This window comes from Dermacentor variabilis, chromosome 3 (assembly GCF_050947875.1).
Source record: "Dermacentor variabilis isolate Ectoservices chromosome 3, ASM5094787v1, whole genome shotgun sequence".
In the NCBI taxonomy this organism is placed as follows: Eukaryota; Metazoa; Arthropoda; class Arachnida; order Ixodida; family Ixodidae; genus Dermacentor; species Dermacentor variabilis.
The window spans coordinates 132,062,282-132,125,441 of record NC_134570.1 but is presented as its reverse complement, the minus strand read 5'-3'; the positions used below and the strand labels follow the sequence as shown (position 1 = coordinate 132,125,441).

The 63,160-nt window shown below is 48.3% G+C and overlaps 1 protein-coding gene and 1 long non-coding RNA gene across 2 annotated transcripts; one reads left to right on the top strand and one right to left on the bottom strand.

Moving 5' to 3' along the window:
* The first annotated feature begins 34,947 nt into the window (after positions 1–34,947).
* Positions 34,948–39,747, top strand: LOC142574190 (uncharacterized). The gene is made up of 2 exons (XM_075683338.1): positions 34,948–35,419; positions 38,766–39,747. Exons 1-2 carry the CDS (start codon positions 35,020–35,022, stop codon positions 39,704–39,706), a joined length of 1,341 nt encoding a protein of 446 aa, XP_075539453.1. The 5' UTR covers positions 34,948–35,019; the 3' UTR covers positions 39,707–39,747.
* A 20,740-nt stretch (positions 39,748–60,487) lies between these two features.
* On the bottom strand, positions 60,488–62,381 carry LOC142576289 (uncharacterized). Its single transcript, XR_012826821.1, has 3 exons — positions 62,057–62,381; positions 61,156–61,249; positions 60,488–60,961 (listed from the first exon to the last, which is right to left on the bottom strand). It is a non-coding gene; the product is annotated as an uncharacterized LOC142576289 (long non-coding RNA).
* Between the last annotated feature and the right edge of the window lie 779 nt (positions 62,382–63,160).

Below are 63,160 nucleotides of genomic sequence, written 5' to 3'. Positions count from 1 at the left end.
GGCGCCATTCCTGTGGAAGCGTGCCATTCCTCCAGTGGTCATTGTAGAATGCAGTTAAGTCTTTAATGGCCCCATCATCTAGGTTGCGTAGGAGTGTGTATTGAATCCCATCAGCCCCGGGTGCAGTGTTGCGCCTAATACCCTGTAAGGTCGCCCTAACCTCGGCTTCTGTAATATCGGCGTCTAGGGAGGTGGCGTCTATGTGCGGGTAGTCTCTGTAGGTGGGGCGGGTGCCTGTAGCAATGTAGCGTTGCTGTAGAGTGTGAAGTAGAGTAGTGTCACCGAGGCCTGATTTGTGGAGGATGGTGCGGACTCTGTTGCTAGTGTGCATTTTGGTTTGCGTAGGGTTTAATAATGCGCGGAGTAACGACCAGGTCCGAGGTGTGCTTAGCGTGCCGCTGAGGCGATCGCAAAGGCTATGCCAATTGTTATTAGGGAGGGCGTTCGCGTAGTCATCTGCCTCCGTAGTTAGGCGGGCAATACGCAGACGAAGTTTCCGATTATGTTTTTGCCGCCGCCACCGCCGGGTCAGGCCTCTACGGGCCTCCCAGAGATGGAGCAAATGGAGATCCACATCGAGTGTCTCTGTTGTTGCAGTGATGTGTTGAGTTGCCCTTTTTAGATCAGTTTGGAGTTGTTTGATCCACTCCTGAAGAGAGAGGGTGTCCTGAGGAGCTAGGGAGGACCGATTACGCCTAAATTTGTCCCAATTGATTAGCTTAACAGTACGTTCAGGAGTGCGTGTTGGTTGTACCTGCAGTTCAGTAGCTAGAATGTAATGGTCGCTGCCTAAGTTCTCCACGAGATTGCGCCAAGAGTGTTGACCTACCCCTCTGACCACGGTGAGATCAGGGCACGTGTCTCTGCTTACGCTCTTGCCTAATCGTGTTGGCTGATCTGGTTCTGTCAGCATAGTCATGCGATGTAAGACAAGAACTTGAGCAAGCCGGCGTCCTTTCGGTGTTTCTGTTTGGTAACCCCAGGCCGGGTGCGGGGCATTGAAGTCGCCTACAATGACCATCTGTTTAGCCACCTTGCATAGATGTGCAAAAAGATGTCCGAACTCATGCTTCCTCGCATTAGGTGCGCTGTAGATATTAAGCACAAACAGGCTGCTATGGGAGCGATAGCACGGGACCAATTCGAGAAGTACATGCGGTATGGGTGAGGTTTCGAGGGTGTGTTCGATAACGGTCAAATGTTTGGACACTAAAGTGGCTGTGAGGTGTGGTGCGTTGCTATTTATTGTGTCTGTGTGTGTGTTGTAGCCGGGAAGTGTAGGAGTACAATGCACTTCCTGCAACGCTATTACATCGGGGGGATGGGGCTGTGTGGCAATGAATTGCGTAAGGGATCCGCGTTTCCGGCGGTAGCCCCTGCAATTCCATTGCCACGCGCTTAGGAGTTGGGTGGTAGCGCGTGTCCCTTTACGGTTTCTGGCCATGATCAAGTATTATTTGTTTGTGTTTTATACCCGGAGACTGTCCGGGTGGCGGCTCATCGGCCTGGGAGGTGCCGGGAAGTGAGTGTTCCGGGCTCAGTGAGGCGGGTTTTCTGTCCGGTGACGGTAATCGGGCAGGACGAAGGTAAGGATGTGATCTTTGCGTTTCACGTGAAGGGGACAGAGAGCGTTTGGATGAAGGCGGAGGGGTCGAAAGTTGGCCAAGTGAAGCCGCTATTTGTTGTCTAATATCGGCCACTATCTGCTGGACAGCAGGTTGCAGGGCCTGTTGTATTAGCTGTTGAAGTGGCGCTGTGACTTCAGCCATAATGAGCTCCTTCATTTTTTGCATTTCTGCCTGCATTATGGCAACCAATTCTGTCTTTAGAGAGACCGCCATTTCGTTCAGTGCTTGTTGTGTACAGTAGTTTGTGCGAGATGTTTGTGCAGAGTCATTAAGATGCGGCTCATTGTCGGTCACCATGGGTTGCGGCGTGGGTTTAAGTTTAACGTGTTGTGTGACTGAAGGGGTGTGGAGATGTGGAGAGGCAGACAGAGGTGGGAACTGCGCTGCCCAGCTTACCGCTTGGTCCTTCTTGGCAGATCCATCTCCCTTATGGCCGCGGTCCCTCGAACGGCTGGTACTGGGAGTCCGGCCCTTGGAGTGGCCCTTGGAGCGACTCCGGTCAGTCTGGCGGCGATCCATTCCATTCCATTCCTTTATTTCAGCATTCAACTTTAAATGTACAAATGCTAGGACAGGAGCAAAAAGCCGCTATTTTAAGCGGCTTGACAAAGGCCCCTGCCCCTACGGTATTTGGCAGCAGACAGTTTGTGAACACTTTTCACGCAACAATACACGGGTACATAAAATATATCTTGAGAAACATGTCTAAGGGAATGATAACATGCGTTTTTGAAAACACACTATAACCAACATTTTTTTTTTACCAGCAATACATGCCTTCTCTTAACAGAAAAATACAGATTTATGTAACGTGGTGAAACAATACATTTTTCCAATTACATAACAATATATAAAAGCACTTTCACATACAAGACAAATACAAAAATAATTCTAGGCTTAAGTTACAACCAAGAAAAGGAAATGCAAATACAACATACTCTAATCACATGCAGGCGCACGGCTAATGAAATATTCCTTCAAAATTCGACGTGAAACAGTTCTAAGATCCATGTTTTCTTTTTCAAGACTGTTCAGTAATACCGATATGCGGTACGGTAATTTGTCCTTACCATGATTAGTTCGCGAAAAAGGCACGGCCCACGTTTCTCGCTCCCGAATGTCGTAGTTGAGGTGATGAGGTTTGCTTAGATTGCAAAGACCAGTAAATCCCGTGTGGCCTCGTTTTACGCTTTCTTTATATTTCATAGCAAGATTAAACTGATAATTGTAATGAAATGGAAGAACATGAAACTTCGAAAAAAGTGTACTTGTATGACTGCCGTAAGAAATACAAGCAACGTGGCGCAATGCTTTTTTTTTGTAAAACAGATAATGTCTGAATATTTTTTTGTGACGTTGTCCCCCATACAAGACTACAATAATTTGCATGAGAAATAAATATGGTGTTATACAGCAATAGCCGTAGTTTTAATGGAAGAACATCTCGAAGCCTACAAAGCGCACCGCACGCTTTTGCCATACGTGTTGCCACGCGTTCTACGTGTTTGTCCCAACTTAAATGCTGATCAAAAATCATTCCCAGTGTTTTCACGTCCGCGGTGACGTCAATTCGTTCTGATCGATAGAATGTGTTTAGATTACGATTTACATTTTTTTGGGCGGGTGCAAAAAGAACAGCTTTGGTTTTTTTAGAGTTAATCTGTAAAGAATTTGCCTTGCTCCACCAATATAGTTTATCAAGGACGGTGTTTGCTAGTTGTGATAAGTTATCAGCATTGCATGATTGGAAGAAAAGACTGGTGTCATCTGCGTATATTATATAGTGTGGTAGGTTACTAATGTTTGTTAAATCATTTATATATATGTTAAACAATATAGGTCCTAATATGCTCCCTTGGGGAACACCAGCTTCTAAATTCAAGGGGTCTGAGTATTCTCCTCAGATGTAAACGCATTGTTTCCTATGGGTTAAGTATGACTTTAGAATGTCCAGGGGTAATCCACGGAATCCGTAATGTTCGAGTTTTTTTAGTAGAGTAATATGATTGATCCTGTCAAAGGCTTTGGAAAAATCGATAAACACGCCTAATGTTAATTTTTTTTCTTCATAGCCGTTGAAGATTAAATCCTTCTGTGTTAACAGAGCTAATTCAGTCGATCGGCCCTTACGAAACCCAAATTGATGCGGAGATAATAACTGATATTTTTCACAAAACGACATAACCCTTTTACAGATAACCTTCTCTAAGCCTTTTGATATGACAGGGAGCACTGACACCGGCAGATAATTTGACATGTCACTTCTGTCCCCTGATTTGAACAGAGCAGTAACCTTTGCCTGTTGCATTTTTCTAGGGAAAACACCAGTAGACAAGCAAACATTGAATACGTGGGTGAAAGCGGGCACTAACAAGTCTATTGCAAATTTAATTGGTTTAATCTGGAGACCATCGATGTCACGTGCCTTACTGTTCTTTAAGGATATAAAAGCAGAGTAGACCTCGTCCGGTGTCGTAGGCTCAAAAAACGCTGTATTTACACTAGGCGCACTCAAAAAATTGAGAGCATCTATATTGCTACGGAACAGCCGCCACACTGTGAGCGCTAATAACTAAATTTGTAAAGTGTTCATTGAGACGATTTGCTAATTCTATACCCTTTAGCTGCTTCCCATTCTCTGTAATCTCGAGTTCTTCATAACGACTTCTGTCGCGATTTAGGAGCTTATTAAGCGCACGCCAAACTAGGTCGCCTTTGGTATCAGCATCACTAAATAGCTTTTCCAGATACTCTTTTTTTGTATTTCGAAGAAACTTAGTTACGTAGTTTCTGTATTTCTTAAATGCAAAAAGATCATCAGGGCTTCTAGACTGCACAAAGTGAGAGTACAATTGGTTTTTTTTAAGAATTAGCTTTACACACTCATTTGTTAACCAAGGTTTCCGTATCTTCCTAGATGTTTTTATCTTTTTTAATTTAAAACAACCAGTGTACGCATTTTTAATGATATGCATGAGCGTATCATAGGCCGTATCAGCATCGTTACACTCGAATACTGGTGCCCAGTTTGCAGTTCGAAGTTGGTTTCGAAAGTCAGTCATTGTTTTTGGATTTATTTCCTGCATGACGAAAGATTTACATTGGTTTCGGTTCGCTTTAAGTGTGCTATTTCGTTTAGAAAACATGTATATCGGCAAGTGATCACCTAGATCGGCGGCAATGATACCAGCATTGATATCTAGCATTGGGCTGTTTGTAATAAATAAGTCGATAAGGGATTCAGACAGGCACGTGACTCGAGTGGGTGTTTTTATCACGTTCGCACAACCAAAAGAATCAAGGAGTAAGATCAGATTGCGGGAAACTGTATTCGATTGCAGTAAGTTTATGTTACAGTCACCGCCTATGTTTATGCACAGTCTATTCTGGTAAGCATAACACAGTAATTGTTCTAAAAAGACAAGAAATCTTTCACTATTACCATCAGGTGGTCGATACAAAACAGCGAAGATATAGGATCCACATTGTACCGTAAGCGCTTCGTAATCTGGTGTGGTTTTTGTGAGATGTGCAATCAAGTCGCATGAAAGCCTTTCTGACACCACCTGCATCACACCTCCGCCTCGGCGGTTAGGTCTATTCAGAAAGAAGCTTTGGTATCCGGGCAAGGAAATGACATCATCTTCCGAGTTGTACCATGTCTCACTTATCATTATTATGTCAAACCGGAACGTGAATTCGTTAAGAAATGCTTCTATCTGATCGTGTTTATTACGGGCAGACTGAACATTAAAATGCAAAAAGGTAAGAGAGTCGGCGTAACCAGGACGAACAAGGTTGCGTGGCACGATCATAGCAAAATAAGGTACAAAAAGTGTTCGTTGCCAATTGCCACTAGCAGATTTTAGTTAGGTCTGCCTCGCATGTGACTTTAACAACACTAGACTCTTCCGTTTTTCGCGCGAATACCTTTCCGTCCCTCACCCATACAAAGCGCCATTTCATTTCCTTTTTCTTTGCCACAGCCATGCCAAGCAGTTGCTTTAGTTGAGGGCACAAATGCTCGTTCACGAAGACAGACTGCTTGGAAGCAAAACCGATGTCTTCTGCGGTGATCCTTGCATTTCGCGCTTTTTTGATCACAGCATCACGTTTCGACCGACGATTGAAAGACACTACTATGTTCTTATCAGTATCAGAATTTCGCACAGGAACGCGATGGCAAGCATCAATATCTTGCTCAGTTATCGGCACGCCAAGCACTTCCCCGACCTTCTGCAGAACGTTCCCAAGGTTCTCATTCTGCAAACAAGGAACACCTTTCACCTCAATGTTCCTATTTCTCGAATATTGATCCTGTGTTACTATCTTTAGCGAGTTCTGACACACTTGCTTTCTCAGCTTCTCAACTTCTCGCAGAAGAGGCTCTTGTGCTGCTTTTAGGTTGACATATTCCTTTCTAAGTGCTTCACATTCTAGTTTCAGAGACTCATACTGTCCACTAGTAAATTCTACACTTTGCCTGAGCTGTCGAAGTTCCTTACGGAACTCACGTTTGAGATCTGCAATTTCCCGTTTAAGTTCGTCATTTCCCATTTTGGGCAACAGCAGAAACACACGGCAAACAAGCAAAAAGTGCGAGCCGGGTGATCCCCGGGTGATCCGCGACTGTGGCTGCGTCCTCTAGTCCAGGGGTTCTCCGCCGAGTTCCCCGGTGTCGTTGCTACTTGGGTCGTATTTTCCTGAGCGCTCTGCTGAGTCCCAGGCTGGCCTTGCGCTGATCCGGGCAGGGGGCGCTCGTCCTTATGTTTTTAACGCGATAGCGTTAAGGAGCTCGTGTCGCAGAAAAGCCGGTGTCGTCGGCGTCCGCGGCGTTGGCCGTGAGCGATAAATCACGGCAGGCACTTCATAAATAAAAAGCAACTTCCAAGATGGGCTGGGTGGGAATCGAACCAGGGTCTCCGGAGTGTGAGACGGAGACGCTACCACTCAGCCACGAGTTCGACGCTTGAAAGCGGTACAAACGCGCTTCTAGTGAACGCGGTGTTGCCGTAAAAACGTGCCGTAGAAAGTTATACTGCGGTGTATATCGGTAATTATGAGCATGTAACTTACAGAAGTCGCATTTACACGAGTAGCGAAGTAAGTTTCCGCTACATTTCTTCTGCGCTTACCGCACACGCAGAGCCATCTTGCGGCAAACACAGAAGACCCCCTCCTCTCAATGTACGGCGCTGCCCCGACAGGTGGCGCGCCATGCGCGCATTGGGGCTGTGCGCGGACCGGTGCCAGGCGCGTCGCGGCTCCGACTCCCTCTCCCCTGACGACGCTTCGCCGTGCTCCCACGCGGGTTGCAGAATCAAGCGCCGTTCCTTTCTTTAGATCACTATCTATCTATCTCTCTGCCCGTGCCGATCACGACGTTTGGCTGGCGTAGATCGTTTCCCCCTCCGAGACACCGAGTTCTTTGGTTCGTTCCGTTTGCTCAGGAGCACGTTTCGTTGCCGCGCCGAACGCTGCGTTGCTCGACGCTCTCCGTGTGATAGGTGGCCGCAAAGTCCGATGCGAGGCGCCTCGTAAGTGATCCCTGCGCCCTAGCGCATTGTCTTACACCCCTTGGCGGGTCGATGGGAACGCTGTCGCGTTCCACTCTTGAAGGCGAAGCTTAAGCGTCCTCCAATTTTTTTTTTTCACGAAGCACGCGCGATTTGTTGTGTTGCGGCAGTTGACGCGATGGACAGCGAGGATCAGTAGCGGGATGAGCGTCGTTGCAGTGAATACATTTAGGTGTGCACTCATGTTCCTTCGGTGGGTTTCAGATGCCACACGCCGGGCAACGGGGTTTGTCGGGCGTGAGACAGACGTCCGCCCGATGGCCCATCGACAAGCACAAGCTACACACCTGTTGGCGCGGTCGGTATACGTGACAGCGGAGTTCTGCTCCGTACATACGGACGTAGCGGGGACGCCGGAGAATGTGATCAGGGCCGTATTCGTAGGTCCCATCATGCGAGCGTGTAAGACAGGGGCTTCTGAGCAGCGGAGGTTTTCTAGCAGCGTCGTCGTAGTGGTGTTGGGCTCAAGGCCTGAGACTACACCCTTGCAGGAGTTGTCTGGGGCGGCTACGTACGCTTGAACGGCGTGTTGAGTGACGCCCATGGAGATGAATCGAACTTCCTGCAGCCGTGCCGCGAGGTTCTCGTCCGGTGTGCTAAGCACCGCAAGATTTTGTTCAGTGCGGATACGAATGATGAGCTCGTTGAGCACGGCGCTGTCCAGCCCCGCTGCTATGCCGATGGCTCGGGCAACAGAAGTATAAGGTCACGCACCGAGGTTCAGGCCGTCTCTCGGGCGGAACACAATCTTGTAGTCGTCGACAGGCAGTGGCGGGAGTCGCGCGTTCCTCTTGCGCGGTGCTTCGGGTGTCGGAGGAGGTGGCAAGTTCGCAGTAGCTTCTGCTAAGCGTTTCTTTTTCCGAGCGACGAGAAACCAGTTGGTGTCGTCCTCGGCCTGACCGGACGAAGCGTCGGCGTCCATCGTGTCAGGGGGCGGGTGTCGTCGGTCTCAATCTGAGCGGAGTAAATGGGCGTTGGAAAGGACGCGCGCCCGCGTCTAGGCTGGCGAGGTGAACGCAGGTAAGGCCCAGCGCGGCGGCGTCGGTGGTCCAGAACTTCCAAAGCCAATAAAATGTGAGGATCTCACCAGATCTTGGAGAAATTGGGCTCGATCGATGCCGCTCGCCGAGCTGCGTCGTTTGATGGTATTTTCAGTGGTGAGAAGGCAGGGGAACGGCTCGTTGATGGTTCGAAATGCGGAGCCCATACAGAGTGCGGCCAGTCACTACGGCAGCAGGTCAGGAAGCATAGAGTTTCATATTCTATGCTAGGAAGCTTACCAGCAAGTAGTGGCCTGTAGGGTGGGCAACACAGCAACAAAGAGCTTCAAGCGGAAAGTCAGAGAGGCTGAAATAATACCATGGGTGGCGGCATTGGAAAAGAAACCTGCCATGAGTAACTACTTAAGAGGAAAAAACGAAATCAGGAAAGAAACAATTTATGATAACTAAAAGGTAAGCTCATTACTTTTCGAAGCGAGACCAGGGTGCCTTAGAACATGCACCTATAAAGCGAGATATAAGAAGGAAGAAGAAGCATGTGTTAGCTGCGGTAAAGCTAGGGAAACGATAGAGAATGTTTTATTAGAATGTCAAGACATCTGCCCAGTGGTCGATTTATGCACCACTGGCCTCCTTGAAGCCCTTGGGTTCAGCGAGAGCAGGGGAAAAGTAAACATGTCCGCAGTAGAGATTAGTAAGAGGCGATTGGAAGATTGGTGGCAGAAAAGTGGGGAAACGACAAAAAACTGCGACATACAAAAGCAAAGTTCGCAATATGGTTCACAAAATTTGGTTGTGGGAGTTCATAGGGTTTTTTTTTTTCTTTTTTAACCTAGGCAGGACATTAGGCAGTATAATAGCAGGTACTTGGTGGCGCCGGCCATCGCCCCGTTCCAAAGGGGACGCTCATAACATCCATCCACCCAGCCGCATGGTGAGGATGGAAGGGGCGCTAGAGGAAGGTAATATCCACGGAGGAAGGAAACTAAGGAGCATGGAGGAAGGTCCGTGCTAGGGAGAGGCCCTGACGTCACTCTTTGTGAAGCTAAAGTGAAGCCGGAAGTTGGCGCCGCTCATGGCGTTGCCCCGCCTATCGGGCCAGCTCTCCTCTCTTGTTTACCTTTATTGTGAAACCACGCCGCGCTGCGCGCAACCGGGCTGCTCAGACGCGCGTGCTCCGCAGCAATACTGAACAATCGCGATGTCTCATTGCATTACCGTTGCCAAAATCATGTTGAAAGAAGTTCATAATGGATTTCGCAAATTGAGCCGTGAGGTCGAATCGGCTGATTTTACCGGCTTTTATGAAAATAAACATGTCTTACAAGGCCAGCCAACTGAACTGTTCTCATCAACCGCAGGTCCCGGCCGCAGCCCAGTTCTTGCGTGTTTTTAAAAAAAGGTCACGCTATCGCTGCCTTCTACTTACTTTTCTCTGCTTGGGCTTCCTCGGGCTCTCACTCGGTCTTGCGAGCTAGACGTCTGGCGATACGAAAAAAATGTACGCATTCTCACTGCACTACAAGAACGCACTGGAGACACTTGCGACACACCGACCCATTTGCGATCCACTGGGAGTTTATGAGCACAAACACATTCTCGCTTGAGGAATCGTCGTGTTTATTGAACAAACTTCGGGTGGCTGCGCATCACTACGGCAGCGCGCCGGCGACGAGGCGGAATGTCATTTCTTACTCCGTGTTTAGACTCATTGACTGCGGCCTGAGGTGCCTTCTTGCCACGGTAAGTGAAGCTTCACGGAACCAAATTTTTGCGATAGCCGGCGCACGGTGCAGAACAGTACGCGCGTAGAACCGGCCTACATATGCGACCATGGAACAGCCGTTTGATGTGTCCGCAGGCGTACGTTCTGTGGAGCCTTGCCCGACTCTTGCAGCGCATCCGCTAGCCTCCACTTCCCTGCGCTTCTCGCGAGCATAGATAAGATACGCCTGCGGTAGGGAGGACTCGTTCGTTAAGTCAAAGCAGCCGCTTCTTTCCCATTTTCCAGGATGAAGCGTCGGCTGGCAGGCGCACGGTGCCGATGGCAGTAAAATGCACATATTCTGCGTAACGCTCTATCAGCACTTGTATTCAGGTACATCTGTGCAGGTGTGCCTGAACCTCGAACGCGCTCTGCTCAAAAGACTTCGGGCTGTCGCGAGTACCGCGAGGAACAAGCAACAGTTAAGCAACATGTGTTTCAATATGCACAAAAGCAAGTTGTTACTGAACACGAACTATGCATTCATAACGTACGTTCTACGTGCCGCAAATGCATCATATGCGCTGTCAAAAGCAGGAATCACTGACCTGCACGGCGTTCATTGTACAGATTGTGAAACGCATCGGTTTGGGCCTTCCATGGCACGTTAGCGAGGGTAAAATTTCTCGCGGATATTCCTTCGTCCGTTGCCATTTCTGTGGCGCGGTACATTGCGTACAGCGTTGCATGCGCGTTCATTTCACGAACTTCACTTCCTCCTGTCCCACCTGGCCACAGCAACATCCGGTAGAGCATGGTCCAGATAACGCAGCGCAACAAAACACGGAGACCAACGCAAACCTTCCCGCACGGCGCCTTTGCCACGGCACGAAACCTACGGAGCAACACGTGTGAGCGCACAGAACCAAAACAAAGCCGCCATTGTGGCCCGAAAGGCGTGGCCGCTACGACAAAGAAATGAAAAATCAGCAAAAAAGAGGTGAACCTACAACGTCATTTCCTCCACACTTTTCTCCTAGCGCACGGAGGGGGTAGGGCCTCTCCACAGTTTCCTTCCTCCATGGTAATATTATAGTGAACTAGAACACCATAGTAATATCTATAGACCGTTTTTTCGACGTTTTTCGTAGGCGCCGCCATATTGTGAGCGCAGTGGCGCCGCCTATGAGCAGCGCCATACTGGCTTGGGTGGAAGCGGTGTTTTGCATGGCAGGTATACGCTCGGCGGCAGGTTCTAGCGCTTGTTTTCGCGGTCGTGCGGTCCGTTTACCACCTAGTACGACGTGCATCTTCTACGTGGTAAACGGTTCTGTGAGGCGTGCTGAAGTGGTTTAAGGCGTCATGGCCGGAGTTTCTGCTGGCGTTGAAGTGGACGGAACACGCAGCGGGATGTGTGCGCGCATATTTGAGCCTACAATCAGCCTCGGAGGCCAATTGTGTATTTTTGAATGTTCCATTCACTATATAATGTGACATTATTGCAGTATTATCCTCTATGTCTAAGCTGCGGTTTAGGAGCCATGAAACATACGCGACGATCGTAGCGGCGCGGGTACCGCTCTGCTACGATAGGAGCTGTGATGTTATACTTTGACAAACGTTCGAACTGTTCGCTGCAGGTTACATTGCATGACTACTTGGTTCGATGGATGAGGTTTCCACCCCTGAATAAAATAGTTTTGGCAAGTAATAGCAGCATACCTTACAGTCTGAATTAAGCTTGGCCAGCAAAGGAACTGTTTACGAACTGCGTGAGCATCCTAAGCAGTGGTAGGTGCTGGATTACAGATATCTTTGTTCTATATACCGCATGGTCTAAGCATTCATATCTATAAACGTTGTGCGGCGAGACTATGCAAGGTCGTATTGCGGCGTTAGCCCGTTTTCTCTTGCTTATTCGAGAAAGAGGATGATAACCGATTTTTTTTTTCGGTTGTGTTCGTTTCGTTGTCTACGACACACTCACACGTATTACGGAAATTTTGTCCTCAAAAATAGCCATCGCATTCTTTTTATGCGATCCCTCTCATATATTATCGCAATATACAGGCCAAAAAGGCAATGCCGAAGTTCACAGCTTACATTTGTATCGTGCTGGTTCACCAACCGCGGTGATCGCTGTGTTGAGCAGCGCCATCGGCCTCATATGCAGAAAGGCTAGCGTAGACATATAGTAATTTCAAGCCTACTAGACTTGAAATGCGCCAGAACGATGCCGGTGATCACAAATATTTGATAGCACCTGCCGCTTGGCCGTGCACGAGCATGCGCTCTTATGTTTTACTCTCTGCGCCAAGCGATCAGACAGTGAGCTGATTTATCATTTAATGCTGGTAATAAAGATACACCGGGTTTCTTTGTTGAATTAAAACCGATATAAGCAAAATAGTTCACAACACATACACACCGTGACTGATAATGTGCGTCACATTTTTGCGCCCCCAAGACAGACATATTTCCGCCTGCTGTAGTTACCGATGCACCGAAAGGCTTCCCTGACGGTCTTATATGAACGGACATGGCGTAAATTTCACAAAGTACCATCTAAAACATCTCGAAATCTTTCCGCAGCATGCGACAGCAATACTTTCAAGCAGCGCCGCGCCGGATCGGCCAAGCCAGAGAGGAGGAAAGGCTCTGCGCGCGCGCTATCCTCCTCGCCCGATGAAAAGGTCTATATTAACATCGGGTTTAATCTCTCATACAAACAAGCGGGTACAGTAGTAGAGCAGCAGCTTCCAGATTTGTTTTGAGCGGACGACATTGTGTTGCTACCTAACAAGCATAGTGATATGCAACGTCTGGTTAATATCTATGGACAGGAAGGCGAGAATTTAGTTCTGAAATTTAGCGTTAAAAATCTGTTATGGTATTCAATGAAAACAGTGAGGAGACAGTGTCAATTTTTTGCCAGTCTTTCCCACAGAGAAATTTAAATACCTGAGCAATGGCAACTAACTTCTTCTGAGATAGACACAGTGAGGGCTCCACGAGAGGTTGCGGTCAATGATGACACCCAGAAAGCTTTGCGTTTTAACATTAGACAAAGCTTGACCAGTGATCGAAACGGGATACAATGACATTTGTTTGCGCGTAAAGCCAACCAATGCGCACTAATAGTTACACACAATGAGGCCTTGTTCTCGGAGATAATACGCCGTCATGGTTGCTCCCTGCTGAAGCCTGGCCCGTACCCGTACCTGAGGGCGAGTTACCGCAGAGGCCCAGATGCAAATGTCGTCAGCGCATATTGAGACTTGAACTGTCTGCGCTAAGTACTCTGGAAATCCTACCAGGATGACGCTGAACAATATGGGGCTCAATAATCCGCCCTGCGGCGCGCCTATCAGTGGCACTTTTTCTATATGTCAAAGGAGCATGTGACAACATCGCCCATGAGGAAACATTGAACTCACTTGAGGCTGTGGGAGTTTTGGCCGGATGTATCAATGGATTCGGGACTGTTTAACTAAGAAGTGCTTTTTTTTTACAGACCAAAGACGGCCCAGCTTCGGAAAATTACATCAGCGGTGGCAAGGTGGAATATAGGGCAGCGACGTGATGCCACCTGGTCCTGGTGACGATAAAGGTTGATTGACCATAGAGATTTAGTCCGGTAAGTTTGATAACAGCCGATAAGGGTTGGTAAAGGTCTATACTGGACGGATCAAGTTCCATAAGCTTGATAATGACACCGGGCGGCGGGGAGATGAATAAGTGACACAAGGCTTACGTATACTTAGACAACTCCCAGAGACGTTTCTGCGTGAAATTTTCTCTGTGGGCGTTGAGACCGATTACGCATGCACGCTGTTAAAAAAGTGCTTATTTCAACTACCAATTTATATATACACCATTTCGCTACCTATATACAGGGTCCTGAATATTTCGTTTCGCGTGTTCTAAAAAAGGTTTTGCACTCACCGCTGCACCGTTCTTGCTCAAATTTTGCACATAACACTTGGCACAGTTTTTTGTTTTGTTTTTAAGAAAGAAGTGCAAATTTCCCTGTGCCTATGGGGATGCGAGCTGCTGCCGCGACGGCGCAAGCATAAACTTGTGTCGCCGCCTGTCGTCATTTGCAGAAAGCAGCGTTTCGGAGAGGGAAGTCGCCTGTTCCAGAAGCGGGTTGCTAAACGGTGGCTAAAAGTGAGGATGCGAGAGCTAGCGGCCGTGGGCAAGTCAAAACCGCCATGATTCCTGCATGCACCAGGTATCACATAGCCTGAGAAAGATATGAAGTCGCGCTAACCTACGGGTTGTTTTTGCAGTTTCAGATACGCGAAGTACCTTGGGCAAAACCACTAACCCAATGAAGGCAAAAAAAGCTGGTGTGTGATAAAAGTCACAAAGATCAGTTCGCCGGATGCGCGGCAGGGTTTGTCTATCGCATTCCGCGGTCACGTGGTAAATGCGCATGGCCAAACTGGAAGATGCATCAATGAACGCTTAAGAGAGCACAGAAATAAGTGTCAAAGTGTATAAGGCGACGGTTTCCTTGCTTTTCATTGCAAAACGTGTCCATATCGGGCATGTCCGCCCACTTCTAGAAAATACCACTATTATATATAGGGAGCAAATTCTCTTGGTCGCTGACCAATGCATCAGCAAACCGTCACAGTCACTGTAAGCGAAAGAGCTAGATTATTTGCGCATGGCATGAAAGCTTGTGTTTTCCTGATGTACCAGTTTTAGATTGTTTTCATGCCGTCATGTAAGTGTATCTTCATGGTTGATATTGCTGTGAACGTGGTTGTTTGAGTGTATAAGTACGACCGATCCCGAAAGTAAATTTTCGTTGTGGATAGTGCGCGCTAATTGTCTTCGTCTTCGTTTCTTCTTGTGGCCTTGTTTTATTGCGCTATCCAGATACCTTTCCATGACGACCGACCAACAAGCCCATATCGCCACTGTCGTCGATTTCATCTCTATATGAAATCAGCCCCAGGTAGCCCAATGGGTTATCGGAAAGAAGGAATCACGGCAATGATTGTACGACAACATGAACAACAGTTTTGGGGACAGGATGAACTCAGACTGAATCGATGAAACTGGGAAGACCGATGTAATATGCATGGGTGGTCTGGCGATCTCCTTCAACGCGCCAGCAAGTGAAATGAAGTAGAAACATACAAGCCCCATCGAACGGTATTGGCTATTCAGATCGTATTAGATTCCAAAATTCGCAGTTAAGAATGGTCGAATTGTCGTCTCTGTTTGATTGTAACGTATAACAGCACTTTGAAGTATCGTGGGCGAGTGACTGATGCAAGGGAAGACTGTTCCGAATGATTCTGCTGTTGGCGAATCGCGGCTGTTGCGCAGAGGCGCGCCAGTTCCCGAGCGAATTAACGCAAGGGGGTTGATAATTTCTGCTTAGCAAGTTCCTAGCTGTCATTCAGTATAAACGGCATATTTTGGGGCAGCCTGTAAATCTTGATTGCTAACTCGATTCGGACTAGGAATTTCTAATTTCCTTTTACAGTCTCACCATGTTTGCATCTCATTAAAACTGAGTGCATGAGGTAGCACACTTATATCCTTCAACGAACAAAGCATGTCCTTATATATATCTCGGCGTGTACCTGAGGTATGTCGTCCCTTTGATTGCTTCATTACTGCCGTTATGAAATAGTGCACAGGATAACCGAAAGTAGCCGTTTATAATATACAAGCTGCTCAATTGAGCGGGCGTACAATTGGGAGCATCATTACATGCAGAGATGAAATGTAACATAAGCATAATCCGTTCATCTGGGAAATCAAACTCGAGAATAGTTTCATTTTGCTACACCCCTGGAAAAATGCCGGAGGACGCAGGTAATTTTTTTTTTTTACGTGAACAAGTTTTACGGTGTTACGCGGCAAAATGGCCATATGATTATTCGGCAACCTGTTTAGTTTTCAACACCTGGGGTTATTTAACGCGCACAGAAATATAAGTGCGCAACTGTCTTTCCATTTCACCCCCATTGAATTCAGTGGCATGGATTGAACGCGCGAGCTCGAATGTTCAGCAGCCCAATGTCATAACCGATAATTAAACTACCGCGCCTGCTTGAAACGACAAAAACACGGACTGGTAAAAATTTAACACGGCTTACGGGCCAAAGATTAGTATATGAAAAAGTAAGATAAAACACTTTGCGGCACCCGAGGGCCGACCGCATTGAAAGACCCCGTGCCAATTACTCCACATTCTGTTACGCGAGGAAGGCGCAAACATGAATAGAATGTTGCGCAGCATTTCGTTTGTGTAAGTACTGCACTTCATGTAAATCTGAGAACCGGGCGCCGATATGGGGCAGATACGTTTCATTCGCTTAAAGCGGCAAACAGCAAGCTTAGAGTTTTTATTTTCTGTTGACGTTTAGCAAGACCTACTTATGAAAAACTATATGCGCAAAAAAAAAAAAAATGAGAGATGCATATGTTACATGAAGCGCACACAAAATATTTGTTCTCCAAGGGAACTACAGTGACGTAGTAGAATGAAAGCCGACACTGTGGCCGCAGTGCGCGCACATTCACTGCATAAAAAAAGGAAATGCATTTGTTCTTAAGACTTACATACACGTCGTATACGCAACTAAGAATACAATTTGAGTGGTCTGATCGCAAATACCAGGGCGCGAAGTTGTGCGAACGACCCTGCCGAGTAGTTTCGCCAGTAATTTCCAACGCCACGACCTTGATGAGGCCCACTTCACTTTAATGATGATGATGATGCTTTATTGATGATAATTTATCGGCATCCCTTTTGGAATGGGGTGGTGACAAATAGTCCCCTGGCCTGCTTGATTCAATAAGGTATGCTATACATGGTTTTTATCCTATAGCATTTTTGTATATATATCCTTATTCTCTTTTTTCCCCCTCAAAACTTCTCAATCTGCTTTGTACCGCTACCTATGCCGGCACATGATCCGGTGGTATCAATCTCTTCTCTGCCTTTTTTCAACAGATACCCGAAATTTCTCTCGCTTATCTCGACTGCTGACCGGTTGAGGCTTCCGTCCACTTTAAATCCAAGCGCTTCTGGAAGGTGTACGTTGCGAACTGGTCTCGCTGGGGGAATCCCTTCGCATTTTGTTAGGATGTGTTCAGTGGTCTCCGCACTTTTTCTGCAGCATACACAGGCCTCATCTAATTTCGAATATTTCCTGTGGTATGTCTTTTTTTGTCCTTAAGCAACAAGCTCGATCCTCAAATAGCAAGCGTTATCGCACAAATTTGCCTCTCAAATATCTTTTTCTAATTCTTGTAAATCTCCATGGCCATTTTCGTTTCCGTTCTTTGCATCTAATGCGCTCTTTCTGTTTCTCTCACTTTCTTCCTGATTCCGCCTGGTTGTCTATGTACACTTAGAATTGCCATGTACTTGGTTGCCAACTTTCTTGACCTCTTCCTGCACTCTGTGTCCGTGCTTCTCCGGTGCAGTGCACTTTAGCCGCCTGTTCATTTTGATCCATATTCCTGAGTCTTTCTTCAAAACTAATTTTTGCTCTGCGCTTCTCTGACTTAAAACGAGGCCCAGCCCATGTCCCCCTGCACTGCCTCATTTGGAGTTTTGCCGTGGGTGCCCAAAGCCAACCGGCCTACAGATCTTTGGTTAACATCGAGCCCTGACAAGATATCCGTTTTTAAACACGGAATAGCAATTGCGAACGTTAGCGCTGGCACCATTAGTCCTTTCTAGATTCTCCGCACAACCTCACATTTATTGTGGTCCCAAAGTGCTCTATGTTTCATTATTGCTGCATTCCGCTTGCCCTTTATTTTCAGATGATCTTGGTGGGTGCTTGAGTAGGTCCTTCCTTCGTTTATGTATACGCCGAGGTATTTATATTGCATGACTATCGGTATGGCTTGCTGTTGTGTCGACACCCCGTAATTGCTCATATCATCTAATTCTAATTCTAATTCACAATTTCTCTTTGCCTAACTTAAAGCCTAAACTTAAGGTCCGCGTACCTGCGTTGCCAGACATATTCGCGAGTGTCTGTAAATCTGTTGCATTGCATTGCTAGTAGCACTACGTTGTCCGCATGTATCACTCCGGGAACCTTCTGTTGCACCATTTGTATACGTTACGCATGTATGATAAATCAAACTGCTTTCCAGTCGTCTTTTTATGCCATTGACATAAAGCGTGAACAACAATGGAGACAGAGGATATACTTGGTGAATTTCCACCGTTTCGCGCGCCGACTCTGTATAGAATGGCGCCTTCTAGGTTTTAAGTGCTGATCTTAAAGGCTGTGCTTTTGCTGGTTTAATCCGGCGGAAGTGATTTTGGTAGCCGGAAACACGTCGTAGACGTCGTCTAGGAGTACTTCAAGTTTAAACAGCGCGAACAGGCGGCGACAGAAAGGAACACAGGCACACAGGACAGCGCTGGTCCTGTATGTGTGCGTTCCTTGTTGTCACCATCTTTTTACGCTGGTTAAACCTGGAATGATAGAGTTAGTTGGGCTGTTTTTCTTCACCTACACTCCATGCAGACTCGTGCAGAACAAGGAAGTTGCGTATTTAGACTTCTGAAGTGGAGGTGGCTCTCCAAAAGCGAAGCCTGTCGCCGCCATCTTGCTATAGGCAAGAAGACAGCCGGCGTAGCCGCCGCATCACAACGCATCACAACGTGCTTATTTATTGTACAAGGGCCCTGACTGTGCGCAGTCGGAACAGTGGTTAACTGATTTACGCGTCAAGTAGTCGCTGGCATGGCGCTGCGCGTGGTATTATTAGCGCAGCTGGCTGTGACGTGCGGTGCGCGTTTTCCACGACCCTCTCTATTTTGTTGGCACATATTGCGTAATGCGGGTATTTGTAATAGAGAAACCAGTGAGAGGCATGCGCAAAAAAGATGAGCACTCGATTCAAGACAAAAAAATAAGGAATGGTTGCAAGCACAGCCAGAACTATCTATCGAATGAAATGAAATGGAAATCCAGTACAGTTATTCGATTCCTTGTGAATGCCTCTGGCATGTATCAAACATGTCCCGTTTATTCACAGATACCTACCCACTCGCCAAGCAAGACATTATGTTGTATTTTGGCGGCTTGAACGGAAACGCGGTTGTGCTCAACTACATTTACAAGATTGCAGAATGCTATCTAATTTTTCGGGTACACCACATCACTCTGAAATGTAATCGAACGCATTGTGAAAAGCGGCCGGCAACGTTGCTTTTGAGAGTCTTATGATTTAAATAATCATTTGACACAGAACGTAAGTTCCAAACTGAGCTTCCCTACGAGCTCAGTTTACGTTACCAGTATGCCAGTTATATACATGCAAATATACACATTTTGAAAAGTTCAAGTGTCCTTGGAAAGTGTTTTCTGCTATTCCTACGCTTGTGCAGCATTGGTGACTGAAACGTTTCTGTGAATACATTCAACGGGGCCACCGCAACGTGTATGCTGGCGATATACTGCTCGACGCGCAACTTACGAATCCAGTATACAAATATAAACTATTTCAAGATACTAAATGCATGATTTGCAGTGCCTTTCTTGATAAAGCCAGCTTAGCAATGTTGTACCAAAATTAAATAGGAATGCGAAGATCAAATGAAAGAGCCAAATGGTCACTTAATTCAGGCAGGTAAGATGGATGGATGGAGTGGATGGAGTAACTTTATAGAAAGGTCCTGCGAGCTACGGGGCGCAAGGTCCCATAGAGCGGGCTACTCCCTCGTTGGGACCGGGAGTTGTAACTCCCTGGCCGCATCGTGGGCTCGCTGGACGGCCCAGAGCTGCTCCGCCAGGTCCGTGCTGCGTAATGCGTCTTGTAGCCTGGCGGAGTCTTGATCCTTGTTTGCGTGGGTCCGACCACACGGCCAGAGCAAGCGATGTACGTCTAGTGTTCTATGGCAATTTTCGCAATATGATGTTTTGTATAGGTCAGGCATGTAGTGGTGGAGTCTGTTCTGCGTGGGGTACGTGTTTGTTTGAAGCATTCTGAACGTCAGGGCTTGAGGCCTGGTGAGCTTATTGTGAGGTGTGCTGTATATTCTGCGGTCTAGATAAAAGTGCTTTATGATCTCGTTATATGTGGAGGGAGGGTCCCGATTCTCGCTGGGATGGTCACGACCAGAATAGGGGGCGTCGCGGAAGGTTAGGTCTCGCGCGCTCCTGTGAGCCATCTCATTGAGATTGCGAGGGGCGTCCTCGATCTCTCCGAGGTGTGCCGGGAACCAGCAGATGGTGTGATGCTGCAGCGTTGCGGATCTATTGATTATTTGTAGTGCTTGTCTTGCAACTGCTCCTTTCTGAAAGGCTTTGACGGCCGAGCGTGAATCGCTGTAGACGTGGGTGGTAGTCGGGTCTGTGAGCGCGAGTGCAATGGCAACCTGTTCTGCTATCTCGGACTTGTGGGTCTTGACTGTGAGAGCGTTTCTCACTTGACCTTGCTTATTGATCGTGGTGGCAACGAAGGCTTTCCTGGTTGGGTACTGTGCCGCGTCAACGAAACAGGCTAGGATCTTCTTATCACGTATTTCGCGCAGGATGAACGATCCGCGTGCCAGCCTTCTGGGTTGATGGTGCGCCGGGTTCATGTTCCGCGGCAGTGGGCGAACCGTGTAAAAGTTGCGTGTGTCCGTCGGAACGCTTTGATATAGATTCTCGATTACTGTGGTGTCATGACCTAGTTTGGCTAGGATGTCTCTACCCGGTTTGGTTCCAGAGAGTCTTGTCCATTGAGCCCGTTCTTGAGCTTCGGCGATTTCTTCAAGTGTGTTGTGTACCCCCAGTTGCAGCAGGAGCCCTGTCTCGGTGTTCTTGGGGATTCCCAGCGCTAATTTGACTAGCTTCCTCAGTTGTACGTTGAGTTTGTCCTTCTCCGCTACCTTCCATCTGTGCATGGCCGCCTCGTAGGTGAAGTGGCATAGCGCAAAGGCGTGTGTTAGCTTGAGAAGATTTTCTTCCTTAAGGCCGTGTTGTCTGTTGGCTACGCGTCGTATGAGGTTCAATGCATTATTCGACTTTGTCACGATCTTCTCCACTGTAGCGGCGTTAGAGCCGTTGCTCTCAATGAACATCCCAAGGACTCTGATTTTGCTGACGTGTGGAATGGTTCCTCCGTCTTTTGTTCTGAGAGTAATGACGTGTGTGTCTCTGATTTCGTTCTTTGGTTTGGGACCGCTCCTCGATGGTTTGTAGACGAGGAGCTCCGACTTCGCAGGCGAACATCGCAGGCCGGTGGGAGCGAGGTATTCCTCGATCACGTCGATCGCTTCCTGCAGAGCGCTTTCAATTGATCCCAGGCTACCTCCGGGGACCCAGAGCGTTACGTCATCGGCGTATATCGTGTATTTGACGTTCTCGATTTGTTCCAGTTTCTTGCCTAGGCCAGCTAGCGTAAGGTTAAAAAGCGTCGGAGAGATGACAGAACCTTGCGGGGTGCCCCTGCCTCCGAGTTTGTATTTCTGGGACTTGATTTCCCCTAGACGGAGGGTGGCCGTTCTGTCGCTCAGGAACGATTTTGTATAAGCGTAGAGTCTCGTGCCGAGGTCGAGGTTGGAGATCGTGTCGAGTATGTAGTCGTGTGATAAATTATCGAATGCCTTTTCGAGGTCTAGCCCTAGGATTACTCTCGCGTCTCTCGTGTCTGCGTCAATGATCTGATGCTTGAGGAGCTTCATAGTGTCTTGGGTGGAGAGCCCGGGTCTAAAGCCGATCATTGCTGCGGGGTAGACATCTCTATCTTCGAGATGTTTCGAGAGCCTGTTTAGGACCGCGTGCTCGGCTACCTTGCCGACGCAAGACGTCAGCGAGATAGGTCTGAGGTTATTGATGTTGGGCGCCTTGCCAGGCTTTGGGATGAGCACGATAAGGGCCGTTTTCCAGTCTTCTGGTAGTGCTCCATTCCTCCAGATTTTGTTGATTTCCTCTGTGAGGGTTTCGATTGAGGTTTCGTCGAGGTTTCTAAGTGCCTTGTTAGTTACGCCATCCGGCCCCGGCGCTGACTTGCTGTTTAGGTTCTGAAGCGCCGTGCGCACCTCTTCGGTTGAGAAGTCCCGATCAAGCTCTGGGTTGGCTTTGCCGCGATATGCATCGGCGGTCGTGCCTCTAGCATTTTTGGCCAGCGGGAGGTACTTGTCGGCAAGGCGGTCAATGAGCTCATTTTCCGTAGTAATTTTGAGTTCCTCGTGCATGATCTTGTTCAGCGTACGACCCTGGTCCGCTTTGGTTTTGGTTCTATCTAAAATATGTTTGAGCAGGTGCCACGTCGTCCCGCTGTTGATGCGGCCGTCCGCGGCGTCGCACACCTCGTTCCATTGCTGGTTAGATAGTTGCGTGCAATATTCTGCAATCAGCCGGTTGAGGGAAGAAATTCTTTTCCTGAGCCGTCGATTGTGTCTTTGTTCTTTCCATCTCCTGGTGAGCGATTGTTTGGCTTCGAGCATGTGGGCCAGTCGGCTGTCCATGCTTTGAACGGGAAGATCTGTCTCTATTTCCTTCGTGGCCGCCTTAATGTCGGCCTTTAGTTGCGACGTCCATTGTCCATTGTTCCAGGTAAGATAAGCCAGAAATAATATAATTTCGAGTTGTAAGAATAAAGCCAAGCATATTCGCAGTGACATCAGCTAGGAGAATAGGTGGAAGCACAACTTGCGAAAAAGAAGAAGTAGAACAGAAGTCAAGGAATTCTTGACTTCGCGATAAATACAGTGACAAAGCGGGCGGATCATACGACCATAATATCTTAGAAAAACTTAAATCACCTACGAACACTCTCGGTTACCAGGCATGCCGTGTTAGAATAGAACTGAATACATCGTGTAATTTAGAAAGAAAGTTGGGAGGGTTATTGAGAGGACAGTAACAAACGCCATGTACTGTTTTCAGGTGTTCGAATACAACGCATGCCCGGACATTTTCAAAGACATTCTCCACGGTAACTTGACTTGATTTCAATGAGTTAGATATACCGAGTAGAACGCCTCCTCCTTGACGTCCAACGCAATTACGACGGTAGATTGCGAAACGAGATGAGTCATGAAATATCTCATCGCCGCGTACAGCAGTGTTAAGTCAGGTTTCTGTTCGAGCGATGACGTCAGAGCCAGCAGTATCTGCAAGAGCGCGTAATGAACAGAGTTTATTGACTGTACTCCTAGCGTTGGTGCGGAATACAGACGCACCGTGAGCAAATGACCATCGATCACGCCCCTCCCCAGGACTGGGCAATGATACTTTGCATTTGTATCATGACACGATGCAAGATACTCGGGCAACAAGTATTTGACATACATATACAAGATACTACCGCAATTATTGCATCCGATAGGATACTTTCCATTTGTATATTAAGATACTTCGATAGATTCGGAAATTTCGTAATATAGATCTATATAATGTAGCAGCAATCGCGCATGCACAAACACGTTTCCGTGGAAATTTCTCAACTGCGACCAACGGTGTTTCATTTGGATAAAACGCCTGTTAGTACCTCTAAATGTCTGTGTTTCTTTCTCAATGTATAATATTTTCATTCGCAAACAATTTTTTGATGGTTACTTTAGCTGCTTAACGTGAAACCTCTTTGAAAGCTGCGCTGTCAGAGGCTTTTGCTTGTCGCTTTTGTAATTGATGGGATCTGCTGCTCTGCTTGCCGACCAGCTTGCGGGTCGCCATCTAACTACAAGAACATAAATAAGAAGCCTCTACCCGATAGCATAAATACCATTGTAGCGTTTTACCTTTTCCGTAAACGAATTAACTTTTACGCACGCAACGTATATGGTCCAAATTTGCTTTTGGTGCTTGCGAGCAACAATCACGTGCACAAAAATAGTCACCTTATGCACAAGTCTCCCGGAAGCAGCGTGATCCACGCTTTGGTTCACAACACTCAAACAATTACATCCACGCGATCCTTCAAATCGCTGATGTGTGAAAGCCACTAGACGCAAGGCAACCCCATTCTTGAATTCTTCTGACTTCGTGACAGAGCACCACGCAAGAGAAACTCCATAACGACACTATAGCGGCATCAGAATTTTTGCGAAAGACGTCGCACGCATTGTCGCACGCAGCACAGTAGGGTGACTAGGAGCAAGTGCTATGGCACCGACGCAACTAAAAAGGAGAAAGCAAGAAAAGGTTGGCTGCGCGCACACGTTCGCGCGCTTGTTTTTGTCGAGAAGCTTCGAGTGGCCCCATGTGACTCTGCTCCACCAATAAGGACTGGCGGACATCATCACCTGCCCTCGCTGGAGGGCTCTGGCGGAAAGACAAAAGAATGCCGCTGCTGTTGTTTTATTCAAGTGGCTTAGTGCCGGCAGTATCAGGGGACGTATTATGCGACGATTCACTTCGGCGACACTATCGCCTTGACCATGCCATGGCCATCAGGCGCGCAATGATTGGCTGGTTGAGTAAAGTCGGATGAGCTGATTGGCTGGTTGAACACTACCTCATCCAATTTTGCTCTACCAGCCAAATAGCGCGCACCTGACGGCGATACTATCGCCGAGGTGACACTGTCACCGAAACTGATCGTCGCAGTATAAAAAAATAAATTATGGGATTTAACGTGCCAAAACCACTTTCTGATTATGAGGCACGCCATAGTGGAGGACTCCGGAAATTTCGACCACCTGGGGTTCTTTAACGTGCACCTAAATCTAAGTACACGGGTGTTTTCGCATTTAGCCCCCAACGAAATGCGGCCGCGAAGGCCGGCATTCGATTCCGCGACCTCGTGCTCAGCAACCCAACACCATAGCCACTGAGCAACCACCCCCGCAGGGGCGTCTGCGTCAGCAGGCGTTTGGTGTGTTGCGACACCACGTACCCGAGCACACGAGGGTTGGACCCTCCCGCGTGTAGCCGTGCGCGGCTTAGCCGTGTCTGGGGAAAAGGGGATCCTGGGGGTTGAGCCGAAGCTGGGTGTCTGGACCTTTAAGGCCCCCCGGCGGAGGCAACACACCTCTTCGGCCTCGGCTTCACATAGACGGCACCTCCAGACTGACCCACCTGGAGGAAATCGGCAGTCACCTTTTCCTGTCCTCCTCTCCAATCTTCGTCTTTCTCTCCCACTTTTACATCTTTCCTGTCGTCTCCTCACTTCTTATTACTTCCGTATTTCCTGGCGGCAAGGGTTAACCGTGTGTAATATATCCTGCCTTGGGTATATATATATATATTAGGTTATAGCGGCGATGCATGGCTGGCGTCTGCAGGTAATCTTCCAACCTTGTAGCGTCCCCTTGTTGGGCTCGGTGGTGGGTGGCCACCATCGCCGCCGAATTTCCCAGCTCTATATGGCAAACAACTTTCCTCCGCTACCTGATCGCTCCCTGAAGAGGGGGCGCACCGATGAAACATTCACTTTCTTCATGCAGCCTAAACAATCTTTTCCAAAGTACCACGTTGTACATAGTCAGCACGATAAGAAAACCGTCAGAATGATCTCACCATTTGTTGTAGCGAAATCTCTCACTGAAGCAATTGGCCCAGGCTATAAAGTAACGAAGATGGGAAGTGGCGATCTTCTTCTCGAACTCCGCGACAAAGTGCAGTATGACAAACTGTCGAAAGTTGTAGCATTTGGGGAAATTCCCGTCTCAGTGGGCCCACACAGATCAATGAACACAGTGCGCGGGGTCGTCTCAGAAGATGACCTCCTCGAACTGAGCGAAAGCGAACTGCTTGAAGGATGGCAAGACCAGAACGTAGTCAAAGTTCAAAGAATAACATTGAGGCGAGATGACAAGCAAATACCTACCAAACACATAATCATAACTTTCGGAACCTGCAACCTACCTGAAACAATAGAAACCGGTTACTGTAAGCTTCGCGTCAGACCGTATATCCCAAATCCGCGTCGATGCTTCAAGTGTCAGCGCTTTGGGAATGGGTCGCAGAACTGCAGAGGACGTGCTACTTGTGCCAAGTGTAGTTCTTCTGAACACGCTTCCGACATCTGTACATCAACAAACCACTGTGCCAACTGTGAAGGAGACCACCCCGCCTACTCGCGATCATGCCCTACTTGGAAAAAGGAGAAACAAATCATAGAACTGAAAGTAAAACTGAACCTATCATTTCCAGAGGCACGTAAGCGTTTCGCATTCCAAAATCAGTCCAGTCCTTCCTACACCGATGTGGCGCGCCGGGAGGCAGCGCTACATCTTCAGGCGGCCGCGCAAGTCACACGGAGTGTGACGGCGTTTACGCCATCAGCCCCCCTGGTGGGAGCAGCCACGGCTCTTCCGCCCCCTACGACGAAGGGCCAGCAGACCTCCGAGCCTGCCGGTCCCAGGGCCACTGCTCGTGCAGACAGGCCCGAAAAACCCCCGCGCGTGCCCGCTCAGCGGGCGTCATCCAGCGCCTCTGATGAGGCGATGGATGTAACAAAAACTTCTCCGGCGTCTCAGACGCCGAAGGCACGGCGTTGCTCCCTGGAGCGCGCCAACAAAAAAGAAATACCCCGCATCAAGGGGCCTGGAAAGGTCCCTTGAACCAACCTAAGTGATATCTCTTGACACACGGCACATAAACACAAACAAGATGGATACACAAATATTACACTGGAACGTGAGAGGCCTGATCCACAACCTCGATGATATCAAAGAACTCTTGCACAAATACAATCCAAAGGTGCTGTGTGTTCAGGAGACACATCTTAAATCTACGCATAGAAACTTTCTTAGGCAATACGCTATTTTCCGGAAGGACCGAGATGATGCTGTTGCATCGTCCGGCGGTGTAGCAATAATAGTAGACAGAGGCGTTGCTTGTCGGCAACTGCAACTCCGAACTCCTCTTGAGGAAGTTGCTATCCAAGCAGTACTATTCAATAAACTAGTTACTATCACGTCCGTATACATCCCCCCAAGTTATCAACTCTCTAGCACAACATTTCAAAGCTTTATTGATGAGCTGCATCACCCTTACATAGTCGTCGGTGATCTAAACGCGCATAACCCACTGTGGGGCGACTCTCGCTGTGATGCGAGAGGACGGCTTGTAGAAAACATCCTGTTCTCTTCAACTTCCTGCTTGCTGAACAAGAAAAAGCCAACATTTTACAGCTCTACACACAGAACATTTTCTTCGATAGATCTAAGCATAGCGTCTAGTACAATTGTGCCATATCTGGAGTGGGATGTCATTAATAACCCTTATGGAAGTGATCATTTCCCCATCGTTCTAAACCTTAAAAAACAAAGTGAGTGTCATGCACATCTTCCTCGATGGAAAGTTGACTCAGCCGACTGGACAAAGTTTCGCGAACACAGCTGCCCTGGAATGATATCTCTGAACTAAGCTTAGACGACGCAGTAGCATACATAACAGCGTTCATTATTGAGGCTGCATCAGTATGCATTCCCCAAACAAATGCGTTGCCCTCGAAACGACGTATTCCATGGTGGAATGAGGAGTGTAGGGAAGCCAGGAAAAAGCAGAACAAGGCTTGGAGCCTCCTCCGTAACTCCCCAACCACAGAGAATCTGATTAATTTCAAGGCGATCAAGTCGCAAGGTAGAAGAACGCGCCGCCGCGTTAAACGAGAAAGTTGGAAAAACTACGTAAGCAGCATTAACTCGTATACAGACGAACGAAAAGCCTGGAACAGGGTTAACAAAATAAAAGGCCGCGAAACTCATCCCTTACCTTTATTAAATACACAAGGAGACACTCTGGAGGATCAGGCAGATTGTCTAGGAGCACATTTCGAGCACATTTCTAGTGCATCTCATTACACAGATACATTCCTAAAATACCAGCGACTGGCAGAACAGATGAAATTGGGTTGGAACAGCTCATCCAATGAAGCATACAATCGTCCATTTGGAATGGCTGAGTTCCAGGCCTCACTGAACTGCTGCAACAAGTCCGCCCCAGGAAGTGATAGAATAATGTATGAGATGATCAGACACCTACACCCTGAAACCCAAGAAACACTACTGTCACTCTTCAATTCTATGTTCTCCGCAGGCTACATTCCGTTTACCTGGAAAGAAGCAATCGTAATCCCCATTCTCAAAGAGGGCAAGGACCCTTCCTCACCCGACAGTTATAGGCCTATAGCTCTGACAAGTTGTATATGCAAATTATTTGAGAAAATGATTAACCGTCGCCTCATCCATTTTCTTGAAAGCAACAAGATACTCGATCCCTTACAGTGCGGCTTTAGAGAGGGTAGATCCACAACAGATCACCTTGTCCGCATCGAGACAAATATCCGTGATGCCTTTGTCCACAAACAGTTTTTCCTGTCCGTATTTTTAGATATGGAGAAGGCATACGACACAACCTGGCGTTTTGGAATCCTCCGTGATCTGTCTGAAATGGGAGTTAGAGGCAACTTGCTATGCGTCATTCAGAGTTACCTCTCGGATCGCACTTTCCGTGTTAGAGTTGGTAACGTTCTGTCTCGTCCATTTACGCAAGAGGCTGGTGTTCCACAAGGAGGTGTGCTGAGCTGCACTCTCTTTATTGTAAAAATGAATTCCATACAGACTACCATACCACGTAGTATGTTTTATTCTGTATATGTAGATGATATCCAGATAGGTTTTAAATCATGTAATCTAAGTATCTGTGAGCGACATGTACAGCTTTGCATAAATAAATTGTCTAAGTGGGCGGACGAAAATGGTTTTAAGCTAAATCAGAGAAAAAGTACCGGCGTCCTGTTCTCTAATAAGAGAGGTATACTGGCGGAACCCGTAATCAATCTCAATGGAGAACGGTTATCTGTGAGCTGTGAACACAAATTCTTAGGGATCCTTCTAGACAGTAAGCTAACCTTTGTGCCACACCTGAAGTATCTTAAGGCAAAGTGCCTCAAGACTATGAATCTTCTGAAGCTGTTGTCACGCACAGCTTGGGGAAGCGACAGGAGATGCCTAATAAAGCTGTACAAAAGTTTAGTATTAACACGCCTTGACTATGGCGCCATAGTCTATAATTCTGCAGGACCTAGTACTCTAAAAATACTAGACCCTGTCCACCACTTAGGCATCCGCCTTGCTACAGGTGCCTTTAGGACTAGCCCTGTGCAAAGCCTTTACGCCGAATCTAATGAATGGTCCCTATACTACCAAAGGACATATTTAAGTCTTTCATATGCCTTGAAGGTAAAATCAGCTGTGGATCATCCATGTCATACAATTATTCACGACTCCTCCACGGCCAGGCTGTTCCGTAACCCCCCAGGTGTCCGGCCTCCTCTGTCCCTCCGGTTGGAAGCACTCTCAGAAAAAACAGGGGTCTCTCTTTTAGAGAATGTCTTAATGGCGCCCTCTCGGCTTCCACCGCCTTGGGAGTGGCAAACTATCCAGTGTGACATCTCTTTCTTAGAATTACCGAAACAAGCACCTGAGGCTCACATACAGTCACATTTTATTGAACTTAAAGAGAAGTATTCCTGTGACGAATATTACACAGATACTTCGAAGTCTCCTGCTGGTGTTGCTTACGCAGCTCTCGGACCCTCATTTTCAACATCAGGGCCACTAAACCCACACACCAGTATCTTTACGGCAGAAGCATACGGTGTACTTTCGGCTATTAAACACATAAGGCGCAGAAATGTCGCTAAGGCTGTTGTCTTTACAGACTCACTAAGTGTCGTGAGAGCGCTGATTAGCTTACGAAAGCATAAAAATCCCGTTTTGAATGAGCTGTATAGTTTGTTGTGCTCCGCATATATCTGCAACCAAGCGATTATCCTATGCTGGGTACCTGGCCATAAAGGTATAAAAGGCAACGTAGCTGCTGACGAAAACGCTACGTCAGTGAGTTTTAGCGACACAGATGGAAATATCCCCATTCCTGCCACAGACCTAAAGCCCTTTCTGCACCGTAAATTGAGGAAACATTGCCAAGCAGAGTGGGATACACAAACATTGAATAAGCTACATATTATAAAACCAAGATTGCGGAATTGGATAAGTGACAAAACAGCACGGTACAAAGAAGTACTTCTTTGCCGATTAAGAATAGGACACACTTACAGTACTCACTCCTACCTCTTGACTGGCGGGGACCCTCCTACTTGTAGTAGGTGCGGCGATGACCTGACAGTCATCCATGTTCTTATCCAGTGCCCTGCAATAGAAACGGAGAGGAAAAAGTATTTCCCTTCTGCATATCGCGAAAATATACCTCTCCATCCTGCATTTTTTCTTAGCGACGAACCGTTTTTCAAACTGCAAACAGTCTTAGATTTTTTAGACGAAACTGACATCCTGAAAATCATTTGGCCTGGCAATTTTTAGCACGTGACTAACAGCCCTGCATTCAAGGGCTCTCTTAAAACTCTGGTGTCAGTGTTGTTTTATTGCACAATGTTTTAACGACAGCCCATTGCCATAGCCCACATCACTGCCTTTTCACCGTCATCATTTTAGCAACTATATATTCTACGCCACTTACAGCTACAGATTTTAGGCCCTTTTACAGCCATATCACATCTACCATGATGAGTTCATTGTGCATGTCATCCACAATACATCGTCCACATTACCACCTGTCGTGGCGCTCTTTGGCCAAACCTGGCCCTTGCGCCATAAAACACCACACATCATCATCATCACTGAGCAACCACGCTGGGTCGTCGCAGTATACGCCCCCAGCTTGAGAAGCAGAGTTCAGCGAACGTTTATAGTTCCGCACGGTGATGTTGCGATAGCAGTATTTTGTACCTTAGGATACACGGTACGTTCTTTCATGTATCGGAAATGCAGACACTAATACACGTCTTGCCAGACGTATCATGATACAGATAAAAGATACCCAAAGAGCATCTAACATTGTATTTAAGATGCATGTATTTTAGGTGGTGCCCAGACTGCTTCCCAGGGCCCTTCGATGAAGCGGAGTTTGTAGCTGCAGCAACGCTTTGTTTGTGGGCGACAAATAATGCTTCGTAAAAGGGATTGCCGCTGGCAGGCTGCTTGCAAGCTATCATACAATTATTTTGGCGTCATGCACATAACTATTGCACCACACCATTGTATAACAACCCGCTTTGGTACACAGTGTTCGTATTACACCAATACACTTGCAAGCTAATAGGCCAATGCATGCTACCATTGTATTAGGTCTATTGTTTCATAGACCAATACCTGTACTATTGATGTATCAGATATATTTCATAACGCAATGGACCAGTAAAGGCTACCAGCTTTACCAGTGTATCAGGTCTATTGTTTTATAATTCAGTAATGTGAAACCAATGAAATTTCTGTATTGCGATTTTTTCTAGGGCAAACACTTTGGCATCGCGATCTCTGTCTCCGTCCTAGGGCACATAGGGTTTGTTTCGCGATATAATAATAATAACAATACCTTTATTCATAAAACCAAGTGGTACAAAGTGCCAAGGCATTGGGAAAAACGTTGCTACAAAAGCAACTTGACTGGTGCTAATAACCAGAAGGTCCAAAAGGCAGCAGACAGCAAGGAGCGAGAAAAAAAAAGAAGAAAAAGAAAGGAAAGAGGAACAACGAAAAGGGAGAAAGGAACGAGAGTAACGGCACGTAGTACATAGAGCTCACTTAAACAATTTGCTTCGCACATGAAACAGCTCGGGAAAAACAAACAATGTGGATACATAGATACACAAAACTCTTAAAAAGAATAAGATTTGGTACATGGTTAAACCCAATTCTTGGGGCAATCGAAATTATACAGTTCTCTGCCAGAACAATTAGGTACATCGATGGACGCAAATCTGAGATTATTCAGCAGAGTGGGGAGAGTGCAACAAGTGTAACAGGAAGCTAAATTGGTAGTCTGCACGAGGACGCACGGCCTGGCCTGTCTCAGACATCCCTTTAGCTTCAGCCCGTAAAGACACTCGACGGCTGCATGACACAATCCTCTGCTTACTCCGCGTCAGTCTACAAATTGGTTTGTTTACACTGCATTGCCTTCGGGATCGGTACATTTTTTCTTTAGTAAACCCACCCTTTAGGATCCGGTTTTAGGCGCACGCAAGTCTATGAAACTGATAACCAGTATTGATCTATTGGATTATGAAATACACCTGATATACTAATAAAACAGGTATTGGCCTATGAAACATTTCCTTTCAGCTTTTTCTGAATCGCAATGGCCCAAGGATTAAGCAAATGCTGGAGCAAGTAATCGGCGGCACTTTGAAGAGCCGCAAGTTCATGCTACCTTGTAATGTAAAAAGAACACATAGAGATGACGTTTGATGGGACAATCACAGCCCTGCGTCATGTGTTCAGACGAGCAGCTGGTGCTCGAGATAAATAGAACACTCACTCCTACACGCTCGAGAACGGACTCATTCTATTGTAATGGCTGCCAGCAGTTACAAAATTGTTGGCAGAGACGACGCGGATGAAGCTACTTCTTCGGCTCAACAAGATCTGCATGTGGCATATGTATGTCGAGAACGGATGCGGCTCAACAACTTGCTCACTGGTTTGGCACATCCAACTTCGCCGATTATCTGCTGAGCGAACGCGCCTTGCTGAGGAAACCTTCGCGGAGAAAACCAGACTCTCTCGATGTTTTTATCTCGCAGAGCGAACCAGACGCGTCTGCGCACAGACGCCCCTTAAGTTCTCTTGGGCCTCCTTTCTCCTTGGCCACGATTTTTGAGGACGAGATCTTCTTTGAACATTCCAGATTTATTTGGTGTTCATGGTATCTGGGCTGCCGCTTTCGTTAAAATAAAGTGATTTGTTTCCTTTTAATTCATGTAGGGTAACAACAAAAAAATGCCGAAATGAAGCTTGGAACGAAAAAGATGCACCAAGTTAGCGTAGACCTATGTACGGAACGGTAATATACGTAATATACGCAATATATATGCAAACTGGTTGAAATTATACCCTGAATATTTACTGTGATAGTGAACATTCATCTGCGAGTGTGATCATATTTCTCTCTCTCTCTCTCTCTCTGTTTCTTTGTTTTTCTTTCTTTATTTTATCTTCCCATGTTTCCCCTTATCCAATGTAGGGTAGCCGACGCGGCCCTGCCTTGATTAACCTTCTCGCCTTTCTTACTACACTCTTCAGCTGTCTACACTCTTCTGCCATTGGGCCTCTTCGATTTTCGGAGTTCTGGCAGCCCGCTGGCAGCCAGATGGCAGCCAGCTAGTTCCGGTTCTGACAGGAAGTCACATGGGCTGGGATCCCAAGACAACCCGAACCTGCCCGAAGTTTGCAAAACCGAACGCCGGTACAGATGGCCAAATGTAAACATGCTACCGGCATGGCAGCGCCCGTCGAGGCCGGCGCGCGCTCGGCGTAGTCGGCCCATTTATGCGTTGCCAGCTTGAAAATATATTGTTGCATTCAGGGATACGATCACTTTCGCGCGATTTCGCGCGACTCGGCGCAGGACGCGTACTCGGCCAACCTCGCTTGCGCAGCGCAACAGATGGCCTCCGACGCGGCGGATGACAAGACGCGAAATCGTGATTGTATACTCGAAAGCGATAGCTGGAGGATCCCTGCTCGCAGCGATCACGTCGACCACCGGCGACATTGATGAGTTGGCGTTGTGTCATCACAAGACATGAAAAAGCAGGTTATCGGGTACGTCTAGCTCCTACGCATAAAATTTCGTGCCGACCTGCTTGGGCTTCGATTTCATAAAGTTTGTTGTGGCTGATGGTGCTTCTCATTTAAGAAGCTGGGCACGCGGCTGGCGCATGAAAATGCACGTCGCCTGTGACGAGCGAAACGTTTCACACGAGAAACAACATTGGTCGCAATCATGAGAGCAATAAGCCAATGTACGTGTGTCTAAATGTACCGAGTGCAATCAGTGTATTCTTAGATCAACGGCCTGCAGTTCGAACACATATCGGTTTCGAGCTGCCACAGCATACGACGGAGAGACGGAGCGAACACGGGTTAGCTGCAGATCCTTCGCTAACTGCAGAGAAAGGAGATATACATACGCGAGATATGTGAAAAGGAACGCCACCGGAGAAAGACGAACCCAGAATGTACCGCAATGTGGGAATGAGCGTCTACAACTTGCGTGGAACACGATGCAGATAACATGCAAGCATGAGAGCGCGGCGCGCTGTTCACCGCCGCGAAGAAGCAATCAGCTGGGGACACACACACAAAAGCTTCAAACGGTTCACCACGGCTCGTATCACACCGCTTCGCGATGCGGAACGGTGCGTTAGCACCTAAAAAGATAACGCTAGAAGTAAGGAAATCCGAAGATGACCGTAGACAGTTGGCTGAGCGAGGTAAATTTAAGTCCTCAAGAACCCGCGTTGCAAACCGTGAAGTCCCCGCAAAGATGGCGGCGAGCGCCCATCGCCTCTTTTAGTCGTCTGCTAGCCAGAGAACTTCCAGAGAGCAGCCAGACCAAAATCGTCCTGGCAGGTTCTGGCAGCCCGCGGGTAGCCAGAACCGTCCAGCGCGAGCAAAACGAACGCCCGGCGGAAGTGCGTAGCGCGGTGGGCGGAGCAACCCGAGAAAAACGAAGACGCTCTGGCTGGCTCTGGCAGCCCGCGGCTAGCCAGAAGTGGAAAATCGAAGAAGCCCATTGAGAGTTCCTCAGTGGTCCTGGTGATGATTATGATTTAGTGAGTTTGGCGCACACCCAATCACGGGGATTGGCCAAGAGTCGGGCAGACTCTGCTTATGCTTGGGTAGTGAATTTAAAAATCTATAATTTTGTTGCCTGAATTGAAGCGAGGAAAATTCAAAACGGTTCAGTAGATTGTCATTCAGTCAAGAGAAAAAGATATGTAATATAAATGAGGCAATAAAGGAGGAATGAAAAGAATAATACGGTCAACAATGAAATCGGTTTGATTCAATAGTGAATTATTCTCAGGCGATGCACACATTCTTGTGCGAGTGCCCAAGCACAGACGCTCCGAAAGACAGCAGTACCGGAGTGTTCAGTGGCAGGCCAAGCTGTCGCACTGTAATTTCTAATGTCATTTTTCTCAGGGAGGAGAAACGCCGGCATTCCAGTAAGTAGTGTTCGATCGTCTCTAATGATCAGCGAAAACCATGACCAACGAAGAAGATGAAGAAGCGCTATCATCGTGGCTGTCGGTGGTGGGCGACCATTACAACTAACTGACCAGTATTGGCGGTAATGATTCCTTTGCGAGCGTACAGCAGCTACGACAGCAGCCATGTCCAACCCTGGGAGACCGAGATGTACTTCATCCTGCATCCGGCGATCCTGGGAGTCTTGCTGCTGTTCGCCTCGGCCGCCATTTGGTCCAGCGGAGTCGCCGTGGCACCCGGCGAGTTGCAGCCACCCCAGGGAGGGCCGCCACCGTACTGGCTGTCAGAGATGGGCGGCACTTTGAAGCGAGAGTTCTTGCAAGAGCACACGGCGGTGCGGAACGAGTACATGGCGTACGTGCTGGGCGCCTACACCGACCTCCGTGTGACGCCGCCCGTCGTTCGTTTCTTGGTGGTGGCCAACGGGGAGGAAAAGAGGCGCCACTTCCCGCCCTTCGAGTGCCGCTTCACTTTCAGGCCCATCGGTAAGCGAAGACAGGCGTGGGCTCGCTATATAGGTAAAATATTGGTTCCCTGACACGCTTTCGGCCAGCCTATGACGCCCTGGTTGAAATTAACCTTGAACGAGGGCTCGTCGGTTTTGCATGTTGGAGTGAGTGTTGCACTCAAATAAAGATGAAGTGAAGAGGGAGCGTAATCTGAACGATTTTTCATTCAAGCTCAGTGGCTATGGCGCTGTTTTGCAAAAGGGCTATGTTGAGGGTTCGATTCTCGGCCGCGACGGCAGCACTATGATTGGTGCAGATTGCTAAAAATAAGTACGGCATAATCCATCTCGCGATGACTGTCCACGGTAATGCGTTGGCATTGAATCATTATAGCGACACAACGTATTGCCACCGTCGAAACGAGTTTTGTATAAGGCGCGTATTGGCAGCGGTCGCTCAAGAACACTGGGCGCCATCTAGCAACGCCGCAGCGAAGCCTGTGCGTGGCCTCCGAAATGCACGGCGGGCCGCTGCGTGCGAACTCTGAGAAGCGAGTCATGAGTCAAACGGGCTTCTCTCTCGCGCTTCGTTCTGGACATGCGGCGTTTAGTGGCACTGCTGAGAAGTCTGCGAGCGGCCTTCGAGACGAGAATTGTGCGAAAGCTGAGAATTGCTCTATAGCTTAACTGAACACTCCGTGCCAAATACTCAGGGACCCAAGTTGGCGAAACGTTAATTGAAGAGCGATACATACCCAGTGCATTCATGGTGCACCTCACTGAAGTGTTGGTGTGAAAGGCGTTGATCGAAAAGCAGCACATACCCGGTGCGTTTGTGGCGCGGCCTGCTAAAGCGTCGTGTTGCTGTCCATGTGGAACCCTTGTGACGTGGGTTCGAGTCTGTTCGGCATCGGAGAAATTCAAGGGATTTTCTTCGTCATTGTATAGCGGCACATTCCAAATCGCACATACCTAGTTGCCCAAGTTGGCGCCAGAAACGTTCATTCAAAAGCGGCCCAGACTGAACGGCATATATATACGCAGTACTTCAAGTCGGCGTTGGAGAGTTTCTTCGAACAGTGGTGCCTACCTAGTCGCGCATCTTTAGTGAGCCGTCTCCGCGTGAAAGAAGTTCGTTGAAGAGCGACATCTTTGTACACATTGCAACATGCTTAGCGACCCAAGTTCGTCCGAGGGTTGGTCTCAAGCCCTGTTCCCGCAGCATCGCAGCCCGCAACCTCCTTCTCGCCAACTTTAGTTACTAGGTGGGTTTGGGTATGTGCGACTGACCAGTGAACATCCTTGATGCCAACTTGGGTTCCTGGATATGTGCCGCGGTTCAGTGAACTTCCTTCACGCCAACTTTAATTACTGGGTGTGTGACGCTCTTCAGTGGACCTCTTTGACGCTAACTTAGATCACTGGGTATGTTCCACTGGGTTTGCGCCGCTCTTCAGAGACAAAACAATTATTTGATATTTCTCCAGTGTGTAGCGGAATCGAAACCATGTCGTTTGTAATCTGACAACTTTGTTTGAATATACTCGAGACGCACCCCGCGTGGACTTCGCGGCTGTGGCGCTAAATGGCGCAGCTTGTCCAGAGGAAAGCGTGATGGAGGAGCTCACGACATGTTGCATTTCGAAAGCGGCAACTGCGGTGTTTTGCCACATAGCTTAAAAGCTAATCGCATTAACGCTGACAGTCATCCTGAGATGGTTTATGTCGGACTTATTTTTTTTCTGACGTGATACTGAGAGAAGAAAAGACTCGGTCTGTGACCCGGCAATAAAATGGCAAGTTTACCTATCGAGCACGCGTGCTTACTGAAGGGGTTCGTGACGCAGATGGCGTTTGCTAATCATAGAAGTAGTTTTAATCGTACTCGTCGTTTAAACAACCATTGAGGTATGCATCGATTTTCGGACCAGCGTTTGGCGGGCGAAAATAACACACACAGCGATTTTCATCTAAGAAAGCTTTACTAATCTCGGCGTTACTAGCACGTGTCGAACGATTGCATTTTAACAGTTCGCGAGGCTCGCAATACTATACTTACCGCATGAAATAGGCGCGCGGAATGTATGTGATGGCAGAGCGTGCACTATTTCTGCTGCATGAACTTTGTCGAAAGGATGTCGCACAAGCTCTAACGCATTGTTTATTGTTTGGTGTTAATGATGAGTTCGACAGCCGGGAGCAGGGTGGCCGCGTAGTCTTTTTACATGCGCTTAACACTAGAACCCCCGACACGTGCGGTAAGCGAGCATGAAAGTCCGGATAGTCCCCAAGATTGCGTTAACCTCGCTGTGGTAGAAGGCAGGGACGGAATTCCGCTTGCGAACGCTCATATAGGCCAATTGCACTATGCGGGAAGTGAAGCTCGCCACCTGGTAGCAGGGTGACGCGAAATTTCAATTTCTCCTGCCTCTTCCAATAATGAACAGTTTCTAAAATTGTTGCAGCAGAACGCCGCTATAGACGGCCCATTAAGACTCCCAATGTATAATCAAAATTTGCGATATGGCCTGGTGAGAGACCCTATGTGTGAGTTCTATGCGGGTATTTATGCTGCGAGCCGCCGTCCTCTTTCGCACACTTGTCCATCTTGGCGGTTTGTGCGGGAACAGCGGCATGTTCGTCGCTGCTGAGATATTGGGACGCCTCCTCCTTTTCGTTCATGGGTCACGTGTAAAAAAACTATTTTGCGTGAGCACTAAGTGTACGGAGAGTATGGCGTAATAACATGCCTTTGTGGCAGGAGCCTGTTCTGCATTACTGACCTGTCACTGACTAGGTTTGCGTGTGTGCTACTACGGACACTAGCAACGCTGCAGTTTATTCGAACCGGAGGGGATGATGAGGTGAGGTTCAATAGGCCTCTCAAACATTATTTTTTTTTTACGTTGAGAACCTGTTAGCTATAACGCAGTGGTTTCAACTGTTGTGCCTTCGACTGTGATTTCGACTTTACTACCGGTAAAGGTGCGATGTGCGATACAGAAAGCACGAGAGACGCGAGTCGTGCATACAGCCGCCTCGATATGGTTGAACAGGATCACTTAGATCGTGTTAGAATAGTTATAGGCACTTCGCCTGCCTCGGCGGGACCACCGACCCTGGAGCAAGCCTCGCAGTGGCAATTCTAATTGCTTTTGTGCACCCACGTGGGACAGGAGTTTCCTCACGGCTGCTAATGAAGTTGGAATCTGTTGTGCAGTACAATATAGCTGAATAATTATTTCCGTCTGTCGTTTACATCATGTGCCAATATTCACATTTCCATCTGCGCTTATAGTTCGGCAGATAGGTGTTTAGGTCTAACGGAGCGGACGGCATGCTTTCATAATCCCTTTTTCCGGACACTACCTCGTCGATTGCAGGAGACCCGCCAGAAACGGACGATCCGGTGCGCGCGTCGTGGTCTCCCGTCGGACACCGCGGCGGTTTCGAACCCCTGCTTGTCACCTGCCCCACTCCCAGAAATGGTTCGTTGCCCCACCTGGTGTCTCTAGTATACATGGGCACAGATGGCAGCGGCTGGATCGTGCCTCGCCAAGTGGAACGAGTCGCCAAGCGATTCGGCACCATCGCGCTGTGCGTCACAGTCGGAGACGAGGACGTCGCGGGCCCGAATCCCAGGATGCTGGCCGAGTTCCTCGCCTTTTACGACGCGGTTGGCGTCACTCGCTACGTTTTTTACATTAAAAGTCCCGGCGCGGGCCTTGACTACCTTACCGCGCTGCAGCGAGAGTACAGGGAGACCACGAACGCCAAGGACAGGCTGCGCGTACATCTGGACGCGGAGCAGCAAGACGACGAAGCCGTGACGAGCTGCGTCTACGATCTCGTGCCGTCTTCTATCGAGTACGCACTCGCGGTGACCCCCCGGGACTTCGTTGTTCCTCGGCGAGACGCCACTTTGAAAGGGTTCATCCAGCGCAACCGAGGCGTCGGAGCCATGACCTTCCTGAGGTACTCCTTCGTTGGTCCCCGCCCTGTGTCCCTAGGGAACGAGTCGACCATGACCAGCCAGTTGAAGGTTTTGAGGAGCTCGCACGCCGATCCGCCTGGCATGACGTCGCGCGCGCTCGTCAAGGTCGCGGACGTGGTGCAGCTGGGCGCGCGCGGAGGTTTCAGCCTGCTGAAGCCTGCGAGCGCGCGCGTCGTGGACCCGCGGCTCGTCAGCGTGCACAGCTACGTGGAAGACTGCGAGATATCGCCGGAGGCGACGCTCTCCTACGACGACCGCGTGCGCGCTTACGGTGACTTCATGCGCCAGTCCCTGGCCTGGCGGCTGTACATCGAGCGCTTCGGTGCCTGACATATCTGCAGGAAGGTGCTCATACGGCTTCAGATACCGTGTTCGCGGGTGTAAGATTTTTTTTTTTTAGGCAGTGACATCATTGGCCCGCCCCAGTAATCGCAAAAAATGAACGAAACTTCACTAAAGCAATCGGCTTTCTTGCTTTATTTGTTTTTTTTGTTTACATACCTGTAATTATTTTTCTTTTCTTTTGCCGACGGCTTGTCCCTGAAGTAAAGGGCACTCATGCCCCCATGTTTTATTGCGCACCCGGAATCTTCAACTGAAGAGTTCAAAAGAAGTTCCAGTGTCGAGGTGAGAATTTTTCTAGTACATAAGGGGTGGGGGGAGCCGGCATTGTTCGCAGAAATCAAGCCAATGGTGATGCTGCTTAACTTCATGGCGACGTAACGCCTAACTGTACGCAGAGTTTTGTTTATTATAGAAAACCAAGCCTTAAAATAGAAAGCCGAGCGTAGCAATCGGGCATACACATAATTTTATTACTACCTGATACGCCTCGTATGGCATAGCGACAAGTGGCTCATAAATGTTTTCCCCTATGCTTCCCTCCTGGCAGCCTACGTTTCGAAACGCTGTGTCGCACTGCACCGCCTTCAGGATCGGCCTACATTCCCCAAGTGTTTACTTGTGACACCTAGCGCCGCACATGCGCTAAGCGCCACTGTTTTTAGCCGGAGTGCATCGAATCAGTCGCAATGCCATCGTCATCGTTGGCGTTGTCCTCTTGGCGATTTCGCCACAAACACGCTCACAATTCGCACGCTACTGCTTGCCTTACGCACTTTGATCCATCTGTTAAGGCTTGCACAACCCTCGAACAATGCCGCATGACCGGTACATATATACCTTAAAAAATGATTCACATTACATCAGTCCGCAAGGTGGATGTAGATGTAGAACGTAGATGTCAGTGGCACATACCTACTGTGGGGGATCGGCCAGGAGCTGGCCAGTTCAATATAAAAGTAACAAAAAAAAAAGAAATGCAAAATAATGTAGGAAAACACACTACGTCGAATCTGGAAGGATCTTCCCTGCAGTTCTTTTTTTTTCTAGTGCTGCAACAGTGAGAGAGCCCTTTATCAGAATATATAGTTTCACAGCGTGAGCACATTGGGCCAACGACATACATGGCTGTCAAGTCATATATTAAATATTGGGTGAATATCATTGAGCAGCACGTGCAATATTAAAGCCTGAACCAAGCTATATGACAGAATGAAGTGCTCATGTTAGAGAGACCCGCCGTGGTTGCTCAGTGGCTATGCTGTAGGGCTGCTGAGCACGAGGTCGCGGGATCGAATCCCGGCCACGGCGGCCGCATTTCGATGGAGGCGAAATGCGAAAACACCCGTGTACTTAGATTTAGGTGCACGTTAAAGAACCCCAGGTGGTCAAAATTTCCGGAGTCCTCCACTACGGCGTGCCTCATAATCAGAAAGTGGTTTTGGCACATAAAACCCCATAATTTTAAATATTAAAGAGAGAGCAAGCAGCGCTTCTTTCCCCTATTGAAAGATGATAAAAAATTACGCACTCTGTTTGAACCACCGTCCACCTCTTCGACCTCCACTTTTGTATATCCAGTCACGTTCTCGCTATTCATTTTCGCGGTCATCCTTCAAATCAAATAATTTCTGTTGTAACGGAGATTGCGGCGGTGCTCTCGATGCGAGCCTGAACGAAAGCTACACAAGCATCCGAAAGAGATAATTTTATTGAACAAGCATAAGCAGCTTGAGCAACTCTGAAACAAAAACACGATATACTAGTACATAATACAAACTATTAAAAGAAAATCCACATTAATCGATTCAACAGTAAGGAATAATAGTACAAGCAACTCGAAACATATCGGACGAGCGAAAAAAGAATAATGTGACAGGAAAGGTTTCAGGAATTATCTAAATGTAGAAGAGGATAAAATTTTAATGCATCCGATAAGTTTTTCTTTCAGCACGCGATTCCTTTCAAGTAATATTATTGTCACTTGAATTCTATCGGCGTTCGCGTGACATTCTGGTTGCTGTCCTGAGTGATTGTGTCGCGTGAAAAGGTTCCCGTGTGCCTGCGATGATGAAGAAGAATAATAACCGGACCCTGTTCGCTCGCAAGCGTCCAGTTGTCTGGAGTGCCGTGATGGGTAACGTGATCAGCGCGGCGACGGAGGATGCGAGTGACGCTGGCATGATCCAGCTCGTTGTTCCCCACGGAAACTTGGCGCCAGCGACGGACACGGCCGCTGAGTGGATCCAACAGTCTTCCCAGGACGAGGCTCTCGAGACTCCGTTGTACCGGCTTTGTAAGTGCGACATGCATTATTATTATTATTATTATTATTATTATTATTATTATTATTATTATTATTATTATTATTATTATTATTATTATTATTATTATTATTGAAACATACAAGGACACAAAGAAAACAGGGAGAGAGCAAGCTGACAACTGCCACCGAGAGGGGCACAACGCCTGCCTACTCTTTCGGAAGGAGGGGATGAAAAGAGGAGAAGAAGATAGGAAAGAAAATAGAAAATAAGCAAATGACAGGGACACGGAAAAAAGAGACAGGAATACGGAAAAAGACATGTCTATAAACGGGAGGCCAAATCAGTTTTCTGTGTGAAAGCTAGCAAGGCTCTATGGGCCTAGTCGCGTTGAGCAGCACTCCCTCTCGGAAAGAGGCAATCGTCAAGGGTCGTAAACTTGAGTCCAGTCAGTCCATATACCTTAATTCGCAGTGCACGTTGTGTGACGAATACGGGACGCTCCAATATAAGATGTTCAAGTGTCTCACAGGAGCCACAGGGCGTACGCGACGGGTTGTGTGCACGTCCTTTATGATACAAGCGTTCGCACAGCAACACAGAGCCAACCCTTAATTTCCCCAGCAGTGCTCTAGCACAACGAGGCGAGCAACGAGCACGAACATGGGGAGGGAATGAGCCGCTTGCAACACGGTGGTCTGGGAGCTGCTGGAGATACCGGCGGATTAACACATGGGCGTTGTCAGTCATACTAGGAATTTCTGCGCAGTCACTCCCGTTGCGAGCACAAGGTGAAGTGAGACGATCGCTTCCTCCTCATTTCCAGCAATACCCACGTGCGAAGGTATCCATGGGCAATGAGGTACATCCCAGAAGAAGTAATTGTGCCTCATGTACGGCGAAGAGTTTTAATGCGATTAGCATTCTCAGGATAATTCACGTACTTTGCGGCATCCATCCATCTATCCATCCATCCATCCATCCCCATCCATCCATCCATCCATCGGCGCCGACTACGGCGGCGATGGGGGGAGTGGGTGCACTCCGGGATCCGAGCCCTCTCCTGAGTTTTCCAGGGAGGTGGTCTGAGTCCCCCACTGCGATGCCGAAGCCTATGCTGGTGATACGAAGCCTGCCGGCAATGCCGAACCCTCCTCCCCCCCCCTTCCCCCACCGAACGTGTCATTGCCAGAGTTTTGTCACCCAGATCACTTTAGATTTCGTTTGATTTGCCCTGAACTTTTCAATTAAGATTTTATTGTAGCTAATAGCTTACGGCATCATTGTTGGTGCGGATGTGCACGGACTGTAATTCATACTTTGCTTTATTTCTGCAAATCCTGATAATAGGAGAACAAGCGCATTAGAAGTACCAGCGGCGGCTGCCTCATCGGTATTTTCTCACTTCAACATTCTTTTAAATTTCCAATGTAAACACCATGCACATATACAATATATTTAAGTATATACGCAAGACAAAGTTTATTATATTTTTCAAGAGAAGGAGGTAGCCAAATAACAATTATTTCTGAAGATATGGATAGCTTATGCCTAGAGAATGAATATGTGGCTGTATGTTCTCGCTTCAAAATGCTTTGCGTGTTTTTTTACCTTGAACAAAAAAAAAAAAACATCTGTAGACTTTATTGATCCCTCCGGCAGTCTTTTGTCAACGGCGTGTGAAATGCATGTGAATGATATGTGTCTCTATCGCCTCTCTTTCCATAAAGCAAAGTTAACGGCTCATTAAGAAACACTTCTAATAATTTACAACATTTATTAGTGGCGGAAACATCGTCATTTGCATGCACAGGTCATAAATATATACAGGGTGCCCCAATTAACTATCATCCACCAAGATTATAAAAAAAAAATATGCAATGCGTTACTCGAGAAAACCTAGTGCATATTGTTTCCAGTACAGTGGAATAGCTGCCAGTAATTTTTTCGTTACTGAGATTTAATTATGTATTTGTAATTAACTATGTAACTCGAGACGTACTATTGGAATTATCAAAGTGTCAATGAGACATTTGTAGGCACAGCCAAGGGACATCTAACTGCGGTATATTCAGCGACGTACAAATGGCCTACTAATTTTTTTCGACCAACAAAGAAACTCTGCGAAATATGGCGAACACCCCGTGACTGCGCTCCCACGCGCATCATGAAGCAGCGCCCTCGAGCAGGCTACTTTTGAGTTAGGGAGAATGAAATAAAGGAAATAAAGAAAAAAAATCACCGCCCAAGCATTCCGTACGAATGGTTAACCAGCGCCGATCCCTGTGTTTATCACTGGATTAATCCCGACAGTTCATTAAACGACGGCTTGGTAGGCTGCCGGATCCTCGGTACGTAGTTGCTGCTTGCGCTCGGCTGCACGAGCTTGTTCCTTGCCCGGGCTGCAGTATTGGGACGGCGTGGAGGAGCTCGTTATCGGTTCTGGTCGGGGTGTTGCTGATCGAAAGCTGCTTGCTCCTCAGGAGTACGTTTGCCGCGTGGCCTACCCGTTTCGGAACTGGAGAGAAATTGCTGTGCACCCGCTCGGCTGTGACGGAGAGCAACGACGTCACTGCTGGCACAGCTAATCGCGCGTCCTTTTTTCGCTTTTTTTTCGTGCATTCGCATGGGGTTGCGAAGGAGGACTTTTCGGCGTACAGGCGATAGATGGATGGACGGACGAATCGGCTAGCCATATACGGCTTCTCTGTAAAACATCGCGATCAAGCTAGTGTCTTATCTGCCGCGCCTCGGCCGAAGTAAACGTCGCGTGTGGTATTTGTTGGAAACCAGCTGTGACAGCTGTTGTCTTAGCGTAGATAAGTGCACTGATAGTTCTTTTTTGTCAGGAGACCTATCCACAACAAGCGAATTGACAACGTCAGCGCGAATGTTCGAAGGTGCCTTTTGTTTCGTCCCAGTCGCCATGTCTTTCTCGAATGAGCAGAAGGTAAAAACGATCCTTGCCTTGGGAGCTACAAATGACAACAAGAGGAAGGCCGCAAATATAAAGAAGTCATGGAAGTGTGGCGGTGGACCAAACACGTCGACTATGATCAGGAATGATGAAAGCCTGAGACAAACCGGCAGCTTCAAGAAATAGCTGCGTACACTCTAAAACAATATTACACCCTTTGGGTCGTACCTTGCCACACAACAATAAACGCCATCTGTCTTGTCCGCATTTCCTTTAATTCTTTAACGCTGCGAGCCCGGTACTTCCCAGTAACGAACGGCATGCACGTTACGAGCGTGACATAGCATTCCCAACAGGATAGCGGGCGCAGCGTTTTCAAGAAAGGAAACGCAAGCAAGGCAGATGACGATTACTGTGTGGCAGACAAGGTACACCCCAAAGGGTGTACCTTTTCTAAGAGTATAGGATTCCATCTTTGAGTCCTAGCCTACGTTCTAGCATATATGGCCTCAAACCCTCATGCTAGCGTGCGGGACACGGCCGCCCAGTTACCAATTTCCAAGTCATCGGTTTGGAGGATTCTACACGATAGCCTTTCACTCGTACCACCTTAACCAGCACCAATGCTTGGAAGATAGGGGCCTGTAGAATCGTCTAGATTTCTTGAATGGGGTCCTCATAAAAGCCGATGAGTCGCCGGACTTTTTGAGTAACATCATGCGCACAGATGAAGCCAATTTTCACAGAAAGGCCCAGGTAAATTTGCATAATGCACACTATTGGAGTGACTACAATACACACTGGATAAAGCACAATCGGCACAAGTAACAGTGGTTGTTCAATGTGGAGTACGGAATTTACGCCGGTGCTAAAATGACTCCCATCTTCTTCGATCACGCACTGACTGGGGACAGCGTTACGTGGACGAAATTCTTGAAGGAGTGGTGGGTGAGTTTCACAGCGAAGTTCTCCTGTCACGTCTTCCACTTCTGTGGTATCAGCAAGATGGAGAAGCAGCACACAGCAGCAGCCGACCACGAAACTGGCTGGATGCGCCTTTTCATGCGCAATAGATTGGAAGGCACGGGCCTGTAAATTGGCCGGCTAGGTCACCTGAACTCACTCCTCTAGATTTCTTTCTTTCGGGTTATGAAAGATCGTGCTTACACCATCGATACGGACGTCAGGTTAGGCGAAGACAAGGATAACGGAGGTCTGCCGTAGAATTCGAGCGTCGGTTATCAAGAAAGCTACTAGAGATGTGATAAAGCGGACTAAGTACTGCGTAGCTGCAGGAGGAGACCTATTCAAATACCTCCTCTATAGGCAGCAGCTGGTGTTCAACGGAGCTTACGAATTTATAGATATTAAGGGCACACTGAAATCTGCTGTATCTTTTTTTTTTTTTTTTGCAGTGGTCCGGATTGCCAATTAGGCTCATTTAGAAGTGGTTATTTGCTGTATAGAACGCATCGATTTTGCCTTTTATCAACATGTGGTTCGCGTCCCAGTCTCTTTATTTAGCTTTTATTTTATACCATGAACCTGTTTCGGCAGCGCGTATACACTATCATGAAAACTAAAACCGTCACTTTAATTTGGCTTTGGTCCGAGGCAGGTATCTGGCGCGAAATATAACTGCTTAGAACGACAGAAAGCTGAGCTAGTTTGTAAGGATTCATTATGCAAAATAGAAGTGAGGCGTGCAGACAGGACACAAGAGTAGAGATGTGGCGTTCTCTGGTGGACAACACGGCGTTCGTGTTGTCCACTTCTCTACTCTTGTGTCCTGTCTGCACGCCTCACTTCTATTTTGAAATATAACTGCGCGCGCACTCTGCCGATGTGGAGCGAGCAAAGCCGGGATTTTGAAACGTGCTATGCCTATTACATCGCTTTTCGCATTTCGTGCGTGGTCAGAGCGGCGCTTCGGCCGCGTTATCAACCGGCTTTTGTTGTCAATTCGGTCAGTCGGCCTTGAGAGACGGATAATAAGAATAGCGTAGAGAAGAAGAAATAGCTAGCTGCAAAGCCGCGAAAGCTGTTGTTGATGCTCTTCCGTACCATTGTCAAGGTGACGCGCTGTCTCTTTGGTTCGCGACATGCCATCCAGTTGCTTTCACTCAGCTTATTTGAGGGCGCTGCTTTATGATGCGGGTGGGAGTACAGTCACGTGGTATTTTTTATATTTCGTGAGGTTTGTTTGCCAGTAGGAAAGAAAACTGGAGCAATTAATACGTGGTTGAAAACACAGCAGTTAGATTTCATTCGGGGCTGCCTGGGGGTGCCTACACATGCATCATTGAAACTTTGATAATTAGTACAGTATTTCCGAATTAGATAATTGCAATTGTCGAATTAAATTTCAGGAATGAAATAATTACTGGCGGCTACTCCACTGTTCTGGAAACAATGTGCATTAGGTTTTCTTCGAGTAACACAACTACTCTTTCTTTAGGGTTTGGTGCATGATAGTAAGGGTTCCTTGTATAATTCGCTCAGTAAGCGAAATGAGGCCAAGCCAGATTCACTCGAAAGCAGAATCAACAGCAGTCACGCGCAGGAGCGCTTATACCCGGACTTGCAGAAAAAGAAAGAAAGATAGAGAGATACAGGCTGCAGTTTCGCTGGAGAAGCGAAGCAGTATTAGTGATGACGAAGTACACGACAATTACATGAAGGAAGATTACACCACCAGATTCTTGGTAGTGGGAGAGGATTCAATTTGTGAAATTTAACTGTCTCCTACTATGAGGTCTAGTAAATTCTCATATAAGGCCGTCACTTCAGCGAACAATTTCTCGAGGTCACACGAAGTTTCTTCAATATATATATATATATATATATATATATATATATATATATATATATATATATATACACAAATGGGATGCGGAAGACTGGTCGGGACCCAGCGCACATGTATGTATGTATGTATGTATGTATGTATGTATGTATGTATGTATGTATGTATGTATGTATGTATGTATGTATGTATGTATGTATGTATGTATGTAGGCATGTATGTATGTACGTATGTATGTATGTATGTATGTCCATCTGTTTTTTTTTCCGACCCACACCAAGTTGGATCCCTGCATGGGTCTAATCGGGCTCCTGTGCTGAGGAAACCAGGTTCAAAAACTACTGTCGGACCAACTTGTGTCACTGGGTAAATGCCGCGGTTCAAGGAACCCTTTTCATGCCAACGTGGGTCACCCAGTACGTGCCTCTCTTCAATGAACCTCTGTGACGCCAACTTGGGTCATTGAGCTTGCGTCGCAGGGTATGTGCCACTCTGAAATCAGAAAAAAAAAATGGATTTGTTAGCCACCGGCGTTCAGGACCAACCGTTAGGGCAGGGTACGAACTCCCAGCACAAGCGGCGTTCCCCGAGCAAAAGCGCTGGAGAGATTGACCCACCCGAAAGCGCTGAAGAGGATTGCCCACTATAGCGTCCCCTCTTCTTCGCTACAATGACCCCCGGGGAAGAAAAGGGAGGCGTCTGGCGACCTAACAGCTCCTCACTATGAGTGGATCATAGTATGGCTTGAGGCCCGTGACGTTGACAATGTCTCGTCCATGACGTCGTATGTCTGAAGACGTTTCAACGGGTAAGATCACGTAGTTGACGGGGGATGCGCGTTCGGCGACACGGTAGGGCCCTTCATATTTGGGTAGTAGTTTTGAAGAGAGACCAGATGCAGCGGAAGGAATCGAGAGCCGCACAAGCGCTCCAGGAAAGAAGGTGGGCGTAGAGGTGGTGTCACCGCGAGTGCTCTTCTGGTGCTCTTGGTCGTTGGAGGTAAACGCGTGAGTGAGGTCGCGGCACTCTTCAGCATGTCTTGCCGTGGCAGATATGGGCGCACATTCTGGTGTATCCGGCCAGTATGGTAGAATTGTGTCGATGGTGTGCGACGGGTGCCGACTGTACACTAAGAGAAAGGGTAAAAAGCCGGTGGTGCTCTGAGTAGCGGTGTTGTAAGCGTAGGTTACGAAGGGCAAAATGACGTCCCAATTTGTGTGGTTGGAGGCGACGTACATGGCAAGCATGTCGCTGAGCGTACGGTTGAAGCGTTCCGTGAGGCCATTGGTTTGAGGATAGCACGCCGTAGTTGTACGATGAATAACGTGGCACTCTTTGAGAATAACTTCAACAACTTCGGACAGGAAGACACGTCCGCGCTCACTGAGCAGTTACCGAGATGACCGCGGGCGCAGGATGAATCGACGAAGCAGGAAGGGAGCCAACATCGCGTGCTGTAGCTTGCAGCAAATGGACCCCTTCAAGCTCTTCATCTGTTTACTATTGGCCAATACTTATTTTTCTTCCTCCCCGTGGTGCAGTGCGTCTGATCGGAGGCCTACTTGTCGACACTAAAGTGGGTCTCTCTTGGAGATATATATGTGCAGTGGTACAATAAACTGGGCTGCTTCCCGAGATGGCACTGTGAAAAATGGGCCGATTCCGGAGACGGTGTAATCCACGGTCGCGTGGTTCCAGTTCTTCCTCGTCTTTATGATTTGCCGGGCAGATATATAGTGGCCATGCTGCAAAAACTCGTTGCAGAAGGTGAATAGTTTCATAGTGTCTAACATATGTTAATGTCTTATTAAGCTTAGCTTCCCAGAGACTCTAAAAATGATTGTTGGATCTGCATATATATAGATTGGCGTCCTAAACCGTTTCCCGATTCTCGGCAGACCCTTCGACGGAGACGTTCGGGGAGCAGGCCGTCTGGAGCAGCTTCAGGGACCACGAGTCCGACTCGGCTCTGCCGCCTTCGTCGCCGTACACTCCCGAGGAGAAGGCGGCGCCGTGCCGTCCGGGCCCTCGGCTCATCTCGGCCGCGCCTTCGGTGCTGGCCGCCACGCGCTCCCTGCCGTCGCCCACGCGGCTGTCGCCGGCTTCGGACGAGGAACAGCGGACGCCGACCCCGCTCGCGCGAGGCAGCCTACCTCTGGTGACGGAGCTCCGTTCGCATCAGGTAAACATGCGAGAAACTTCCGCAAGATTGACTGGGCCATTCGTAGCATGGCGCCAGTTCATTGTGAACACCTGATCTGCGTTCGAACGGCCGTTACGGCGAACGTGTAAATTCCCGAAGTTATATACTCACGGCTACTTACTATCTAACTGCAGGTTGTTAACAAATTACTAAAGAATCTGTCAATATTTCTAGGCTTCTCCGTAGTGATTGATTAGTGAATATTTCAGCTTTTTAATGAATGACCTTGTGGTAAAACTGTATGTACAAGGTTTGTATAGCAGTAATTTAGAGTTGTTTGTGAGGCGCTGCCGTTTGTGCAGCGCCTCACAATTAATGACGACTAATTAAGTAATTACGCGGAATAAAAATATAATCTGAGTATCTCCAAGCGACGGCAAACGACATTACCTTTGTTCTGGTCAGCTACCTTTGTTCTGGCATTTGCATATTTTGAACCTCTTGCTGAAGTTAACTGGTACACCCTGTACGTCCCCAAATACAATCAAAATAGTATATACATTAAATGCCAACAAATATCTCCCGTGAGGATACGGCGAGCACCAAACTTCCAGCAAGGAAAGCTGTACGCTTTGAAACACCACATATAAAAAATGTGGTTTATCGAGCCGCAGGCTGCCTCAGTCGGGCCCAGCGCTGCGTCTCTGAGCGCTCCCGTCTCGGAGGCGACCTTGACGGCGACGCGGCGTTTCCCGCCGTTGGCGCGCGGCCTGCTGGTGGCGGGCGCCGTTCTGTGGCTGGTCTCGGCGCTGCTGGCCCTGGTCACGTGGCGCCTGTCGCGCGAGCCGCTTGGCGCCGACCTCGCCCAGAACGTGTCCGCTCTATTGCGACAGCTCGAGATGCTCGCCACGGGCTCCGCGGGAGGTGCTGTGGCCGCCTCGAACGACTCGGTTGCGTGGAACCTGACCCGCGGGAATGCGGCGGCGAACCGAATGGCCGACGCGGTGGCTGCTGGCGGCCACGAACAGCCGGACGTGTGATTTGTACGCGCAAAAGTGTAGATTGCCTTTTGTTATAGTTCCGTCGCGCGTAACGAAGGTGCAAAATATACGACGCTATTCACGTCGAAGCGACGACGTTCTGTACTTACATCGCTACCTAGGACGTAGGGCCGAAATTGCAAAGCATCGCGTGCTTAAGTGCTCTTTTCGTATTGGCTAGCAGCTGCTCTTGCATTTTGCAATCAGTCGTACCTTAAAAATGTTCTTTTGTGGCCGCAGGCACCATGACGTTCTTGTATTTCTTTGCGGGTAAAGTGCAGTACGGCGTCAACGCGAAGTTGCATCCGTAATCAACACATTAGAGAGTTTTAGAATAGGGGCCCCAAACGTTTTGGGGCCCCAAGGAAATAGCGTCGAATCCACTGCGCATGCGCAAGACGCAAACTGCGTTTGGGTTTTGCGTTGGGAACGCTATTTCATCGATTTAGCGGGAGGCCAAATAGCGGCCCCAAAAGCTTTGCGTCGGCAAACATGGCGGCACCCATCGAAGCGACGGCTCTCGATTCGCGGTAACACGTCAAGTTCGCAAGCTAGGAGAAGTGACTGCGGTTATCGCTTTCTCTCAACTAGCGTGTGTTATAAAGATTGACCCATTAGGCGCCGCTGATTTTGAATTCGATTGTGGATTTTATGGCTCGTAGGCCTAACACGGCTAAGCTTGGCTGGTGAAGGCTGGTAAAGTTGGTTTGCTCAAAACTAAGCGTAACTAATTGTTTGCTGCTTACAGAATAACCTCTAAATTGTAATTAAACGTGAATACACGCAAGTCGAAATTATTATTCCTATCATAAAATGGTATATCTTATTTAATTATTTCTAATAGCTTTTCTTTGACGCCGTAGTGGCGCTGTCAGCGCAAGACGCTATCCGCAAACGTAAAACCCTATTCTAAAACTCTTCACTCCTACGTGCCCCAACGCTAACACCCGCAAAGCTCACTGGGGCCCCAAACTATTGGGGCCCATATTCTAAAACTCTCTATTAAGAAAGAAAGGAAGCGTTCCCGTGGCTGCGGTCTAATATGTGTCTCTTAAAACAAGGGCGCTATACTTACGCTCCTTTATATGCGCTTCATTGCGTAAGCAGAGTCGTTGCCAAATCACCGGTAGCATTTCACCTGACGGACAGATGCAGTGATTCCTACACATATCTATAGGGTGGGAATGGTGAAAGCAGCACAATAAGGGACGCATGCAGAGGGAGATACCAAGCGAGATGACAAGCGCTGAACTAAATTTTATCGGAGCAACACAACATAAATGTACAGAAAGAGTAGTGGGTATGTGTACTGTGCAAACTCCGCGGAAGAGAGAGTACAGATTTTATTTCTTTGTTTAGAGGAGTTCGCTCAGTAGTTCCTTCACCGGTATGGTATTGCCTTTCACAGCGTAAGCTGTTATGGGCTCATTTCAATAGCCGTTTCGATCATCATCATCATTAGCATCGTATCGTCTCACTTGCCTTGCGATGTGAGATGCACGCCTGGTAGCATCGTTGGCATTGCAGTTGCATATTATTACGCCAGGTGGAACGCCATGTAGCACTCGCATATCTATAGGTAGCGATACAAGGTAGATAGAGAAGTCTTGAGGAAGAAAAAGAAGATTATGGGGATATACAAATATTGATGTAAGGAAAAACAAGTATGGCATACCTGAATGATTCAAGCAGGCTAGGTGACTACGGTCCCGTTTCAAAGGGAATGCCAATAAATCGTCCTCGTCATCATAGCATGCTATCATGCCATTTGTCACGCGATGCGACATGAGCGCCATGTAGCGTCGTTTCAATGCTTTTCAATGCAGTTCTGTTATATTCCACCAGGTGTCCCGACATGTAGCAGCTGCACATAGCAGTTGCATGCCGCATGTAGCTGAACCTGATTAACTCAAGCACGCTACGTGACAATTTGTCACCACCCCGTTTCGAAGGGGATGCCAATAAACCATCATAATGACCATCATCAGCAGCAGTAGCAGTATACCAGTGTACCGTGCCATTGGTAAAAGGATGTCATGTGCGTCACGCAGCCTGGATACATGTCCTTACTCTTCGGCACATTTTATGGATCCTCGCAAGCTACGAACCACTACTTAAGAAGCGAATCATACAGCTACGTGCTGCGGCTGCAACGAAGCAACATCGGGCTCAGCAAACCGCTGTGCAGAGAGCAGGACAACCCGCAGCTCCCCTTTGACGCCGGGCGGACTGCTCAGGTCGTGCTCGTAAAGACGACGCGAAGGGACTTCGCCGCGAAGACCCTGTAGTGCATGATGCAGAAAATGGAGCTCCTATGGAGCCGCTCCTGCAGCTTACGCTGTGACGGTGATGCATGTGTCGCGCAAGCCGGTGGGCCAAACAATAAAACGTTCCTTTCCTTAGACCGCGTCCTAACCTTACGTGAGGCCTCCTTAGAACGAAGGACCGATGGAGGAAGCGAAGCCCATCACCCTCGAGAACATCCGCCCCATTTCTATTACATCTTGTCTCGGCAAGACCTTTGAGCACATAATCCTTGCCCGACTGACAACGTACATGGAAGAAAATCACCTTTTCCCCCACAGTATGGTGGGCTTTCGTGCGCATCTATCTGCGCAGGATGCCCTACTTCAAATTACGCACGATGTGCTTGATGATACCATGCCCCATCTTACTAAAGACATCCTGGCGGTGGACCTCATTAAGGCATTTGACAGAATTCGACACGCTGCCATCTTACGGAAACTGCAGGAACTACAGGTAGGCCCTAAGACCTACAACTACGTTCGCGCCTTCCTCTCTGGCCGCACTGCCTCCTTGCACATTGATCAGCTCAGCACACCCTCTTATACACTCGGTGAATTTGGAACCCCGCAAGGCGCGGTCCTCTCCCCCCTTTTATTTAACATTGCTCTCATCCCCTTAGCCCACAAGCTCAATCTCATCCCACACCTAAAACATACTCTGTACGCTGATGATATTACCGCATGGACCACTCATGGCTCAAACGGGGAAATTGAGGAAACTCTACAATTAGCAGTCGACACCATCTCCGCTCACGTATCATCTATCGGACTCGGGTGTTTCCCCTCTAAGTCCGCGCTCCTCCTAATGAGACCAAAATCTGCCGCTAACTCACCCATCCAAATCACTTTACAAGAATCCCCTATCCCCATCACTCCCACCCTGCGCATCCTTGGCCTCTACCTGCAGGATTCCGGACGCAATGACCATACCCTTAAAACACTCAAGGCAACCACGCAATCAGTGTTCCAGCTTCTACGCCGCGTATCTTCCTTGCACAAGGGTTTAGACGAAGCAGACAACATGAAAGTTGTACATGCTTTTACGCTTAGCCGCATTCTGTACGCCACTCCATATCTCAAGCTGAACTGCACGGAAACCGTGCGCGCGAACGCCATGATCCGCCTTGCAACTAAGGCAGCCCTCAACCTACCTCGCAGTACTAGCACAGCCAAACTCCTTGCACTAGGCATGCATAACACGCTTCCTGAACTAGTTGAGGCGCACCTTCAGACGCAGTACTTAAGACTTGCCGCGAGCGCCACTCGTCGCCATATCCTCGCTTCCCTTCGCATCAACATACCCGCTAGTCAGTCAACCCTTATGGTTATTCCTCGACACATTCATACACCCCTTATAGTGAAACCCCTTCCTCGAAACGTCCATCCCCAGTATCACATCTCTCGCCGCGTAGCTTGGGCAAATGCCCTCCACAACTATTACGGACAAGTCGAGAAAGCCATCTGGGTAGACGCCACATGTACAACGCATGAAGCTGTAGCAGTTGCTTACAACTCAACCTTACCCCGACCCATAGCTCTCCACCTTCCCTCGGGCTCTACACCTGAGGAAGCAGAGGTAACCGCCATCGCCTTAGCCCTTGCCCTTTCGGATGCTGAATACATCTTTAGCGATTCAAAGACTGCTTTGTCCAACTTTGCCAGAGGCAGAATTCACAACCCTGCCTGGAACTTGTTGAACATCACCACCCAGAATTTATCACGCAGGGTAGAGCTCAGGTGGGTGCCGGCTCACTCTGGGAACCCCGGAAACGAGGCTCCCAATAAATTGGCCCGAGGTTTAATTTGCCGGGCTCAGGACAGCCTCGATCCGGGTTTCTCGAGGGAGCGGGTGCACAGCTTTGCGGAGCTCACGCAAATACCCCGTTCGGACCGTCGGACTTACCCTCCTCCCCACCCCTCCCTGACGCACTCCCAACAGATCCTCTGGAGACGCCTCCAGACCCGCTCTCTCCCATCCCCTCAGCTGCTATCCCACTACTGTGGCATCTGCCCTACATGCTCCCTATGCGGAGACCCTTACGCCACGCTCTCCCACATCCTTTTTGGCTGCCCTGCCGATTCTCCCCCGCAGGGACAGCCCGCCATCTCAAGCTGGGAGGACTGGGAGGTCCTGCTCTCGTCTACGGACCCGACATCGTAGCTTACTGCGGTGGCTCGGGCTGCCGACGTCATGAACAAAAGGAGCATGAACGTCTCGACTTAGTGCGGGACCGTGCTGTGGTCCAGGGACCCAGAGGAATCCAAACTCACTTGCTATGAATAAAGTTTTTCTGTCTGTCTGTCTGTCTGTCTGTCTGCCTGTCTGTCTGTCCGTCCGTCCGTCCGTCCGTCCGTCCGTCCGTCCGTCCGTCCGTCCGTCCGTCCGTCTGTCTGTCTGTCTGTCTGTCTGTCTGTCTGTCTGTCTGTCTGTCTGTCTGTCTGTCCGTCCGTCCGTCCGTCCGTCCGTCCGTCCGTCCGTCCGTCCGTCCGTCCGTCCGTCTGTCTGTCTGTCTGTCTGTCTGTGTCTGTCTGTCTGTCTGTCTGTCTGTCTGTCTGTCTGTCTGTCTGTCTGTCTGTGGAGGAAGCGAGCGTACTCTGAAAGCACCCTTCGCCCGTCTTCGCGCAAGGAACGGTTGCCGTACGCCTGGGTTCAGGAGCGCATCTCTTATAAGCTTTGCACGAACGCATTTATTCACTAAAATGTAAGTAGGATGGTACATAATCGTTAAATCTCTAAAAATCTCTAAATCACAAATCGTTAAATCTTAAATCGTCAGCGCGAGAAACCAAACAGCAGTTGAGTGCAAAACTTTATATATTCTAGCAACACTAGCACGCCGGCATTGCGAGACGCCACTTTCACCGAACGTGCGATTCTCCGCAGGCGGGCGACAGCGCGCAAGCGCAAGCAAGCATCACTTGCGCCAGCAGTGAGGCGAAGCGTTTTCCAGGGCCAGGAATAGCGTAAGGACGCTTGAAGGTACCTGCGGAGCAACCTTACGCTGAGGTAGCACTAAGGAAGCCTTTACCGAGGGCCCCTCAGTAAGGAAGCTTTCATACTGACATAAGGTGGCCTCACAGCAATGAAGACTTCCTTACTGAGGTACGGAGAATTTCATCGTTAGGAAGTGAAGCTTGCGCCGGCGATACCGCTAAAAAAAAAAAATTGCAGGACGCTTAAGCTTTGCTTTTAAGAGTGGAACGCCCCCCCCCCCCCCCCTTTCGATAGCATTCAAAGATCCCTGTCTGCTTCTCACGCTTCCCGGAACAAAAAAAAAGAAAGAGGTTTACGTGCATAACTATTTTCTGATTATGAGGCGGGCTGTAGTGGGGGACTCCGGAAATATCTTTAACGTGCATCTAAATCTAAGTACACGGCTGCTTTCGATCCCACGATCTCGTGCTTATCAGCCCAATACCACAGCCACTAAGCAACTACGACGGGTGCGATTCCCGGTAACTGGAGCGTATGTAACCGTAATGTTTACCGGGAAACACTGGCCGCGAACGCTATGCACGAAGGCGAGCTTTGTGGTAGAAACGCGGAATCTTGCGCGGGCCCAGTGTTGCCAGGTCGGACAAGGCAGCGCAGCCCAAAGCTATAGAAATGGTAGCCCAAATGCAGCCAAACACAAGGAAGAGCAAAACAAATGTGTAGCCATACAGCCATTTTCATTTGTATACACATTTTCACATTCGACTGCGGTAATTCCCTTTTGCACAACCCGTCGTAACAAAAAGTCCGTGATGCCGTGACGGCCGACCCTTGACATCCACAACAGCGGCATCATGCTTTCACGCAAAACACTTTTTTGGTTGGCCCTGGGAACTGAAGTTCCAGCATATCGCTGAAGAGGGCGAGCCTATCGAAACGAATCTCCAATGTAAGCACGAATGTGTTGCGAGACGTTGATGGAAATGAAATGACCGTGACTTATAGTGACAGAATCCAGCACGCTGTTCGCGATTAAGTAGGGATAATAATATTAAATTGGCAAAGAAAATCTCTTTATTCCATGTTTCGGAAATGAAAAACGCACGCATGACTACGGCAACACGCTGAACCGCGTATCACGTGTAAAATCATCGTTTCGTTTTTGATCCAATTGGTTTCGTTTTGACTGGTTAAATACCAAAGCAGTTGGACAGGAAACAAAGAAAACACGTAGCTATTATCGCAGAAATACTTTAACACTTTGGAGAACATGAATTGCAGGAACGTCGACTTGATAGACAAAATGATAGCTTCGCACAGTTACGGCCGCACTTGTCGTCTGCCTCCCGCTAATGCCGGCGTATAATCGCTAATGCGCTCACCTATCGCCGTTTTCGGAATGCTTCCAGTGAACGAGTAAATTCTCATTGCAGATGGAAAAATTGTGATAAAAATGTTCCGCGGCGTTTTTCGCGTTACCAGTTTATGACTAGTCACTCTGACCGTTAAGCTTTACATTGCATTAAAAAAATAGGCACCCTGAAAGTTTGTCCACAGTCCACGCGATAGCATTCAAAGATCCCCGACTGCTTCTAACGCTTCCCGGTGATTTCAGCTTGCGTAACCGTAATGTTTACCTGCAATAGCTGGCAGCGAACTTCTGGTGAGCCCCCCGCACGGCTGGTGCCGTCACTGCCGCGAGTGCCATCTGGATGGTGCTGCAAAGAACCGGGCGGGGCGCGCCGCTCCGGGAGCGCGTAGGGTGCCTCGATGCGCGCGCCCCCGCTTAGGGTGAGGACATCTGCGTCGTCTGCTACGGCGGCCGCCATTCTCGTTCCCACTGCATGCTCGTTCTCGCGGAGAACGGACTCCTCCGCTTTCCGGCTCCCTATCTCACGCTCGGCAGCGACTGGGGCTAACCCCCTTTCTCCCGCGCTGTTATGCGGAGGGCGTTAAAAGGCTGAATGGGCATTTTTCTTCGTGAACGGAGGCGCGGTAAACAGGATTGCATGGGAAACCTCACTGATGTCCCAATGCAAGTGAGTGAATTTGATCGGTAAGAAAATTCAGCCGACGCGGTCAATGCAACAACGTCTTGGTTCTGCACGCTTTGAAGAAACAGCATCAGCAACGGTAATAAAATATAAAGTCCCCTTTTCGTCTGGTAACAGCCAGATGAATACAAAAGCTGTTACCCAAGCAAACATGAAATCATTTATTCAGTGCTTATGAAAACACACAAAGTTAGAGATTTGTGTTTAATGGGAACGTGAACACTGAACATTATTGCACTTTTTAAAAGTCGACATTTATGTTAAATAGACCGTAATTGATAAAATAGTTGTGATCACTATATATATAGATGCAGACTTCAGACTTTGAAGGAAAAGGCTCGCAGAACTGCAGATTCCAGCTTGCTTACGCAAGGCTGACCCCTGCACAAGTCTTGCTTCCGTGGCCACTAGGATGAGTGCTCGGAATTTGTCGGAGATGAATTCGGAGCCTCACTCTGGCATATGCAGCAGTCAGCATTTTGCTTATTCGTTCTTTGTGAGCCATGCATGTGTTCACTGAGGGTTTGTCTATGCCTTCGAGATAGGCTATCAGAGAACGAAGTGGCGACTTCATGGTGAAAAATTTGCCTGTGCACCATGAGTTGACAGCGGTGAAATGTTCCTCGTAGTTTTTTAAAGTTTTCATGACATCAGCGCTTGGATATACGAGGTTTTGCCCATCCCTGACGTATTCCTTGAGTGCAGTCAGGGAAGCATACTGATCGTCAGGCTTGCCAAGGAGAGCAGCCTTGCACTGCGGACAAGTTATAGATTTCAAAATTCCTTTCAAAATAAAACCGCCAAGGTAAAACAAGATGCGGCACTCGGTTGACGTGAGCTCTTCAATGAACAGAATTTCCGTGTCGTTGATTTCATCGACTTCGCTTTCTGCACATTCCTTCTTGCTATGTGCAAGCAGATCGACAAGGTATTCGCGGTCGTCAAGTTCGTAGCTTGTTGATCTCGGAGTGTGAAGAAAGTGGCTGACGCTGACGAGTCGGAGTGCACACTTCAAGTCATACGCAGTGGGCACTGGCTTCATGAGCCGCACCACAGAAAAAAGGTTTTCTAGGCAGTCTTGCAACAGCCTGCTCGTGAGGAGGAATTCATACCCTTCACTGCCAAGAAGCACTTCTTGAAGGCGAAGGACAGCCGTTGTCGCAATTAGGACCCCTGCTTGCGATGGCTTCCACTGAGATCCAGTGCCCATTTTCAGTTCTCTGATGGTGTCTGTTGCCGTGCGTAGTGTGTCCAAGGCGGCATGATATTTAGTAATGTTCCTGCGGCTTAGCGCCATGGTGGGATGACGCGATGACATGAGGGCATACCACCTAGAAACGAGGTCCATAAACCACGCTGTTGTTTCGGCCTCTGGCTCAATCACTCCTTCTTTTATTAGGAACCGAATAGCTGGTGGGGCTTCACGGAAGAGCTGGACAGCGACTCCTACTTTCATTTTGGTGAAGTGCCCACAACTAATGTGGGTTTCTGACAAATTTGGTGCTACCTTAAGTTCGTTGGCTGCGTCATAATCCAAGACGGCCTGTACATGCTCCAATTTCACCTTCGAGGCCGTCAGTCCGTTCCTGCTTACTGTAGTATCACTGAGTGTGAAAACTTTTGAGCTTAGAAGCTGTCCTTTCAGGTTCTTAAGGACATGTGCCGGGTCCGAGATGAAAAAAAGTTCCTTCCCTTTTAAGGTTGGGTGAGGTATTGAGCACGAAGTTGTCGAATGGCGGTGGCTCGAAAAGCCAAATTCTCTCCACATAGCGCGGTTTGCTGCACCCATGTCACATGTGATAACACGGACTCTTAGAGAAATCTGGCTGCATATCTGCACTATTTCCAGGACATATGCCTTGAGTACAGAGCCGTCCACGTGCCTACCAGTGAATTCATAGGCTATCACTTGCTTCCATCTCTGGTTTACCCCACCTAGCATAAACACCAAAGCATGATTGGCTGGCTCTTCAGGCTTTGAGGGCAACGTCGTTCCTCCCAGAAGCACGTCTTCGCCACGGTCGAGTTCAAATCCGGGTGCTATCTCCATTTCATCTAAAAAGAGAACGCAGTCTTTCTCCACGTCCTCCATTCCCTCTGCTTTCGACCTCATGACGTCGATCACTTCATGCAGGATACCTGGCAGAAACTTCAGGCCCTGAATTCTTCTTGCTAACGTTCTGCTGGATGGAAGAGGGTAGCCAATCTTTCTGAGTGTTTCATACCCGGTGGTTCCACAAGCAAATTTAATTTTTAGACCTTGCTTTACTGTTTACGCTGACCACGAATTACTATGATTGTTGTTCCGAGAAAGAGCACGAATTTGGTCTTCATTTAAAAACTTCGTATTTCGTGAGAAATTAGTTGCCTCTTTCTGCAGCTTGCGTACCTGCATCTGTAGTTTTTTGACAGTGTTCTTAGATTCGTTATGATGTTGTCTAAGCTTATTATTGGCTGCTGTGAGATCTGCAATCTTCTTCCTAAGCTCAGCTGCCTCAGAATCGAGGGGTTGGGTCGCAGTAACTATTGCAGTTTCTTGAAGCCGTGCATCCCTGGGGGTCGAAGTAAGTTGCCCATTAGCATTGTTGGTTTCCGTAGCCGCCAATCTCTCATTTATCTCCCCGTCTGACGAAGAATCAGCGGGAGAAAATTCCTGCGTAGTTGAGGGAAGAACGTTTCTCACTTCTCGTGAAGAATTGTGTGCGGCTGCGTCGTCACTGAATAATGCAGGCACGTGTGCATTTCGTTCCCTTGGTGGCCTTCGCTCTTTAGGAAGTTCTGGAAACAGATAAATAAGAAAAAATGCCCATTACATATATTTAAGATTGTGTTAACTAAAAGCAGAATAGAAGGCGCGCCAGAAAATTTAATATGTATGCGCATGAATCGTTTCCTCACATAACTTTTTCAAATGTAGATAATGAGCCGATAAGCAACGTGGTAACAAATACCAGGGTCAGGAGGCATCTCACCTTTGAATGGGAACACCGTTGGTACAGCATTAGGCTTGAGCTTCTTCCACCCATCCGCGCGGTTCTGTTCGAAGCTGCTGGCTTCGAAATGAGCCTGCAGATGAATTTGATATTGAAATTAGCGGCGCATTTCCGGCTCGATAATGAAAACAATGAAGGCAGCACGCAAGAGAACACAGTAGTCCAAATATCAGTCGAATTACTCGAATGAGAGCCTCAATCTGCACATAACATATCCTGTCTATCTCATTCACTGACTTAATCCGCCATCGCAGAACGAAGCGTCGGGTTAACAGGCCAAAGAACAAATTAGTCGAAATATCAGGCGAATTACTCGAATGAGCGCCTCAATCTGCACATAACAACGATCTCTGTTAATCTCATTTACTGACATAATGCGGCGTCGTAGGACGAAGCGTCCGGTTAATAGGCAGCGGAAGCTACCCAACGCCGCACACATGTCAAAAACAACTTCAGAAATCGTGAGTGAATTAATCAAAATTGGTTCCTGGACCATCCATTTGCACAGTAATTGCCACAGCTTATGTGCCCTTGCTTGTCCTCATGCTCTGTGCCTTGATGCAATGTTTGGGCCCAGACCGCAATTCGCTGGCAAGCGCCTAGTAAAGGCAATTACCTTTGAATGAAAAGAAGCGGCGAAAGCACGCGTGGTACGTATTCCCCAGCGGACACGTGTCGTGCAATTTCGGATGCGAACAAGCAAGCGGCAGACAATGGCCTGTACCGCGCTGTAGTGAAACTCATTTACTTTGTTTTAGTGTTTCACGCAGCTTTTTTAAGCCGAGCAAGAAGAATATTGAACGACACTTAGCTGCCCAAACGCAACAAAATACAAATAAATCGCAACAAAAACAGCACTGAACCAACATGTGGCACTTACGCTGCAGACACACGAGGAGTTCGTCGGTTGCCACTTGTCACGCTTGACTCGCACCAGCCACAGAAGCCGCCTTTTTGGGTCCCTTGGAAAATGGAACATCCTCCAACCATTTCTCGAATGGTTGGAGCACTGAGGAACACAACATCCAGGCATTCTACGCCGATGAAAGCCGCGCGAACGCAGCAGCGTTTCGAGGACGCCCGCACAGCAGCGCGGCGAAGTCGACGCGGGCAACGCAATGGCGGAGGGAGCGCGCGAAAACAGGTTTAGGCGGCGCCGGCTGGTTCAAAGGGTGACCTCACCCTAAGCGGGGGCGCGCGCATCGAGGCACCCTAGGAGCGCGCCGCTCCCGCCGACGTCACAAAACCACAAAAACTCACCGCGTCAAAGTGACGTGTGCGCGTCACTTCGACGCCGTGAGCTTGACCGCCGCCTCGCGCCCATTCAGGAAGCTGCCGACATATCGGTGGAACCTCGCCCCGAGATTGAGTCGGCTGATGTTGTCCAGTATGGCCATGTGCTTCACAGTGTCGAAGGCGCTCTCGAGGTCTAGCCCGAGCAGGGCGCGCACGTGCGTGCTCGGAGCGTTCACGACCTCTTGCTTGATCTGTAGCATGGCGTCCTACGTGGAAAGTACCTTCCGGAAACCGATGATTTGGGTGCCGAAGGCGTCTTGATCCTCGAGGAGCGTCGTCTCCCTGTTGAGGCAGGCAAGCTCCATCCTTTTCCCGACGCAGGACGTGAGGGAGAACGGCCTCATGATTCGTACCTCTAGCGGTTTGCCCGGCCTTGGTATGGATATAACGTCCGTGGTCTTCCACTCTTGCGGAATTCGGCCCTTCTTTCAGCACGCATTGATGATGTACTCGCAGAGCTTCTCGACGGCGTCGTCGTTCAGGTTCCTCAGGATATTGTTGGTGATCCTGTCAGGACCGGACGCCGATTTGGTCTTCAATAGCTGGAGGACCGTTTTAATTTCTTGCAAGGGAAAGTCCGCGTTCAGCTCCTCGTTGGGAGTGCCGCGGTACTCTGGGTGTATATGCCCTTCCACCCAGACTACCGCGGGGCTCCCAACCTTTTTAATTAATTACTGTACGGTACAAA

Excerpts from the sequence above, each read along its gene's own strand:
- LOC142574190 (XM_075683338.1), top strand. The coding sequence starts at position 35,020 with ATGATTCCTTTGCGAGCGTACAGCAGCTACGACAGCAGCCATGTCCAA. Across the intron at positions 35,420-38,765 it reads CTTCACTTTCAGGCCCATCG|GAGACCCGCCAGAAACGGAC; the intron begins GTAAGCGAAGAC and ends CGTCGATTGCAG.